This window comes from Lycorma delicatula, chromosome 4 (genome assembly GCF_047948215.1).
Source record: "Lycorma delicatula isolate Av1 chromosome 4, ASM4794821v1, whole genome shotgun sequence".
Taxonomy (NCBI): Eukaryota; Metazoa; Arthropoda; class Insecta; order Hemiptera; family Fulgoridae; genus Lycorma; species Lycorma delicatula.
Genome location: NC_134458.1, coordinates 40496903 through 40556569, shown reverse-complemented (window position 1 = coordinate 40556569; position 59667 = coordinate 40496903). Strand labels below are relative to the sequence as shown.

Sequence of the window (59667 nt, the reverse complement as noted above, 5' to 3'; positions counted from 1 at the left end):
TGCATTTCCACCTCCCTCCGCAAAAAAAAAAAAAATCTTTACAAGCATAATTATGATTACTATTATCATTATAATTATTTTTCTTTTTATCAAATGTTTAGAATCATTAAGTTTGTATTTATGCATATCAATATTAATCTTAATCAAATCAAATTCCCAGAACTTTCACTTAGTAGAGATGTGTACTCTATAATTCACTGTTTTTCAAATTTCTTTTGTAATATGCATGTTTGATTTCTTGTTTTATCCTAAAATTTTCAGCAAATTCTTTCGCTTTTCTTATACATTTATTAAACTGGCAATTTGTTATATTAATTTTACCATCCTTAGGTGTTACATTTAGTTTAAGACAAATTTTGTTGAAGTTTATTGAATGTATTATATTACTAAGTTTTAATACATAATTTGCGGAATTTAAATAAAAATGTTGCCTGGACATTTATAATTATTTTTCTAAATGCACATATATATATATATATATATATATATGAGTTAAGAAAAATCCTTTGTTGGATATTAATGAAGTAATGAAAAGTGAAAGAAAAAAATTAATACTAAAGATAAAAGTCTAACTCACTTCATGAATTTAAAAACCATCCATCAATTCTGATCACATCATCGCCTAAAACAATAATTCTATACCCATAATCCTTATAGCTTAACTTTCTATAATCCTTTGAAGATAAGATTTTTTTCTGAGATATGATACTGAAAAAGTATAATTAATTTGTCCTAATTATTGAAATACAAACGCTGTGGCTTTTTTATTTACCTTTATCATACTTTTTTCTTTCTTACATGAAGAAAAGAAAGATTGTATTCATGAAAAATCTCAGTTTTCAGATTTCAACTAAAATATCCATTTTGACTAGTTTCAGTCTGACATGTATACGTACATATCTCGTATAACTCAAAAACAATTAGCCGTAGGATGTTGAAATTTTGGATTTAGGACTATTGTAACATCTAGATATGCACCTCCCCTTTTGATTGCAATCGACTGAACCAAAAGTGTCCAAAAAAAGCCCAAAATCCAAAAAAATCTGGATTTTGAAGTTTTCTTAACTGCAATAATAAGCCCTCATTGAGAGCTTTTCAACAATATATCATAAGTGGTACTTATTTTCATTGGTTCCAGAGTTATAGCCAAATGAAATTTTAATTAATGAAATATTTGAATCTTACAAGGAAAAGGCACATCGGTTCAAATCCGACTTTATTCCTTTTTTTTTTTAATTTAAATGTATTGATTTATTAATAATTATTAATTTCTGATTATAAAAAAATTATTACAATAAATAATAATTCAATAACAATAAAAAAAAATATGAAAAAATATCAAAAGTTATTAATGAAATAAAATTTGATGTACATTTCATTTTAAAAAAAATGTGTATATACAATTTAATAGGCATACAAGGAATTCATGAGTTATCCACAGCAGATTTTTTTACTATAGAGAGATCCAAAAGTCACACACATCAAAGTAATAAAAAAAATAACATATTAAGTAATAATATTCAAAGATTTTCACAACATATGCTCAAAATGGCTGCCCTGTTTTGTAATATACATGTACAAATTCTTTTTACCATGTTTGAGAGCCACTTTGTGGAGCATGAGTATATTGGCATTCTTATGTTCATCTCAGTTCATCCAGTGTGTGTAGCCTGTTTTTATAGACGTTTCCTTTAAAATAATCCCACAGGAAGAAATCTGGGGACGTAAAATCAGGTGAACGTGGGACCATAATCCTTTCAAGATATGCTTGCAAAAAACTCAAGCAAGAAATGCATGGTCTCATTAGATGTGCAACATGTGGTACATGACACTATTCACTGTAAATTCAAAGAAAATGGGACCCACTATTCAATCCGTGGTACAGCATACCATACTCCCATTTTCTGAAAATGTAAGGAGTTTTCATTTAACATGTGGATTTTCAGTCTACAAAATTCTAGTGTTTTAATTAACTGTTCACATAGCCACTTAGGTTAATACATGCCTCATCAGTGAAGAAAACTCTGCAATTCCATGATTGTCAACAAATGACTAAAACTATGTACAGTATACTACCCACTTTTCTTTATCCAGCTCCTTCTATTCCTGAACACTGCAAACATAATATGTATGAACTTGTAACTGCTTTGCTACTCACTGACCACTTCCATATGAAATCTGAGTGTGCACTGATAATCTCCTCAAGTTCTTTGAAGCCAAACGCTGTATTACATTCTTAACCTCAGCTGGTATAGCATCAATCAAAACAGCCAGTCTCCCGGTTCTCTTCTTGTCTGCAACCAAGCTGCATTCTCTAAAAGAGGCGATTAATTTTATTATTGTTTAATTTTTAGGCACTGCCACATCCGGATATTTCCCACAAAATTCACCTACAACATGTGTATAAGAACAACTGGAAAAACAATGTTCAACAATGAAAACTCATTGCTTTAGAAAAAACGACATGTTTATCAAGTAATAAACAAAGCACTATTGCAAGCATCATGTGATCAACACACATCACAATGGTATCTCTAATTTGTTGTTAATACCCAAAATAAGAAATAGCTAAGATTTCAGAAACTCTAAAAAACCGTTTCGACTGCTGTGAAAGAGTTGTTGGTACTAGAAGCGATCACAAGTATGTTCCTGTGTCAGAAAGCATTGTAAGATGTTACTTTACTTCAGACTCCAAGGACTATGAAGACCATCCTGTGTCAAGTATTGTAATACTTTTACTTGAGGAAAAAGACTCTATTGCTTGTATGTATGACGATCAGTGGTGAATAGGAGAAGTGATAGATATTATCCTTGAAAATGACGATGTGCAGGTTCATTTTTTCCACCCAGCTGGATCACATATATCATTTCAAAAGTCTCAACAAGACAAAGTGTGAGTACCAATCTGTAAAGTCCTGAGAAAGTTGACATCATTTCAACTACAGTAATGGGTCATTCTCATACAATTTCAAGAGAATTATCAGAAGAAATGTCATAGCTATTGGGTTAACCACACTAAATAATAAACTTTCATTGCTACAAAAATAGGCTGGTTCACTGAAGAATAATGTTGCCCATTCTTAATCTTTAAAATTAACTGATAATTGTAATTTTATGAAAAATAAACTGCATTGTAAAATGTTAACACTCACCTTAAAGTTACTGCTAGCTTTTCTTCTGTACTTAAACAGTTTCACATTACAGTATCACTTTTTCTAATTATTCAACTTTAGCAACTAGTGTTTCAAATGAAAATATGGACAATACAATGCAATTATACAATATACATAGAATAGAATACAGTAGATAAAAAAGCACAAGTACTTATAATAATCAATCTAATTTTCCCCAAAATATCAATTAATATAACCAAATGAAAAACAAGGTATCCAATAGCTGTGAACCACGAGCATCCTTGCATACAAAACATTCATTGACAGGCACTTTTCAAGAAGATGCCCACAGCCGATCTGTAGTTAATCAGTTAGTTTTTAGATTGCATCACTGAGAGGATAAAATAAATAAAGAGTACATATTTTTTTCTTTTTAAATATATACATTATTGCATAATATAATTAAAATAATACAATTATACTGTAATAATAAAATAGTAAAATAAAGTACAATATATTTTGAGTCCAGTAATATTTACGCCAGTAGTTTATGCTATTTCATTATATGTGGAAATTTTCCAGAATGTAACACCCGCATAAACTGAAGGTGCACTGTGTAATAAATTTATATAAATAAATATAATCTAACCAAACTTAACCTAAACTCGCTTTGCTCATTAACCTTTACTCGCTGGCCAAGGTTAGCAAGTGTAGCTTAAATTTGGTTAGATTATATTTATAATTATATTTATTTATTATATAAAGTTAGATTGTAACTTTAATTTATTTATTTTCTCTTTTCAGTGGCACCATCTAACAACTGACTAAATACAGATTGGCTGCAGGCATCTCCTTGAAAAGTACCCATTGACACCCAGAATAATACTAAATCTAATTTAAAAGTTACTGAACCTAAATAATTAAATACTGTAAAATAAACAAATTAACAAAAAATATTCCACAGGAAACATTACCAAACTGCTAAATACATTTAATTTTGTTTCCGCGACATTTCTTTTCAATACAAACTGAACATTCTAAATACAAGTAGATGAGTATTATAATGTGAAATTTTAGGATATGAGAAAATACTTTTAAAGCTCGGCTTAAACAAGTTTTATTTTAACAGTTAAGTAGGTAAATTAGACATAGTAATGTTTCTTAATGTGTGTTAACAAAATCTTACTCTAAATGTCTCCAAAAATGTTCCCAACAATTTCGCAGTTTAATATACAAAAGCTGTTATGAAAGTAAAGATTGTTTAAGTAAGACTGTTTGAAGTATAGGAATAGTGATGTACAATTACTGTACAGCAAATTTGTGTAATAAACTATCTATACTATTACACAAACAGGAAGAGGGTTTTTATTTGCGAGACAAACAAAACAACTACTTTAACAATTGCAAAATAAATTTTTACCCTTGTTTCTTGGCATAATTGAGAAGGATTTTAGATATATTTCATCTCAAAAAAAAAATATCAGCCATATACATGACATCTACAATTATGCATGTTTTAGTACAGATGTAGTAATGGAGATTTGCTATTTGGAGTGAAGCACAAACTTTAATGAAGTGAATTAGTGAGCTGTGAGTTTGTATTACTGTGTGAGCTGAATGATTTGAATCAATGAAATCAATAATATTACAAATATAACACTGATAGACAAAAAAAAATGTTTTAATGTTTCTCTAAATGTGATACCATTTCTTGAACTGCTTTTTTGTTTACATTACAGATTTGTAAATAAAATTTTTCTATCACCCTTAGTTTGAAATAAATTTTGCTTCAATGAAAATTAAGGGAAATATAGTAAAAATCTGTAAAAATGTATACTTTTGCACGGCCATAGCTGTGTTAGAATGATTTTGCTGATGCTTTTTTTTTATAAATAGCCTCAGGCACATCCTGAATTAATGTCCAACAGTAACTGGCTAGCATTTTAGTATTCCATTTTCATCTATAGCAGCTTTCCAACACCAAAATGTCTTGGTGGAAACATTCACTGTGTTCATCACTTACATCTCTGAGGTTGTCCAAGAAAAAAAATCCAGATGTGAGTGGAGGAAGTGTATTTTCAAAGACATATTACATCCCATTACTCTTTATGAAGTAAGAAGTTGATTAACAATATCGTGGTAATTGTCGAATTTTTGTTTGCCGAGAAACTTTTTGCAAACGTCTTTAAATGAAACCCATCCTGCACTTTCTACATTATTTAACATCAAGTTAAATACATCATCTTTGACTGACTCTCTTATTTGAGGACCAATAAATATTCCTTCTTCAATTTTTCCTTCACTTACGTTCAGAAATTTTTGCTGATGTACAAAAATCCAGGACTATCCTTCTTCATTGCTTTTACAAAATTTTTCATTAGCCCTAACTTGATATGGTGAAGGGGTAAAAAAATTTTTTTGAGTTCAACTAAGGGCTCATGAATAATATTTTTCTCATTTGGAGTTAAGTTGTTTTGTTTCTTCCACTCTTATGATAATTATGATAACTCTTATTATGAATTATTACAACATAATGTTTATCCCTAGCTTGGCTGTCCCATTCGCAAAGAAAACACATATACTTAGTACAGCCTAACTGCATGCCTAACAAAATAGCTATAACTTTCAAATGACCACATATGTTCCAGCTATGTTTTTTATAATTTTTTTAAGAACGTCTCTCATCATATTGTATGTCTCTTTCAAATTAATACCATAAGTGATCGGTATCGAAGGATATTCGTTACCGTTGTGTAGTAGAGCCACGTTTAAACTATACTTGGACTAATAATCTATGAAAAGGTGCCAGTCCTCAAGTTTATGAACTTGTCCTAAGTGCAGCATAAGCTCATCAATATTTGTGCAATAAACCAAATTATTTTCATCGACAAGTACTGAGAAAGTTCTTTTTGTTGGCTTCGAAAGCCTGAAATTTTTGTAGTTTTTTCTTCAAAAGTAAATTTAACCAGTAATTTAAAAGTAAATTTTTTTCTACAAAAGTAAATTGTATCTTGATCCTAACAGTTCAACTTGATTTTTGATAAATTTAAATTCCTAACTGAGTCATTTAATCCACCTTGTGATATATAAGATGCGGCTTATCGGAAGATACTTCAAAATGAAAATCATTGTTGTCTTCTTCAGTACCGCCTGATTCTTCATCACTGCTTTTGAAACATACATTCACAGGTGGCTCAAGAACTGGAATAATTTCACTGTGAGATACAGGCCTGATTGCAGATTGCAATGAAGGATATTTTACAGTACGTTTAGATTTTTTAGAAATTCCAGGCACACTTGTTAAAAAAAAAGTAACAATCAGTTACATGATCCTTCGGTTCACGCCAAACCATAGGTATACCAAACGGCAAAGCCTTCTGTGTACCTTTCAGCCACCCTCTTAAATATACAGAACAATTAGTACATACTATACAAGGACCCCACGCCGTATCCTGATCACCAATTTTACACTGAAAGTACAAATGAAATGGTTTTTTAATTAAAGGTATAATGTTTTTTCTATTTGATTTTACAGTAAACTCACCACATACAAAACAAAAGGCATCCGCATCATTTACACAATTTCAAGGCATTATGATACTGCACTGTTAACAAACGTAAGACAACAATAAGACTGAACAAAATTAATTCATTCCTAAATCTAGTGCTTAATACAAACAACACAGCTGTTTTCAGCTACATGTTTTGACCTGCACAGACATGATTAATCTTGTTCATGAAGGCTCACTCTTTAGTATTAGATATGATGTCATAATATGTGACTATGATGTGATTTAATTCTTTTTTTAGTATTGTATATTTATAGCTTACAAATTATGTTAACAAAGTTAAAAAATAAAAAATGAGCTAACAATATACAATGTAGGAGCTTAAAATGCTAACCATATGTTGAAAAATGAAAAAAAATCCTTTAAACTTTAATTAAAATTTAAAGATTTTTCAAAAATGGTGGGTGATAGAAAGATTCTGAGTTCATATTGGTTTTCAACATCAAAAAACATTGGTTTTCAACATTAAAATCATGTATCGCATATTAGGAAACAAAAATCATGTTTATCAGTGTAATAAATAACTGGTAACAACTGGTGTCCCTGGAGTGCTGCTGTGGGACGTGCAATGGGCTCTTATAATATCTCTGCAAACAATCGTCCAATTTTCAGAACACAAACGAGATATTTGTTACTACTTTGAAGGCTAACATTTGCATACATCAGGTACACTCCCAATCTAACAGATCCACGGTTATTCGGAAATGTTTTCTAAAAATGAAATATTATTTATTTAAACATATAAATAATAAATAATCCCTTATAGTGCTGCACTTCTCATTCGGGCCGCTAAATTCTAATTTTCCTTTCTTACAGCGAGCCGCTCCCAAAATATTTTTTAGTAGAGATATTTCCAATAGAGGTTTTATTGTAATTGAAGACAAAATATCTTGAATGATTCATAGTCAACGCCAAGCAAAAACGACTGAGTATAAATTGATGAAAATTTGTATATATGTTCCTCTTAGGGTGTAACTGCACAATATGAAAGGATTTTTAGAAATTCCGAGTTTAAAGGGGTAAAATGGAGTAACAATGAAATTGATCATTTTACTAATTTCTCGGTAAGAAATGAAGACATCAGCTTGATTTTTTGTGTGTATAATCTTCAAGTGAATATCTAAAAACTAATTTCTAGATTTTTTAAATTAGACTTTGAAAGGGAGATGAAGAAAGTTTTAAAAAAATTAAAATTTGATTGTAAATTTTCAAAATTCCGTCTATACTAAACGACATGTTCAGTAAGATTTGGGCTTGCAAATATTATTCAGATAAATATTTATAAACCATTATCAGGTTTTTCTGAATTTCTATTTTTCTAAGGAATGTGAATGTAACGGCGCTGGCTCAACCAATACAGCCACTGCCACCGTTATGTATGTGTGAGTGGCTGTATCTGCCTCCGGTTACTTGGCTAAAAAATAAAATAAAAACGCATCATCGCAACGGAAAACGCAAGTATATAACGCGGGCGAAGCTGCAACAAGGAGCTAGTCATAGCTTATGAAACGAAATCAAACAATAGAATACCAAAACCGTCCTAAAAGATATTTTGATCGTTAACAACAGGCTAAAATAGTATGGTAAAATAATATTCAAGAGTACTTAAATATAATTGTGAAATTATGGGGGTTTTTATCCGTGTAGTTAGATATTAACGTATTTTGAAAGTAAGCAACTTATTTCGTCAAATAATTTTATGAGAAATGTTCAAAGTTGTCTGCTTTGAAGTAGGTTGTGTATGTTGGCATCATTACTATGTTTAGTGATCGTTAGTGTGATTACGTTTTGTTTTTATTATCTACCTTGTTCACTGTTATTCAGGAATATCTGTTTTCGTTGGAAGCTTCAGAATATATTAAGTAAAATCGCTGTAAGTTTTGTTGTATGATAGTGGTTTTAATTACAGGTCACCAGCTCCATATTTCTTAAATGCAGTGGGAGTTTCTGTACATCCCTTCCGTATAATAATACCAATTACGAGTGATTTATTATTCTTTACCTTTCTTTTTGCAGCAGTGATTGTAATAATGTATTACTCATTTTCGAAAATAGTGGTTAAATGTTCTTGGAGATCCGTTTGAAGTATATTGCTCTGTTTCATGTATATCCTTAACCTTTTATGCTTGAAGTTATGAACGTGACTTCCCTGTAAGTAAATAATAGTGAAATGCTTTTAGTACTGTTTACGTGTTGTAATTTTTTTGGGAACTAGTTTTGACCTAATAAGTATATTCTGCTCATCCCTCTCGTCAATTAAGACTGATGTGTTCAACATACATTTTGCTCAAATTTAGGAATTGTGAAAAGATTTTATTTGCGCGATTAGCAATCGCCGAGGCACACTACGTCATGTTTAGTACTTTATTATAAAATAGTAACTGAATAGCATTTGCATTTTAGCGAGTTTGGTATAACAGTATATATGAATTGGTGACAATGGCATTCAAATTATTGTCGGACATGATATATTTCATATTTTAAAATATTTGTATGAACAAACTAGAGTTTATATAGGTAATGATATTAAAAAAAAATATCTGTGGTTGTACTTATTTTGAGGATGGTTTTGGCATTTTGAGGGGCATCTATCAATTAGCTCAGGTCATCTGCAGTTGTTAGGTTACAGCTACTAATAAACAAATCTATTATTACATAAACAATTATAAATTTTTGTGGGAATTTGTAAAGAGTATATGTTCCATTAGTACAACTAATAGATTCTGTATATGAATGTGGATATCTGCCTGAAACATACTACAGGTGAAGTTAAGTGATCATTGGATGAGTAAGTATTTTCAATTTACAATTGATGTTAGGTTATTGGCTAGTTTTATTATCTAGCTTCATGAGTAAACTTTTACCAACTGTTGCAGACATGGATAAACCAATTGACAATTCATTTGTGGATGAAGATCCATTATACTGTAATAAAGAAAAAATCAAGATAGAAATAGAATATTCTTGTTTATTTGATGCCATGAAAGGTGGTGAACTGAAATTACATCAGGTAAGATTTTGATTTTTGTTATCTGTTTATCAATTGACCAGTTTAATGAGTTCTGAATTTTTGTGTTAGAGCTAATTCTGTAGTACCATTATATCTCCTCCTCAAAATTCTAGTCATGATTGATTTACATCTCTGAAATTAAGCAGGATTTACATCCCTCTTAATTTACAAATTGTAAAAAATTCACGTACTTGATTGCTGATACTTATTTGATTGATTTTGAAACAGGTAAGTAATATAATAAAATGAAGGGTACTTACGTATTAACGCCACCGCAGCTACAGCTTTATTTAAAAACAAACTAGTCAATCGGATTTCGGTGGAAAATGAACAGTCTTTTTATTAATTTTAATAAGTGGTTATTTACATTTATTTATTTTATAAATATAATTTAACCAAACTTAACCTACGCTCGCTTCGCTCGCTAACCTTGACTAATTAACACTGTAATTTTTTGAGTATTTATTTAATAAATTCAGTAATTATTGCAATTATTTATTATTTAAATAATCAAAACACTCCATTAGTCAAGGTTAGCGAGCATAGGTTAAGTTTGGTTAAATTATATTTATAAAATAAATAAATATAAATAACCACTTATTAAAATTAATAAAAAGACTGTTTTGAATCTATGTTAAACTCTATATCGGCCCATTTTCCACCGAAATTCGATTGACTACTTTGTTTATAAATAAAGCTGTAGCTGCGGTGGCGTTAATACGTAAATACCAAATGAAGTTAATTACATGAAAAACCATGTTAATAGAACATAAAGACACTGTAGGAAGTGGGCGAGATAACATGCATGAGGTTGCAGGTGTACTTCTCTGTTAACTTTATCCTTAATACAATATCAAACTAATAACTGTTATATTTAATTTTAAAAAATATCCAATTTTTCTATGTGCCAGAATGTAATGATGGCTTTGGAATTGCGAGGGGAGGGGTGAAGATGAAACAGTGAAATGTATTATTTGTTGTTTTTTTTTTGCCGCAAACTGGTACACCAGTAGATGACTCATTTGCAGGAAATACATTAATCTCAGATTTTAAAATAGAAATCAAAGATCAAATTGAAAAATCAAAATTTTTATTCATGTCTGTTGGAATGACTGAAACTGATTTTTTACCTGAAAATGTAAATGTTATATCTGAATTTTGATTTTTTTTTTTACACACATTTGATTAGTTTGAGTATTTCTTATGTAACTTCATACTAATACTTTAATTATATCTTATTTCTGAACTCCTTTCATCTGTGTGTTTAATAATTTACTTTGTTTTAATTTTTTCTCCTCAGTAGTTATTAATCTCCACTTTAAAGGAAGTATTGTGATTACAAAAAATGTCAGATTTCTATGGAAATATTCATGACCATCCCTGAATCCATTTTGACTAGTTTAAGCATGTCTGTACGTATGTATTTATCTTGCATAACTCAAAAACGATTAGCCATAGGATGTTGAAATTTTAGACTTAGGACTGTTGTAACATCTAGTTGTGCACCTCCCCCTTTGATTGCAATTGTTTGAACCAAAAAGCCCAAAATCCAACAGAAATTTGGCTTTTGGACTTTTTCTTAACTGCAGTAATAAGTCCTCATTGAGAGCTTTTCAACGACATATCATAAGTGGTACTTATTTTCATTGGTTCCAGAGTTAGAATTTTAATTAATGAAAGATTTGGATCTTACAAGGGGAATGCAGTTCGAATCAGACTTCATCTCCTTTTTTTTTAATTTAAATATATTGATTTATTAATAATTATTTACCTCTGATTATAAAAAAAATTTATGATAAATAATAATTGAAAATAACAATAAAAAAAAATTATGAAAAAATGTCAGAAGTACTTATGAATGAAATAAAATTTTATGTACTTTTCATGTTAAAAAAATGTGTATATGTAATTTAATAGGCATACAAGGAAGTAATGTGGTGTTCTCATTAGATTTTCATGTAGTACTAAATTTTTTTGATCGTAGTGCATTAATGTACAATCCATGTACCTATTTATTCTATGTTAGGATTTAATCTTCAATGTTTAAGAACTGATAATTGCTATGTATTCTCATGTGACATTACATTCCAGTACATTATATTCTTCACTTTTCTGGTCCCTATTTAAATTCTGTTATTTTTTAACTTTCCTTTTATTATTACGAGGGTCGTTCAGAACGTAACTTCAGTTTGGTTATCAATAAATCACAGTTGTAGATAAATACATACCATTATATACATCTAAAAACTATATATTTCCTCTACTTTTCAACATAATTACCATTTAAATTTAAGCACTTATCGTACCTTGTCACTAACTTAGAAATTCCAGCTGCAAAAAAGGCTCCCGCCTGTTCCTTACAGAACTTACGGTATCCTAACTTTTCCATCACTACCTCAAACAAAACAGTCCTGGAAATTTGTGGGAATTCATTGGAAAGCTCCGTAATGGTAAAAAATCAATTTTCACGCACTTTGGCATCAATCTTTTGAACCACTTCATGATTGACCACAGATGGATGGCCACTCCTTTCTTCATCATCCACTTTTGAATGAACGCACTCAATCAACTCCTTTGCTTATAATCTTTGGTCCATAGACAGTGCAAAGTTCCCGATCAATAATATCAAATATCCCGATCAAATATCTGCTGCTGAATATTGTTTTGTCTTGAAAAATCTTATAACAGCGCGCAGTTCACATTTTGTGGGGTTTTTTTATTGCAGCGCAGATTTTAACAAGTCAAAGAAAATCAGTGAGTGATTGCACAACCTTGCTGCTGACTGGCCTCCTGCGAACGTTCGTACCAAAACAGTAGTGCTATCCCCTCCTTCCCCAATAGTGATCAAACAGAGGTTACTTTCTGAACTGCCCTCGTATCTTTTATCAGTTTAGTAAGTCCGTCATCAAAGTTTCTTGTATGGGATTGTTTGGGCCTTGCGATCTTTACAGTATTTTTTCACACGTTCTAATGTTTGTGCCCTTTTTAGTGTTTCAAATGGTCATGTTGTAAGTTTTTTCTTGTGAATGAGAAGTGAGTGTTTTTGTTCTTTATTTTCTTGTTTAATTTTATCTGTGATGTCTTCTGGTGTATGGCCAATTTCTTTCAGATCCTCTCGTATTTCTCTAAACCATCTGCATCCTGTCTTGTTGTTTTTTGAGTCGAGATAGTACTGTACTAGCTGTTAAAAGAAATCTTGCATCCTCATGATACGTCCAAAGAATCATAGTCTCCTCTTACGCATAGTATCAGTGATGGATTCTAACTCTTTGTACATGACTTTGTTGGGCATGATCCACCAGTGCCCATCTTTCTGGTACTTTTTATCCATGCAGGTCTTTCCAATTCTTCTTTTGATTTTCCGAAGTCTATCTGCCTTTGATTATTCGTTCAGGCAGAAGAGTGTTTCTGCTGCATAAGTGGCTTCTGGTTTTATAACTGTGTTGTAGTGTTTTATTTTTACGTTTGTTGATAAACATTTTTTGTTGTAAGTGTATCAGGTAATTTTTGAGCTTTAGTTAGTTTGTTTCTTCGTATTTGGATCGAGGTTTTTTTTTTCATTTAGGTTGTTTGTTATTATTTCTCCAAGATGTTTAAATCGGGTTACTGTTTTGATTTTATTACCATTCATATTTATTTCTTTTAATCGTGTTAGGACATAATTTCTCTCTTTTCAACTGATATTTTGAGGCAACTTTATTTTCAATGTTTTGAAATTGTAATATCTGTGATTTAGCTTTGTTGATGTCGTTTGTTTTGATTTTTCAGCCTATTTTTACTTTTGGGGACTTTTTTTAGCAATTCTGTCATTACCGTATCTAGAGTACAGTTGAATAATAGCAGTAAGAGCCCATCACCTTGGCGCAGTCCTGTTTTTATCTCAAATAATTCAGAGAGCTCACCTCTGAATTTTACCTTCAACTTAGTGTTTATTAGGATCAGTTTTATCATGCTTTATTAATCTGGTATATAGTTCGAGATGTTGTAAAATTTTTATTAGGGATTCTCGGTTGATGCAGTCATAAACTTTCTTGAAATCTACAAATTTTATGTCCCTATTTCTTTTCCTGTTTTAATCCATTATTATCTTGAGACTCATGATCTGGTCTGGATAGCTCCTCCAGGATTGAAAACTCCCCCTGGTATTCTCCTAGTTCTTTCTCGAGTTGCGAACCGATCCTGTTGAGGATGATTCTTGAAAGAATTTCATATGTTGTTTCTAGGAGTGAGATTCCCCTGTAATTCTTAGGATCTGTTTTCACCCCGTTTTGTATAGCAGATGGATGAGGACTGTCATCCAGTGTTCTGGTAGTTCTTTGATCCAGATGTTGACAAGCTGTTGATGAAAGGCAATTTTTGGTGATCTTTTTACATGTTTCCAGATCCCTACAAAAGTCTGATCTTCTCCTGTTGCTGTGTAATTCTTCATCTCACCCAGTGCTTAATAGACTTTTTTTTATTGTGGGAGGCTTGATGTTTTTAGGTGTGGTGTTGAAGTTTAGGAGTTTGTTGAAATATTTAGCTGAGATTTCTGCATTGTCTTTATTGTTATGGGCCAGTTTACCGTTTTTATTCTTTATTAGTAGGATTGACGGGTTCCTGTTTTTGGAGCTGATTTTTTAAGGTTTTGGTAGTAGATTCTCGACTGTTTTATTGAATTCTTCAAGTGCTTGTGACCTCAGTGTGTCTTTATAGTGTTGTATTTTTATTCTCTTTAGGGTTCAAATGGTTTCTTTTCTTTGTTTTACTAGATTTTGGAAGGATATTTCTGATTTTTGGGATTGGTGAAATAGCCATGCGTTATGTTTTTTTTTTCTTCACTGTTTCGTCACATTCACTGTTCCACATTGATGTTTTTTATGGGATTTTATTGGAGCTAAATCTTCTAACTTTCCTTTTATGATATATTATGCAATTTTTTTTGTGTTCATCTGAACAATTTTGTAGAGTGGTCTTGGCCATTTTACATTTTCTCTTTTCACTTATTTTTGGATATTTGGTTTTAGCAGGTAAGGTAAGACAAGACGATCTTTGAAGCTATACTTTTCCTAATCTTGCAGTAATGTCAGCTAGTTGTTTATATATCACAAACAAAAACTAAAACAATTCTCCATGTAAAGTTGTGATAATGCGAAACATAAGATGCTTAAAAATTGTTATGCACGTTAGATTAATTTAAATCAATTGTTAAAATATCTGAATGAAATGTTTTAATTTTTTGTTACAGGATATTGGAAAATCACATCTATTGTTAACAAAAAAAGAAGATTCGCTTCATATAGAGACCAAAAACAGTTCAATAAATAATGTACCGTCTGTGGAAATTCCAGCAGTTAAGTTGGAAAAATTTGAAATAAAACATGAAGTAGTGGTAAGTTATGTATTTTTATATTTACCATTATTAAACTAAACTGTTAATAGCAGTTATTATCTCAATTTAAAAATATTTATTATTTAAAGTAGTTCAAAACAGATCTGAAATGCATTTGCTTTTCTTCTGGTAGCATTTATTAAACAGTTAAATGACTAAATTTAAATTTGTATTAAAATTATTGTTGTATAATTTGATACCGACATCACTGATGTCAGTATCAGTGGGTGCAGAATTTAGGATGTATTGCAGATGTACTTCTGGTATCAGAAAATATGTTACTTTTTAATTGCATATTCAAAGTTTTTAATATTACTCACTTACCTGGTAAAAGATAAGTGAAAGAATAACTAAGTTATTATTGGCACGTAAGTTGGCACAAAAAACTATACTAGTATTCAGCAAACATTTAGCACGGCTGGCTTACCGCACTATTAACTATCCTGAAAATATCCTATAACTCTGACAATGTACTGCATGCCATGTACGTATATGGAGCTATATAATATATTTTTATAAAGGAATGACTGTGTAACTGTGTTCCACCTGTCCTATCAGTCTATCTCTTGCACACAGTGTGCACAGCCTGTACACCGCCCGCTATACTAGGCTGACTGAAAACGTCAGTTTAATATAAATGATATTTATAACCAAAAATATATGATACGAATACGATACATGATACAAAATATGATGCTATTTAATAAAAACTAGTTTAGTATTTCAATTATTATTTTAAAGTATTTTAAATAATTATTTTTTTTATTCACTTTACTGTAGCTCACAAATTCCGAAGTCGCTGTCATCAGTAGATTCTGAAGAGCTCGTTTCCGATTCTGAATTCACATTTATCACAAAATTGTTGATGTGCACATCATATAAATGTTTATCTTCAATGTATTCTTTTTCAACGTTGACAAAATGCTCGCAGATATTGCTCCACTCAGCTTCAGACACTTAATGAAATTCCTCTTCGGCTAACTTTAGAACGTCCAACATGTTAAAAGTTGTATTTCTTTTAGTTACTTGCCCTTTCTGTTGATGGCATTTAAGTCAGGTTGATAAGTGGCAACTGTAGAACTGTACAATCATAATTTTCAAAAATGTCGTCTATTAGATACTTCTTTTGATTTTCTTTGTAATTTTATAATATCATAATTTAGTCTTCGTCATAGCAGCAGAACAGTTAATTCGTTGTTCGGCTAATCATTTTATCATATTGCTTTTTAAAGAGTTAAAATTGTCTGCTTTTGTAACAGAACGTTATGATATGATGTGTTATCTAGTACAATGACCACCAAGGTGGCAAGTTGGGAATACACTTCTCCCAAAACTGTTTCATGTACTTTTCAAAATCCATCGATTTCTGATCATCTCCTTTGTTATTTGACTTTTATTATAAGTAAAGCATTGTTAATGAATCCTTTATTACAGCCGGCATGAACAATTATTAATAGTGAGCCCTTTGATAGTGGTGTTTTCAGTCCCTCATGAATCTCTGTTGTGTCTAACCATGATTTTGGTCTTACATGACTACTTCATTTTTCCTGTTTAGTCTCCAGGAATCACAGTCAGGTATTACTTCAGAGGTTGATATATATGAGTGTAATCGAAGTGTAGTCTTGTACAGTCTCATTGACCATTCTGAGATGTGTGGTTAATTGAAACCCAACCACCAAATAACACCAGCATCCATGATCTAGTATTCAAACCGGTATAAAAATTTAACTTCCTTTACTAGGACTGAATCCTGGAGCTCTCAACTACAAAATCAGCTGATTTGCGAAGACTCATTCACCACTAGACCAACCCAGTGGGTTGTCGCATGACTACTGTGAATTTAGATTACATCTGTGTATACAGTCGGTCTTCCTTCTTCACAAAACAGGGAAATTTATCATAGAAATTTCATGCTTTGCATTTTAATGTTGTACCATTCTATCAGTATTTTCCGATTGACTTCTGTTTTTTTTCCCATCTAAATCCCATTTTACATAATACTCTTATAGATCTTTCACTTCCTCTGAAATTAATTTCACTTTCAAGGGATTTTTGCATTCTCTTCACAGTAGGAATGCAGTATTCAGTTACATAAAATTTGTTTATTAAATGTCTCAAATCATCTGTGACAAATGAATCTAAATTGGACACAGTACTTACATGGCGATTTACATGTTTTCTTGGTGAAATGAATGTGGATGGCTTCTTGGTTTCATTTGTTTTTCTTTCTGCTATAATTCTTTGGACCGTTCATTTTGATATTTTTGTCACTTAAATAACCATTTTCAGCACTTCAATTTCCCTCACTATTCCAGTTCTGGCATTATTTTATAAAAAGAAATTGTAAACTTTAAACATAATTTCCTTTGCCTGACTATGAATTCCTGTACCTATTCCTCTTAACTTTGGCACTTTAAAAGAACTGTATTGAAATATTAAATATTTATACATGACTGAATTTATGACAAAGCCTTAAATGAAAACAACAAAACAAATAGTAAAAATATATTACTAACTGTCATTCACTTCATTAAGTAAAATATAAACTGCAATAAATGTTTCTATAATAACCACTTCTAGAATGTGATTACAAGCAATCTGCGATTCTTCATAGTGCAATTATTAGAGTAGATTAAAAATAAGTAAATGAAATTCTTAGAATTGCATGTTGTGTTAACAATTCATAAATAGCACATTAGTCATGTATGATTCTATTATTAGTTCCTATACACTAGGAAGTAGGCCTAGATCACAACATCAATACATAATTAAGAATAAAACTCAATAATTACGCTACAGAACGTTTATGAAACCTACTTTTGTTACTTCCTTGTATGAAGTATTGTGATCATGAAAACCCATGGCCTCTGGATGAAAGGCTGAGATGCTATCACTCACGCCATGGAGGCCGACAGGTAACCTAACCTATAAAATTCTTTTTGTTTTAATATTTAGAGTTAAGATATAGAAAAAATGGTTGTATCATATTAGAAAGCAAATTTTAAATAATCAATAAATGAAAAAAAAAATTTTTTTTAGTCAAAATTTCAGTTGACTACCCTCTTAATTTTCCCAGTGTTGTAGATACACTTTTTTTAATATTGTTAATTTGTTACTAGAATTACACATTTAAAGAATGTCAAATTCTGCTTAGATATTTTGAACAAAATACATGGTGTGTTTTTAAAGTAAGGTCCATTATGAAATAAACACAACTGAACAAACTTTATTACTTACAAGTGAAAACTACATTTATTTACGACTTTTCTATAGCTTTCAACTTCAAAACATTTCTTTTAGCTTTTCATTTCCTCTTCAAGAAATATGGTTTTTTCTGTTTAGCCTCCAGAACCATCATAAGGTATTACTTCAGAGAATGAATGAGGATAATATGTATATATGTAAATGAAGCGCAGTCTTGCACAATCTCAGGTCAACCATTCCTTAGATGTGTGGTTAATTGAAACAATCCAACCACCAAAGAACAGCGGTATTCAAGATACCTTAAAGTCATACTTTAATCAAATTATTATCATACATTGCTTGAATTTAATCAGTAGGTTAATTTTGATTTCAAAAGATAACATCATGTATTGAAATTTTTAATATATTTATAAAATATCAAACAATTTTCAATCAAACATTTACTATACAAAATAATGAAATAGTGAAGTTTTTATTTCATTTACTTAATTAAATACCTGTGTCTCAACATACTGCTTGTCAAAAATCATCTGAGCATGTATATGATATATGATATATATATATATGATATATATATATATATATATATGAGTGATGACAAAATGTTGTCAAATTCAAAACCAAACAATTTCCATACCAAGTTTTTGTCGTTTTTTTAAAAATGTTAAATGGCTATCAGATTTGTCATTTGTGACCCCAAAAACCCTGCATAGCCGTTTTGCATATTTTGCAATTTTTTACACCTGCACTCTTAATTTACCCCTGTACTGGGGGATGTTTGCAAAAGTAATGGTGGAATATTGTATTGTCACCCAACCTTAGTAACTGTGCAAAATTTCATCAATTGGCAATGTCAGAAAGTATGTTAAATTAAGGATGCAAGATTTGAGGACAAACATGAAAAAAACATTGTGAGTTAATGAAAAGCAAGTAAAAACAATACTATTTGCAAAATCATACCCCCACATCAAAAATTGATCTAAATAAACTAGCGGCTAAGTGGGTATACTACCTCAATAATACTCTCTCTCACCATAAGGAGCGCTAGTGTAGCATTGACGTACAGCTGTTGTAGTCATCTAATATGTTGTGACATCGCAGGTGAGCGGTAAAATTAATTAAATGAATAATATTTAAAGTGTTAAAAAACATTTAAAGTGGTCGCTAGTACCGCCACACTCGTGTGAATGAAATACGTATGCTCCCTTGCGTTAGTAATCATTGAATTAAATAAACATAAAATACTATATTTAAATAAAATGATAAATATTTTAAATTAAGTTGTGTGTGTAAGCTTATGATGGGAAAGTTGTACAACTGTGTTGTCAGATTTTTATATATTCTTCTAAGATTTTTCTACATTTCACTATAGATATCAGCATTCATGTAGTTCCACAATCACTATATTATATTCATTTAACTTGTAAAGTGAAGAATAAACAAACATTGCGTTTGTGATTCATCATGTTTCTGCTGAGTCATGTCCCTTGTATCAGATCCGTTTCACAACATGGCCACATCTACATACAACACAGTAATCATTACTCTTATTGGTATGTATTATAATCTATTATTCACATAGTACTAATGTAATCAAATGTGAGAAAAACTTACCCAAAGGAGTAAAATTCAAAAATATGCTAAAAAAAATAGTAAACAAAATACAGCTTACATGCATAATGTGTTTTTTGAACTGGTTGTATCACAAATTATAATTTAACAATTTTCTGTCCACTAAATTTATGAACTCCATTAAAAACCGCAATTTTTTATAATTTTGTTGCCATACTGTGCAAATTAATATGGACAAGCTATTTTTTTTTCTCTAACTTGTTATGCGATTGCCAGTTATGTCTGAAACCGCCTTGAATCAGTTTTATTTGCCTTGAGGAGGTGTGACTGTTCCATTGTGACAATAAAAAAGGAATTTAATTGGTTTTAGAGTGAAAATAGCCACCTTAGCTTAAGTTGTGAGCCTTTGAGTGTGTCAGGTAGATGTTAGTTTATGCACTCTGTGTAACACATGTTGTTTTTGTGTATTTAAAAATGGATATTACTTTGAGAAAACGTGCAAAAGTTATTGCTCTTAAAGATCACAATTCTATGGCGGTGAGAGATATATATCTCCTGTAGTTAGTGTAGGTAAATCAAGTGTATCAAGAATTCTGACAACATTCAAAGAATCTGGATCGTCGTCTCCAAAAAGGAGAAGAAGAAAATGCAGATGCAAACAGAAAACTACTCCAAGAACTGATAAAATTCTAATGAGAAATAGTAAAATTAATCCAAGGAAACCAAGCTCAGACCTTAAATGAGATTTATTGGCAACCGGTTTTGATGTTAGTAGTTCATCTGTACGCTGCAGGCTTATGGAAGCCAGCCAGAAGGGAAGAAGACCAACGGAAAAACAATTTTTAACTCCTAAAATGAAGAAAAACGTTCAGCATGGTCCCAAAAATATAAATCATGGACTGCTGACAACCGAAAGAAGGTAATCTTTAGTGATGAAACTCATTTGTTTGTGCAGGGTTACAAAGCAAATATCGTGAGACAAGGTGACAGTAAACCTTAGACACCTGATCGTGTCCAACAAACTGTAAAACACCCGCTGAAACAGATGATTTGAGGTTTTTTTATGACCAACGGCACGGGAAGGTTAGTTCATGTTTAAGGTATGATGAATTCAGCCGAGTACATAGAAATATTACACATAGGACTGTTCCATTCATGGAAACCTTTGATAGGACATTTCAACATCACTTAGCCCCTTCTCATAATTTAAAATTGGTCAATAATTTTGTGCTGGAAAATCAAATTAAAGCGCTCGATCAGCCTGGAAATTCACTAGACATAAATACCGTTGAGAATTTGTAGAATATTTTGAAGAGACGTTTAGGTAAGATGGACGGTACAAAAAAAGAACTCATGATAACTAATGCCATGAAAGTGTGGTTCCATGATGATGAAGTTAAGAATATGTGCACTAATCAAGGGGAGTCGATGCCAAAACATCTTCAATAGGTCATTTCTGCTAAAGGAGAACATACTTCATACTAATAAATGTATTTATCTGTGTACGTAAAGGCATAGAATGAATAAAAACGTAGCTTTTTTTTTGAAAAAGAGCATTTTTTTTACTTTTTCCCAATTAATTTGCGCAGTATAATAAGTGAAGTATCACAATTTTTAGAGAAAGTATTTTAAAGTTGAACAGATTTAGGTATAAGTAAATAAATGCATTCTGGTGATCTACTGAACGTGTTAAAAAATATAGGGTGTGCAACATAAAACCGAACCCATAATGAAACTGCTATCCAACACTATTTATGAAAGACTCACACAAATAGCGTGACTAGTGAATGTATATGTTACTACTGATTGTTGCTGCTGTTTGTCAGGTGGTTATATGGCAGTGAAGTATACGTTTTGTTGCAGGGCAACCTTCTGTTAGAACTCCACAGACCATTGCTGATATTGAAAGAAGAATTGCTGCAAGTCCAAAAACTCTCGATGCAAGTTATCCCAACAATCTGGTGTTAAATACACATCTTGTAAAATTCTTCATGAATTAAGATTGAAACCATACTGCGTTACAACTGTGCAACAACTGAAGGAGACAGACAAACCAAAACGACTTGTTTATTGCGAATTGCTTCTTGAAAACATTGTTGGTGGACAGATAGAATTGTCTGCTTGGAATTTTTTACTTTGGGGCTGTAAAAGGAGAGAGTTTTTGTATCTAATCCCCACAGTATTGATAAACTGAAGATGAACATTCAATGAGAAATCAACACAATTGATAAAAAAGCTTTGCGTCAGACGATCTCAATATGATCAGTCGAGCACAAAAGTGCATCGATGCCCAGGGTGGTCATTTTGAACACCTTTTGTAACAGTAAGATAAATAAATGCAACATTTAAATAATTTTTTATGTTTTTCATATTTTAATTTATCCGTCTCATTTCAACATAACCTACCGGTTCTCCAGTGGTTAGTTATGGGTTTGATTTTATGTTGCTCACCATGTATATGGTAAGATAAAGGGCAAATTTTATATTGTTTTATTTTTATTTATATTTTTACAGGATTTAGGTATTCACACAATGAATGATTCGATGGAGAATGCTGAGAGTAGTTTACATAGAGCAAAATACATGGCCTGCAATAGGTGTATATATAACTGTGTATGCGATCATGAAACAGGACAGAAATACAACAATCATATTTCATTTGAAGAAAGAATTTCACAATCCACAGAGAAAACTTTCAAAGAAGATAAACCCTCTGATAATTGTTTCAATACATTTTTAAATAACGTAAAGGATGGACCGGTTTATTGTAATGATGATGGTGGTGGTGATGTATTAATCGATGAAATAGGAGCTTTAAACAATTTTTCTAAAACTAAGTGTAAATTTAATTATGTCATATCTGATGAGTCTAGTAACAGGCTTATCAATGATTGTGTGAACCCTAAACAGGAATACAATGACACTGAAAATAATGATACTCATGAAAAAGAATTCAAATGTACATTTTGTATTATGTCTTTTAGTCGAAAAGGTGATTTAAGTCGTCACATTTCGATTCACGATGTTGAGAAAGTATTTAGATGTAATTTTTGTGATAAGTCTTACAGTCGGAAAGATCGTTTAAAGACCCATCTTATGATTCATATGGGCGAGAATGAATTCATATGTAATTTTTGTCAGAAGTCTTTTAATGACAAATCTACTTTAAAAAGACACATGTTGATTCATACCGGTGAGAATATATTCACGTGTAGCTGTTGTCAAAAGACTTTTAGTCGTAGTGATCTTTTAAAGGCACACCTTATGGTACATAATGACAAGAATGAATTCACATGTAATATTTGTCAAAAACCATTTAAATACAGTTGCAATTTAAACAAACATATCTTGATTCATACTAAAGAGAGATTATTCACATGTAATTTTTGTCAAAAGTCTTTTAATCAGAAATCCTATTTAAAGACGCACCTTACGATTCATACCGGTGAGAATAAATTCACATGTAATTTTTGTCCAAGTATCTTTAGTCGAAATGATCGTTTAAAAATGCATCTTATGATTCATATTGATGAAAACAAATTCATGTGTAATATCTGTCAGAAGCCTCTTAATAGCAGATCTGCTTTAAAGAGACATATGTTGATCCATACCGGGGAAAAAATATTCACTTGTAATATCTGTCAAAAGTCTTTCAGTCAGAATGACCGTTTAAAAACGCACATTATGAGTCACATGGGCGAAAATAAATTCACGTGTAATATTTGTCAGAAATCATTTATTTGCAATTCTAATCTAAAGAGACATATTTTGATTCATTCTAATAGGAAAAAATTCACATGCGGTTTTTGTCAGAAGAGTTTTAATTATAGTTTTACTTTAAAGCGACACATTTTGATGCATACCGACAAAAAAAAAATGTAAATATGATTTTTATGACGAAAGTTAATTTGTAATTTTTATTGGATTTGTGCAGAAAGAAAGTAGAAGTTATTTTTATTAAATATCTACCCCTACAGGGTCACGATGTGTCAACACTTACGCAGCAATTTTTCAGCAGTTTGTTCAACTGTAAATCGTTGGTCTTCTTGGATAATTTAATCGATAAGAAAATCCAACAACAAAGTCGACACTGTTACCAGACACCTGGAGTGGTGCTTGTTGGTCACACTTTTGCGGTCACTTTTAAACTTTTGCACGGTTAATACAACTTCAGCCATATTGTTTGTTCATTGGTGAGAATAATTCTGATGGTTTTACACTTTCAGAAAGTAAAAATCGGATTGCAGAATGCTGTTCTTCAAAAGTACTTTCTTCAAGTTGACACACCATTGTAACTAAGACTTTAGAAATTATGTTTACGTCAATATTAATCAAACAGCTGGCTAACACTTTGCACGGTTGCCGACTAACACGTACAAAAGTTTTAATTGCCTGCATTAAGTGTTTCCTTCACTAAAAATGTTTGTCTGTTTAATTATTGAATGAACTTTATATAAATATAATAAATAAGTAAACACAAGTAAAATAAGTGATAATTTAAAAAAATCTGTGAAAATGATAATGATAATCTTTAAAATAATAATGAGAAAATATATTCAAGTAAATGTTAATAATGTTTGTTTTCTGTACAAAATAAGGTGTTCTGTTCTAGTTTTCTTATCTGTGTTACTATTCGCAGTAATTCAATAATTAAAGAGAGAAATTGATGTAAAAATGAAACAGTTTGTAGGAGGAGTTTTGTACCTTTCTTGACTTTAGGTTGGCATCACTGGGATGTGCTGAGAACACCTGACACATAAAAATTGTTTTGTTTATAACCTCAATATTGCATATAAAGATCACTTGAAGTAGCCTTATTAATTGAACAACATTCCGTGATCTGTTTTTTTTTCTTTCTGAAGGTGTAAAACCAGCCAAAATCTTTTCTCGAATGATTTTACAGTACGGAAAAAAGTTGTATGAACCGTAAAATTTTTTATAAGTGGGTGGAACAGTTCAAAAACGGTTGAACCTCAGTGACTGATGAGCAGTGTCCTGGCCGGCCAGTTAAAGTGTCAACTCCTTTGCTTGAAACCCGCATTGATGACATTCATAAAAACTGACATATTACAGTAGGACATACAACAAAAACAGTTGCACTAGGTGTTGGCACAGTTCATAACGTTATCTATAACAAGCTGAAGTACAGCAATACAATTGCAAGGTGGGTCCCGAAAGCAACAACACTAGGAAACAAAACTCAAAGTGTGTACAGACTTGAAAAAACGCTATGATAGGGAAGGTGACCCTTTTCTAAATAAGAGTTTAACATGTGATGAAACTTGGGTTCACCGTTTTGAACCAGAGTCCAAAAGAAAGCATGGAATGGAAGCACACCAGCTCACCTGTCTGAAAGAAATTCAGAATGCAAGCATCAGCGAGAAAAGTCATGTCGACTGTCTTTAGGGATGCCCAAGGCATCGTCTTTTGTGATTATTTGGAATATCAGCATACAATAAACAGTGTCTATTACTCGGAGATGGTGATGAAAAAAGTAAAGCCAGCTATGAAAGAAAAGCGTTGTGGATCTCAAAGAAAAGGCATGATATTGCTACACGACAATGCTCACCCTCACACCGCCCAGCTGACCCAAGAAACCATTAGAAAAATGGGTTGGTAGATACCACCACATCCTCCCTACAGTCCAGATTTGGCTCCTCGGATTTTCATTTGTTTGGTCCACTCAAGGAGGCATTACATGGAAAAAAGGTTTAACAACAATGAGTTCAAAAAATTTGTTGGAAAGTGGCTCAAACAACAAGACAAAGACTTCTTTGCATCGGGTATAAAAAAACTAGTTCATTGTTGGTACAGGTGTATTGATATTGGTGGGGATTATGCTGAGAAGTAGTAAAAACCTCATTTTGTAAAAATACACAGGTTTTTTCTATATCAATTTATCTTTAATTATTGAATGTATCCCTTATTTGATATACTTTCCCAGCATCGGGAAGTGGTGACCCCATCGCCCAGCACATTGCAACTACGTACATCAAGCAGCCATTAACATTCCTGTTCTTACTTAACATTCCCTAGTCATTCTTTGATAAAAAGTTGGAGTATTACAAATTGCAATTAATTTTTTCGCTGGTAAAATTTTTGGAATATATCTCGAACCATTGTGAAAATATTTTTGTATTTTTTTAAATTAATTGCTTTTAAATGGCATCTAAAAAGACTTTAATGACAAACAGTTAGATATAAACATATACACAGAATTCAGTCAGTTTAGAAGAGGTAGAGAGTTGTGTAATGCATTTGTGATGTATGTAAAAAACAATTTGAATTGGGCAATATGGGCCAAAAGGCAGTGACTTCACATAATGGGAAAGCACCATAATGAAAAGATTATAGAATTCTCAGCCTTCACGGAAAACCTTCTATCTCCCAATGGTACTTTAACTCAGCAGACTTTGACCAACAGTTGAGAACAGTAGTTGAGTGATGTATCTATGTGTTCTTTGTCTGGATCTTCTGGTCAGAGTAATAATATTTCAGCAGCAAATGATACATTTGAATCCCCGACTTCATTTATACAATATGACCATGCAATTACTTCTTTTTGTTATAAAGACTATATTTATAAGGCGGAGATTATTTGGGTTCTCAGTGCTGTAGAAAATAAGTTATCCTTAAGTTCATATGAAAATATCAGTGCAACTTTTAAAATTGTGTTTCCTGATAGTTGTATAGCATCAAAATTCCAGCTTGGATCTACTAAATGCTCTTTTGTCATCAATCATGTTCTTGCACCATAATTTAATGGCATTCTGAAAATACGCTAGAATAATAATGAGAAAATATATTCAAGTAAATGTTAATAATGTTTGTTTTCTGTACAAAATAAGGTGTTCTGTTCTAGTTTTCTTATCTGTGTTACTATTCGCAGTGATTTTTATTTTCCTTTAATTTGTGATTATACATAATTTTTGGTTAAATTGAAATTTGTATTTGTTAGCATTTAGTTATTTTTTATTTCTTATCTGTGTTACTATTAGTTACCATGATGTTTGTTTTTATGCAAGAAACTTAATAAATATTGTTGTTGTTTTTTTTCTACTTCACAATGTAGTTTATTGAAAATATTTATCACAAAAAAATTGCCTAATTTTAAATGTATATTGTAAAAAAAATAATATTAAGAACAGTGGTGGCTTGTAGGAAAATTAATAGGGATGCTGCTCCAGAAAATTTTTTCTGGACCTTTTTTTCAAGGCCATGGTTAAAGTTTTCTGTAAAGTAAAAGAACCGAAAAAAATGAATCAAAAAGAATAGCTGAAAGCAGGATAATAATCTAATTCTACACTTTATCACATTCAAGAATATGGTACATGTTTTTAAGCACATTGTGCGTAACAACCGTATTCAGTTTACCCGAATAAATAATAAAATGTCTGCTTAAAAATACTATAGTCCAATGTTGCAAAATTTAAATTTCTATGTACACAGAAACAAATACATAATTGGTTTTTACTAATTACCTTCGCTTTCGCCCTTCCAGCGTGTTTTTGGGGCAGATTTGGTGATCAAAGAGCACTTGCTCTCCGCCATCTGATCACTACTGAAAAAACAGATAAACTGCTTTCATATTCCTTCCACTGACTAGACTAGAAAAGAGAATGAACAAGGAACGTTCCATAACACGCAGAGTAAAAAAAAAACTACCTTCCACCAGCACGCCAGGGTCGGCATTACACGAGCGACAGTGCCCTCTCTTTCTCCCTCACAGACTCTCATGCTGCTTTGTATGCGTGCATGTGCACAATAATCAAACACCACACTGCTGGAACTGTTTAGTATACAGTTCCATACACAGGTGTTTGTATCTTTTTCAAAAATTGAGGTATGGCTACTGAGATTAAGCTTAAGGATTATATATTGTACAAGTATAAAGAAAGAATATAAAAAAAAGGACTCATATTAAATGTTATCGATAATATCAAGTGGAAAAGGGGATGCTGCAGTTCCACAGTGCCTATACGCAAGCCGCCACTAGTTAAAAATAAACTTAAAAATGAATGTAATAATAAATAACAAAAAAATATGAGCTGAGGCAGCTATGGAATGGTGGAAGCAGCAAAAAATTAAATATCCATATATTTGTGGAGTAAATAAATGGCAATAGCATAACATTATGAGTCAGGAAAGTTTTACTAAATTGGTCAGGATAACTTATCTTAAAATTTGGTGATTGTACATGCAGAAAGAAACAGCAAGATCTTGTCGGAAATCTGCTTGTCTGAACGATGGTAGATGTTTTTCTACGTAATTTTTCTGTACCTCAACCAAGAGTTTGCAATTGTTAAATCTAATAAATGTTTTTTTTAATTGTGCTGTTGTTTCTTTATGAATTATTTATTTATCTCTTAGTAGTGATCGAGTCGTTTTTGACCATTCTCTAAAAATGGTAAGTTAGATTTGGGATTCTATTCTTTCTAAAAGTTCCAGAGCAATGAATAACTTTTTGCTCCATTAATACTACCAACTGTAAAGAAGTTTAATAATTGTCATAAAAAAGCTTCAAATGCATGTTTACTGAAATTATTCTACAAAGTGTTAACTACACCATTTGTAGAGACTTCTAAATCAGGTTCATTGAAATGAACAATTTGGTTGGGATCATTGTCAAGTCCAGTGTACAAGGTATGGCTATTAAATAACGAGACTAATGCTGTAAAATATTTTTAATTTATACATATTTAGTTATCCCCTTCAATATACACCTCTCCTCTATCCCTACAACACACCATACAAATTTTCCATTGTTCGAAACAGTACTGGAACTCTTCTGTGAGCTCTTTCATGATGCGTGCCACTTTTTCTTTCACAGCTTCAACAGTCTGAAATCTTATTCCTTTTAATGCAGATTTGACTTTGGGGAACAGATGAAAGTCATGTGGTGCAAGGTCAGGCGAATAAGGCGGATAGTCTAACACTGGGATGTTATACTTGACTAGAAATGTCTTGACCAACAATGCAGTGTGAGCCGGTGCGTTGTCTTGATGAACCCATAACTTGTTCTTCCACAATTCAGGTCTTTTTTTTTCTTATTTTTTCACAGAGTTGAGCAAGGACCTCAAGATAGTAATGTTGATTAATAGTTAGACCTTCAGGAACCCAGTGAAGGTACACAATCCTATGAGTATCAAAAAAATTACCTGGGCAAACTTCTTCAACATCTCAGCCATCTTGGAAATACTTAAACTACTCAAAAACTCGCACATGTGATAAACATTCATTGCCATATACTTTTTTTAAATAAAAAATAAAGTTTCAGTAGCGGTTTTCCAAGTTCCTTATGAAACTTCACAACAATTCCTTGCTCTAATAAAACACTTATAATTTTTTTGGCAAAACAAAAAAAACAGATGTTATCCAAACGAAGGCCACAGCCAGACTAAGATGTCTATAGAAACTGGAGTGGCAACAATCTTCACGCTACACAGCTGTTGATTGTACGAATTTGACACATGTGCAGTTCTGTAACCACATTAGTCTCGTTTAACCCACCAGGTTGGTCTAGTAGTGAACGTGTCTTCCCAAATCGGCTGATTTGGAAGTCGTGAGTTCCAGCATTCAAGTCCTAATAAAGACAGTTATCTTATGCGGATTTGAATACTACTAGATCATGGATACTGGTATTCTTTAGTGGTTGGATTTCAATTAACCACACATCTCAGGAATGGTCAAACTGAGACTGCAACGCTACACTTCATTTGCACTCATACATATCATCCTCTGAAATAATACCTGAATGGTAATTCGTGGAGGCTAAACAGAAAAAGCATTAGTCACATTATTTAATAGTCATACCTCATATATATCTATATTATAAGCAAAGCCTCAACTTCCGGCTAGAATGAAAGTTTGTAGCCCCATTTATGAGGCTTAAAATCCATATACTGCTTTTGTTAAATTCTTGATTTAGTTGGACATAATTGTTCATTAACTGACAAATGTTCATATAATGGAATAGACTGAAATTTTTTGTTTTAAAGCAGATAAAACAGGTCTTATTTTATGAAGTTTGTGGTGGTTGGGATTGTCAGCTGGTAGCAGCATCAATGTATAGAGTCATTGAAATGCATATCGCTGATGAGCTTTACAAAAGCATTTACATTCATAGTTTCTTGGATAAATCTATTTTCTATAAAATTATTCCAGTAGCTCTTAAATTTGGAAAATGTATGATGGACATAAGAATCAAGCTGTTTCATGGAAATTCTAAAAGGCTTGTTTGGATTTTTTGTACACTGTACCTTATGTTTCTTCAATTATTTAATCCTTTAACTCCTTGTCATAAAAATATGAAAAACATTGCATGGGTGTTTCAAGTAACAGTATATCTTGTGGTAAAGTTTTATTTCCACAGAAATTAATATTTTTCATAGTTACAATACTGTGCAAATTAATTGGGACAAAGTAAAAGAAACACTTTTTCAAAAAACTAAGCTTTTATTCATTCTATTCCTTTATATACACTGATAAATACGTGTATTACTATGAAGTATGCCCTCTTTAAGCAAAAATAACCTCTTGACATTTTGGCATTGATTCCACTAGATTAGTGTACATATTCTTGACTTCTTCTTCATGGAACCACACTTTTATAGCATTAGTTATCATCCGTTCTTTTGTCATATAATCCATTTTCCATAAATGTCTCTTCGAAATATTCCACAAGTTCTCAATAGGATTTAAGTCTGGTGGATTTCCAGGCCGATCAAGTACATTAATTTGGTTTTCCAGCATGAAAGTCTTTATCGATTTTGAATTGTAACAAGCCAAGTCATGTTGAAATGTCCCGTCAAAAGTTTACAAAAATGGAACAATCCTATGTCGTAATATTTCTATGTACTTTGTTGAATTTGTCTTACCTTGAACAGGAACTAAACTTCCTGTACCATTTATCATGAAAAACCCAAAAACATCTGTTTAAGAGAGGGTTTTTACAGTTTATTGGATATGCTCAGGTTTCAAAGATTCAATGTCACCTTGTTTCACGACATTTGCTTTGTAACCCTGCACAAATAAATGAGTTTCACCACTAAAAATTACCTTCTGATCATCAGCAATCCATGATTTATATTTTTGAGCCCATGCTAAATGGGTTTTCTTCTTTTTAGGAGTTAAAAATTGTTTTTTCATTGGTCTTGTCTTGTAGAAGCCTACAGCATACAGTTGAACTGCTAACATCAAAACCAGTTGCCAATAAATCTTTTTTAAGGTCTGAACTTGTTTTCCTTGGATTAATTTTACTATTTCTTATCAAAATTTTATCAATTTTTAGATTAGTTTTCCATTTGCGCCTAAATTTTCCTGTCATTTTTGGAGATGATCCAGATTTTTTTTAATGTTGTCGGAATCCTTGATACACTTGATTTGCCTATACCAACTGTAGAAGCGATATCTCTTGCCATCATATGAGTAGATCTTTAAGAGCAATAATTTTTGCACACTTCCTCAAAGTAATATCTATTTTTAAACACGTGAAAGCAATATGTGTTGCACAGCGCAAAAACTGACATCCACCTACTACACTTAAAGGCTCACAACTGAAACTGAGATCAACTTCCACTTTAAAACCAGACAAACTGCTTTCTTATTGTCAAACAGTCACACTGTCTCAAGGCAGTTTCAGACATAACTGGTAATCACATAATGGTTTAGAGAAAAAATAGCTTGTCCCAGTTAATTTGCACAGTATAGTGTATTAGTTTCAGACCACTGCAAATTGCAATCAGGTTTACCAGACAATGACACTGCAACACAAACGTTTTGTTTTTTTGCTCTTTGCTTTGGAATCTTACTGTTCTTTTTCTTTTTAGCACTTATTATTGAGGAATTTGGTGCATTAATTGCAGTTGAACATCCAGGCAATTACTCTGGAAATAGGCTTACTTCTTTGTCAGTCTCAGATGAAACTTCATAGTCTTTTTCAGCAAAGAACTAGAAATCTAAATGAATCATTGTTAAACCACCTGGATCTAGAATGCCATTTACTTCAAGGATTGGTATTATCTACTCCTGTAGGCTTATTACAGGCATCATTGTCATCTTCTACACTGCTATTTGAATTTTACTTACACTTTCATCTTACTTACCCCCTGAACAATCTAAAATTTCATCGCCTATAACTAAATCTAAATCTGCATCCATCACTAAAGTCATCATCTCATCACTTTCAAGTGGAACAGACAAACAGTGTTCAACTTCCTTTTCTAACAATGCTAAGTCCACTTTTTCTCTTTTGTAAAATAATATGTTGTAATTTACTCCCTAAGTTGTACAGATTGTCAAGATAATACCTCCCTAGGTGTAGTACCTTGGTTAGGATAATTACTCTATGTATTTACCTCTGGTTCAAATATATCAGTTTATAGTTAAGATATGATACTGTAATATTTGAATGAATAATATAAATGCTTTTAATGATAACATAAATGATGCATTGTTAAAGAGTACATATTATATGTTGTATGTTGAGTCCATGAAGATTTATAGGAGGCTGGAAGAAGACTGCCTTAACGTAGTGCGAAGCTGACTTATATAATGTGTACGGAGCCGCTAAATTGTCAGGAGCGGAGTGCGTCCAAAAGGAGCTGTGTGAACTGATATCCTTTACATTTTAAAGTCCTTCTTAAATAAATTTTTAATAACATGCACTGAATCTGAACACAGATATTAAAAAATCTCTTGTAAATGTATAAAAAACACACCTAATATCAACATAACCTCACACAACTTAATCAACATGTATCGTGCTCTTTCTTGTCAGATGACTGCATTGCCTTATGTTTCAAAGTAGAAACAATTATTTTTAATGGATAAAGAAAAAATAAATGTAAATATTCTTCTATATCACCTATGTTTTATCTTTAAAAATAATCAATAAACATGTGGTAATTATTTTTAATGAAATCTTGGACAATTAGGAACAATTTATGATGTAATTAAAAGTTACAGCTATATCACCTCGGGTACGATCATGAAAACTTTGAAGAAAACAACACATGAGGGAAGTTTTAAACCTTTATAATGGTAATCAGTAATAGAATTCGTATTTTATTTATTCCTAGAATGTCAAAATATGGACCCATTGGTTTGCTTGGCATTTTTCCTGCCACCACCCCAATCGGTCGCCCTAAAGCATAAAACTGAATGGCTGAGCCACGAAACAGTTAGCGACCAGTGTCCTAACTAGCTCCTAGAGCTAACCGAAAAGCCTAAGTGGAATAAGCGTGGTACCATACACCACTCGCTTGCGTGTCCATGGAGGAATTGGGCGGGCTTTCTGCGAGCCAGTATGGTTTTCGCATGGGTAGGTCTGCCCTATATGCTATGTTCCAGATTGCAAAGAGGGCTGTGAGAGGCGGCAAACGAAGAATATGCATCATTGTCACGCTCGACATGAGAAATGCATTAAACTGCATTTCACACGTCGCCTTAATGCACACATTAGAGAGTTACGAAGGCCTCTCATATTTGAGACGAATGGTTCGTTCATACCTTACGGGATGCAGGCTGCTGTTCCGTACAAGATGGACTTATAGAGCAGTGCGTTAGTAGGGGAGTGCCACAGAGTCGGTTCTTGAACAGACTCTGGAATCTTTATGATGAAGTATTCAGTCACACTCCTCCGGGATGTTGTTGGGATATGCCGACGACTTGGCTTTGGTTGTCAAAGCGAGGACAAAGCCAAAATTCAAGACTCGTTCATCGTGGTAAACGATTGGATAATTGGCGTGGGACTGACTATGGCCTCGGAGAAGACAGAGGCGGTCGTAATTTCCTGTGCAAAAAGGAGGCCGATATTGACGGTAACACTCAACGGTAGAAGGTTCACATCGAGGCCGGCAATTAAATATCTTTGAGTCTGGGTTGATACCATGCTGAGATTTGGCACTCATCCAATAGAAGCCTGCCAAGAGTCAGAAAAGCCGATGAGACTGATTGCCGGCCTCCTGAACAGCGATGAGCCGACGCAGCAGAGAAGGAAGCTGCTTGCGGAAATGCTGTATGGAGCAGAGGTGATCAAATATGCCAAGTATCGGGGGAAGCTGGAGGCATTGCATAGGAGGTGCTGCCTCCGAATTATATCAGGTTATCGAACTGTATCCAAAGAGGCAGCGAAGATACTGGCGGGGCTGCTCCCGATTGATTTGGTAATAACAACGAAAGAGGCTGTGGGAGCAGAGAACTTTTCTCCTGCGGACAAAAGCGGCTATCTAAAGAAATAGAGGAGAGCTACTGGAGGACTGGCAAGATAGATGGAATCGAGGAACGAAGGGCCGGTGGTTTCACCGGCTCATCTGGGGTGTGAAGGGTTGGAGCCGGAGATCACATGGCTCGCTAGCATACAGCCTTACGCAGTTCCTGGTGGGCCATGGAGATTTCAGAGCGTATCTGTATAAATTCGGGTTAGATCATTCGGACCTCTGTCCGGAGTATGAGGAGGAAGAGATCCCCATTCATATTTTCTTCAAATGCTTACGATATATGGATGAACGAGGGGAGCTACTGAATACCCTGGGACGTCATGATATATTTCTTCCAGAGGAGACGCAGTCTATCATGATGAAAGGAGAGAGGAATGGAAGGCAGTTGAGAGGTATGCGAAGAAAGTAACAGATAAGCTCCGTTTAATAAAAGAGTGCATGATGGGAAGGAGACCTGAACGACCGTGGAAGGCGCGTGGGCGAACAGGTCAGCGATTGAGTGTCTAAAGGGTCCCCCGTACATGTGGGGGTCGCCTGGCCGCGATGAGTTCATGGGCACTCCGTCTGCATGGCTGATGGTGGCCTAAGTGTTGAGTGTGAGTTTGTGTGACAGTTGCTGTGCGATGCGTGTATGGTGTGATGTGTGCAGGTTCAGGTGTTGTTTTGTGATTATGTGAGTCGTGTGTGGTGTGACGTACGTGGCCTTGAGTAGTGTTATTTGCTCGTGGCGTGAACTGATGTTTGAATATGAGGAGTGTGACTCTGTGTGAGGGCCTATTACCACATTCCTAACGAAATGCTTGCTTACCTGTGCCAGGAAGTGTGGTGGCCAGGGGTGGAGTGTAGTCGGTAGTGCGCAGGTATACCTACGCATTTAATATTCCCCAGGATATTTCCTGGGGAACCTTTTAGCGACCGTAACACTACTTCGGCGTCTGTAAAGTGGATTCTTCCACCTCTTCAAAAAAAAAGGATTGATCTGTTAAAGGTTAGGACATGAGAGGTAGGATTTTTTCATTCTTTTTCATGGGCACCCTTCAGCATTCTATGATTCCCTGCGATGACAACTCCTCCACAATGTTTTTCAGTACAATTAACATCTCGACAGACTACAACAACCTTTGAAGTATTTAGGGTGCTGTTTCGATCAACTCATACATCAAACTCGCCTATGAACTTCAGTCCAAGGATTTTCTGCGACTGGATGTCGTTAAATGTCTCTATGTGAAGTCCGTTGTAGGCTTTCCGAATTTCTTTTAAGGACCTCCAGGGCAATTACTTATTTCTCGAGCGATAAGAAAAGGACTTACCCTCAAAAAATTACCATCTTCTCTCGTAATTAGCAGATACTTGGGTATTGGTGAACTATTCTTGAAATCAGCTTTCTGCAAACTCTTCACCTCATTTCTTATTTTTTCTATCTAAGGACTCTTTCTTCGTTTCGCCTGGGACGACACGCTGGTTCAAGATGAGAGTGTTTACATGAACCCTCTGTCAGGTTTGTTGCTCAACTTGCAAGATTTTTCATCCCTTCTGTAACAAGGCTAGCTGCCGGGGTACACTTCCACTCCAGGGTTGGTAACCTTGGAGGTCTGGTCTGGTATTCCGAAGGAGCCGGCTTATGTCCTGGTAGAAAGCGGATGCACAATCTCTGCATCTGAAACTGAAGCTTTCAGAGGTCCCATGCACCGACATATATGGGTACCTTAACTACATTACCATTGCGGGGAGCATGGTGACAGCGGAAGCGTCTCTGTTACACCTGCAATCACTTCGACCCTGGCCACCACATCACCTGTGCTAATATAAGTTAATTGATGGCGATTGTGAACAAGTTGCCGCTAAACAGCGAGCCTTATGGTGTGCTATTTTCCAATCTATTTTCTTCCGATAACTCCTTGCAAATGCGTAATTGAAAAGTACGGTCGTTCGTATAGTTGCGAAGTAATACCAGTGCATGGGTCTGGATCACGAGGTCCAGACTCTTCAACAAGAACATAGCAGAATCCACGAGAAAAACAGAAATGGCGATTGATGCTCTCGGTAGACTAATTGGCACCACCTGGAGACCCAAGCTGAGCAAGAGAAAGTTGATAGCCGCCATGGGTATCAACTTAAATGGCTATCAACGCCATGGCTATAAACTGAAAGAGAATCGACATGGCGTCTATTCTCTTTCATGCCATACCTGTTTGGGCTGAGGCATTCAAGATAAAAAGGAATGTGGAACGGGTGGCTTCCCTACAACGGAGGACTACGATTAAAATCATAGCTGCATGTAAGACAGTTTCGAGAGAAGCAACTGAGGTGTTGGCGGGTATCCCGCTCATCCATGTGAGGGCCTGCCAGCTAACTGGGATTCACGGGGGCATGACCAAGTAAGAGGTAAATCTTTTACTTATGAATGAATGGTAGGCCGAATGGGATGTTACTGCCAAGGGAGCATGGACGAAACGGTTTATCCCTATTTTGGAGCTATGGCTCAGCAGAAAACATGGCGAGGTTTGTTTTCACCTATCGCTGTTCATGATGGGGCATGTAGGGTTTGGGAGTTATCTCCACAGATTTGGAATGAGGGCTTCCCGTTGTGCATATACTGCAGGGAGGAAGATACACATGTCAAATTCTTTTCTTTTGCCCAAGGTGGATAAAATTCAGAGTTGACTCAGGACTGGGCTGGATAATTCCTGAAAATATAGTGAGCCATATGCTCGGTGGAACTAGTGAATGAGACTCCGCAGAAAGATACGTCGTTAGGTTAATCAAGGATAAAGAAGCAGAGCATCGCGAATGGAGTGCGGACTAGGCGGCAATGGAGAACAACAGGCATTGTAGATGATGGCTGGAGAGTGGAGTGTGCCGCTTCGCTTCGCTGGCTGAATGATGGAAAAAGCCTTTTGCTGAGATGAAGAGTGAGACCGGTGAGCGAAGGAGTGAGGGACAGCCTGCTGCGGAGTTGTTGTTCGTTTGTGCTTGCGCAGATGAGGGGCGACCGGGACTCCGAATCCCTAGAGCTTGAAGACACCCCTCAGGACTGAGTAATGCTTGGTTGCTGGTCCTTCCCTGGGGGGGGGGGGGGTTTGGTGAGGTTGTTTAGCTTTAATCGGTAAAACGCAGATACAAATACGCTCCTTAATAAGATCTAGCGGAACCTTTTGCGATGTCGACACTGCTGTTTTGGGACATACGTAAATGGTATTCCCCCTCTTCGCCATCAAAAAAAAGAAAAAAAAAATACCGTTAGATTGTCGCGTATGCCCCATTTCTGCAGTTGAAGCGTTATTCCATATCACCAGATCATATCGAAAGCATTTTACAATTCAAAGAAGACTACGATACATTGTTTTACAGAAAAAAAAGTATAACTTTTTCTTCCTAATAAAAAATACAAGCGACTTAGTCAAATACTAGTCTTCTCAAACAGATCATTCTATAAAAGACTTGCAAAAGGATATTAAAATCTTGAAAGAAACACAAGATAACAAGGCTGTACAGGGCCTTGTTCCTTAAAAAAACGATTTTCTAACAAAATGTCGAATCTATCAAAACCAATATAAAGTCATTTAGTTATTAAAATTTCATGTTTTTATTAAACTCGTAATAATCTCGTAAAACCCCCAACATTTTTATTTCTTATCATCTAGGTTTCCTCTTAGGTCACCCTTTCTTTCTTCCTTTTTCCATTTTACAGAGGGCCTCGATGTTTAATTCCAAGGTACCTGAGGCCTTGGAGATGGATTCTTCTTATTCTCCGCAGTAAATTTCGGAATGTCTTTTTGCTAGTATCAGATAATATCGGCTTCTATGGTGCGGTCAGCAATGCATCAGAATCAAGACTCATTGCACTTCCCACTAATGCGAGTGGGGCGACTGAATCGCTCGCCCTCTCATTTAAAGGCCTCCGCGCTTTTGGAGGCTTCATTTTTGGTGTCAAAATTATTTTCTGCCAGCATCTAACTTGCTTTAGCGTCTAGCATCTTCAGGCTTAACAGTTTCCTGAAAGGGGATTTTCTGTATTTCAACTTTTATCGTCGGTGCATTTTGCTCAGAATTCTTCGGTGATTTAGCTTCACATTCCTTCGCCTATTGACTGATCGAAGGCTCCTAAGTTGTTTCACAATCTTTGTTTTCGAGAGATCTGTTTTCTTTTACATCGATTTTGGACTATTTTCTTGTGATGGTCGTCAAATCTTCAATTTTTCATTGATTGTACGTTCTACCATATTAGTCAAAGCTGGTGCCAGTTGAGAAACTACGTTGTCTGTTTTAAAGGGAGCTGCAGGAGCTTTAGCAACCTGTACAAAGGACGCAATCCTTGGGGGTTCTGCCGAGCACAATTTTCCTTGCTTAGTAGCTGACTTTTTTTATTGTTTAAACCTCTTGAATTGCTACTTCTTGCTATAAAAATTACAAGATCTCCCGAATGATGCTCATGACAATTCACACATACAAGTGAATTCCTGTAAGAGTCATCGAGATGTAACGATTCTACAAGCGCGCGCGCACACGCACACACACACACAAAGAGAGAGAGAGATCCGTTTCTTCGTACATCGTGCCGCAATTGTCCGAATCTCTGACGTTCAAGGCATCACAATGGAAAAAGTTATCACCATCACCACCAGCCCCAGCACCTGGACCCAGACTTGTACGTAGATGTAATTGCAGTTACATGGGTTTGGATGTTGTCCAGGTCATTTAGAACAAATTCTAGCAAGTACTAAAGCTAAAACAGTTGATTTTGATATCTTTGTTTTTTGTTGCTAGTCGGACTCCGTTATGGATCTTTTAGTTTCATTCTTTATTTTTTTTTCTAGGGCGCAGTTGAAATGGGAGGAGTCTGCCTCCTTGTCGTACACCGGTTTTAATCTCGAAAGGGTCGGGTAGTTCTCCCATGTATTTAACTTTGGTGTACGTGCTGGTGATGGTTTCTTTAATTAGGTTTGTTGTTTTGTTGTCTAGGTGTAATTTTTTTAGCATGGTTAAGAGGGCGTCTCGGTCTATTAAATCGTACGCTTTTTGGAAGTCGATGAAAGTGATGTATAGCTTTGATCTCGAGTTTTGGTAGTTTATGGAGTTTTTGAGGTTTAGGATTTGTTCTGGGCAGGATCTTCCTCTCCTAAAGCCTGCTTGGTACTCTTCGAGTTGAGTTGAGTTGAGTACTCTTTGAGTTGGTGTTGTGCTGTGTTTAGTAAGGCTTCGGAGTAAGTTAAATCTAAGAGTGAGATCCCGCTTTTGAGTTGTTGGGGTCTGTTTTGGATCTTTTCTTGTGAAGTGGGTGTATGAGAGCTGTCTTTCGTTCCGTTGGGATTTTCTCAGTTATCCATATTTCTGCGAAGATTTTTTGGAGAGATTCTATAACATTTTGTGGGCTTTTTTCCAAATTTCAGCTGTTATTCGGTTTTCTATTGAGGCTTTGTCATTTTTGAGGTCTGATATGACTGTTTGTACTTCCTCAGTATTGAGGGTTCTGAGTTGTGGCTGGATGTTTTAGGAGTGTTGAATTCCATTCTCTTGTGGGGTTTTCACCATTGAGGAGGTTTTCGAAATACTTCGTTAGAATTTTGCAATTATCCGTGTTGTTGTGGGCAATGTTTCCTTTTTATCTTGTAGTTGGAGGATTGTATTTGGTTAGCTTTCGTTTGAAGGTCTTGTAAAAGTTCATGTTCTTTTTTGTGAAGTCTTCGTTGGTCTGGGAGAGAAGGTGCCACGTGGAGGCTCGAACTTCCTGACGGAGCCCTTTTGAAAGAAATATCTTTCCGCTCCGCCGTTTTCGTTCCGGAGATATAACCGCCATTATTATTATCGTTAATGTTGCTGTCATTATTATTTTTTGGACAATATACCAAGGTTATATGTAGCTGTTGTATTACACAAAAAAATAAAAATAAATAAAATTATTATTTTTATTATAATTAGAATCTTTCAGTTTTTCTAATACGTATTTTCACTGCTTCAACGTACTTTCTAACTAAACTGGCTTACTTTCAAAAAATGGCATTCTTTAAATTCTATAATGGGTCAGTGACTAGTGTTCAGTTAATATGAGAGTAATAGTAAACAAAAGTAGTTGGCTCTTATTGGCTACAATATATTTAAACGAGTTTCTGATAGTTAAGGGTGACTAAATTGAATAAATCAACTAATTATATACCGAAATCAACAGAATTTAATTAATGCTGTATGATTTAGTTATGTAATAATTTTTAAATACAATTTTTGAAGATACCTATTTATTTACAAGTTTTAAGATACCTATTTGTTCCCTGTTTAGCCTCCGGGAATCACCGTCAGGTATTACTTTATTGGATGATATGTGTTAGTGTAAGTGAAGTGTAGCCTTGTACAGTCTCAGGTCGACCATTTCTGAGATGTGTGATTAATTGAAACCCAACCACCAAAGAACACCGGTATTCAAGATTTAGTACTTAAAGCCGTATAAAAGTAACTGCCTTTACTAGGATTTGAACGTAGGAATTTACGACTTCAAAATCAGCTGATTTGCAAAGACGCGTTCAACACTAGACCAACATGGTGGGTCAAGATACCTATTTGAACACGCTTAAGTGAACTATTAGGTGTGAATTCCGAAATATTTAAATTATCTACAAAACAGTCATTACTAAATTTGTGTATTCACAATGTAGAATTTGGAGACGATTTACTGACAACATGTTACTCAGCAAAAACGATTATATTCGGTGTTTAATTTGAATATAACTACACGATGTATTTCAATGTCGTTATTAAGATACAGATGGTTTTATTACTGTGACCGCTGTCTATTGATGACGAATAACTGTGAACATTCATTGACGAATACCTGCCAAATATATTAACTGAGTACTTTAAATTCCTCTTAGATTTTGTTAGAACTATGAACTGCATTACTAAAACGTGAAGTAATATTTTTATTTAATGAAGTTTTTGTACAAAGGAAGGGTTAACTACAATTTTGGAAAACATCCTCTTTGAATCGGAAAAGACATTCACGGCGACAAAGTAGTTCTTTCTGACCAGGACAACACCTCGATCATGACATTTACGTGCGGTAGGAGGAAGTGATGATTTTGTTCGGGGATTGCTTCTTAGTTGTTAATTCTTATTGTTGTTTGTATTCTGTTTAATTAAAAATAACTGCTGTATATTACAAATTTAATTTTCTTTCTTACTTACATTTTCAAAAAAAGTTACGTATTCGGTTTCGTTTATTGGTTAGGAGTTTCCGTAATGGTAAGTGATGTATTTTAATTTTTTTTGCAGAATCCTTTAGAATAATTAAAAAAACGAAGTATAGTGGTCTCTGTCTTTTTTTCTATTAATCATTACTTTTTTAAGTTTCTTGTTTTTATTTCTGGGTTTTATGATTCATGTAGGTTATCTAAGCATCTTTTTTTTTTGTTTATTTTCGGATTATTTGGAATTGTGATAATAAATTTATGTTAATTGTATTTAACTGAAGTCTGTGTTTTTTTGTTGGTTTGTAGATAGAAATGTTTATGTTTGTTTTCCATGGTTTGTATTTTTTAATTTGACACCTTGAATGTTGATTGATATCTGCATTTATAATTATAATTTCATTTACTGTTCCATGAGAAATCCAACAGAGGTTTTTTAGATCAACTAATTGACAATTAATTCATTGCAGTACCCCATTTTGTAATATTGTATTAGTATTCAATGTTAGTAGAGTATCTTGCAATAATTGTACGATAATCCTGAATGTTAAGTGAAGGGTATCTGAATGAGCTACATTAAAGCAGTCTGATCATTTTTTTTTTAAGGATGGGAGTAGAACCACACCCGACCAAGAAGCACAGCATTCAAATTTTTTTACGCTGAATTTGATGCTTGACAAGCAAGTCAGATTGTTTAGAATAGTACTAAGTAAAATTATGAAGATATCTAGAGCTTGTTTTTGAAGGAAAACAATAGCTTTATATATGGTGTGAATTCATTACTTATATTTTGGTTTAACTAAAACTTATTTTCTTTTCTATTTTTCTTAAGAGAGTAGATTCATGATTTTTGTATCATAAATGAATTAATGTCATTTCACCATTTCCTCCAAAATTATCTCAAATGTGTCCAGATTTTTTACAGAGCACCATATGAACTCTCCAAAACAGCATATTACATTTCCCTTTATGAAGAATGTTTTCACTAACATTGTACATTTGGGTATTTTCTGTTATATGATTACCAGTTGCCATATTTTTTAATTTTATATTTATATTCTTTTATTGACTAAAGAAGAAGGTATAACTTTAAAAAATAAAATAGGTTAGAAATTAATGAACAGGTACTTGTTCTGAGTGCTTCACATAGGTAGCCATTAATTTTTAAATTTGGATCTCCAGTTCAAATGGGATTGTTGATTATATCAGAAGTATAAACCACAAGATAATTATCCTGATCAAAGTATATACAATACTTCATACCTAACTGTTCTTAAAATATTATTTTCGAACAATTGTACCATGCATAAGACAACAATATAATTTCCCAGAAGGCTAATATTGAGCCTGGACCTAAGTGTCAATTTTTTATATTTATGTTTGAGACACATCTTCCTTGCACAACTCCAGATGTTATGAATTCACTGTTGGAGAATCATGTGATCAAAGGCACTCCAGTACGGATTATTTAATAGACTTTACTTTTGAAAAAACTGCACCATGTCTCCTCTCTGAATAACTGATTCCAAAAAAATGTATTATGAAGGGTAATTAATAAAAAGACAAGGATGAAAGTGTAATAGTTACTAATTTAAAATATTTTGTGATAGTGGGTAGGATTACTGTCATAGATCTTTGTGTAGGGGTGATTGTAGTGAAACATGGCAAGTGATAGTCATATAGTAGAAAAAGTTTGTATGTTTTGTATATACATGCACTTATCGACAATATTTAATTTGTAATTACCCATGAAGCTGGCATATTAGACGATGTTGGATGTGCTCATTCTGTGAAAATATTTGAGTTATAGTAAAAATACTCTTAAACCATTTTATATTGACAGTTGGTCACTTTAATATATAAAGCTAAATTATCTTTCATTTTGTACTTAATATGAAGTGTATTTTATGTTGATTATGGATATGAATTTGGAGAGACTATTTTAATGAGTTATTTATAATTCTTCCACTATTCATCCTATTTTGCTTAAATTTTAATCACTTTTATTATTAACAGTAAAATACAGCTGAAAATAAAGATGATAAAAATTATATTCCAATAATCAATAACCAATAAATTTTTCCAATGTAATAAAAAATTATCCAATAACCATTTTTGTTGGATTATATACTCTATTAAAAGCAACAGGGCTTTAAATATCATTTACTCTTAAATTATGAACTCATTGTAATTTTTATAAAAAAATGTTTAGTTTTATATATTCATTCATCTTTAAAATAATGCTATTAAAATACTGAAATAATATGTTTATACTGATTTGCATTTGTTTAATTTCAGGCTGCAACGTTACGCCCCTATTTGTCTGCAGTCAGGCATACATTGACTGCAGCTATGTGTCTTGACAATTTTTCCTCTCAGGTAGTTGAACGACATAATAAACCAGAAGTTGAAGTGCGGTAAGGATAGAATTTTTATTATAAAAATTATTAACATATTCCAAGTTCTCAATTTGGAATACTTGAAAATGATCTCAGCTGATGAATTCTGTTGGCAGTTTTGACTGTTTTCTTTGTGATTTTTAAAATAGGTGATATATTTTTATTTTGAAAAAGCTTATTTCTACATGGTAGGCAAGTTAGCCAAATGGTTACCATTATTCTAATGTGAACCCTTATATTAGATTTAAAATATGATCATGGACAGTGTTTGATTCACTTTTATTCACCTAATGCTCATTGTGTGTGGTGAATAATAAGTTTAATTTTCATTCAATTTGTAAAGCTACATCAAAATGTTGAAAGTGAATGGATAAATCAAATTTTAATCAGTATGACCTTTAGCCATCTGATTATGGTAACAATAATTTCAGATCAGATTGTTCTTGTTAAGTAACCTGTAGCAAGATTATTTTAATCCTTTTTTCTTTACCTGCTGAGATATGAATAGTTTTAAAGTGACATTTGATTTTCTTGTGATAGATCAAGCCGAGAACTACTTTTGACACCAGTGTTAATTAGTCGTAATGAGAAAGAAAAAGTTCTAATAGAAGGTTCCATCAACTCTGTTCGAATTAGTATAGCTGTGAAACAAGCTGATGAGATTGAAAGAATTCTTTGTAAAAAATTCATGAGGTTTATGATGATGCGAGCAGAGAACTTTATTGTTTTGAGGCGCAAAGCTGTAGAGGTAAGCACATTAATTTTTGAATTATTGACTTGTGATGTTACCTCTTGTTTGGTTTCTGTATAGTAAATTCATAGGTTTTCCATAGTAATTATGAGAAATCTGTTCCATCTCTCATACATGATTCCTTAAGAGATATGTTTTTATAATGTAATTATTTAAGAATTTACCTTATTGTGAATTTATCAGATGTGTCGTTATATTATCGAAACATTTCATTAAATTGCATCTAATTGGATTAAGTTATTGAGTAATTTCAGTCAGCATTTATTAGTGAACACTGCTTTATTAGAAAGTAGTTAAAAAAGTTACAGGATGTAAACTCTTAATCTCATGCAATTGAAAATTCAATTTTAAATTTTCTCTTTTATAAATTAACTGTTAATTAATATTTATATAAAAATTAATATGTTTGTTAAAATATTGTATGGCATAATATTCATGGCAGAAAATTTTCTGAAACGTACACCAACTACAGCTGATGAGAGATGTAACAATTACCCATGCTTCAGGTATTGTTTTAATTTACTTGTTGCTAATTACTAAATACTTTTTCATTTTTAATTAGAAAAGAAAATGAAACTAACTGATGTAGAAAACTTTTAGTAATGATAGAGAGATCCAAAAGTTGCGCATATCAAAATTAAACTGTATAGATAGTAATATAGTTGAAAAAGATCTATTGACTACCGCAAGATAGAACCATGGGTATTAACAACAACAAATGTAGTTGCCATTGTGATGTGTATTGGTCACAAAATGCTTGCAGTAATACTTTGTTTATTGCTTTGTTTATGTCGTTTTCCCAAGAGCAACAAGTTTTAATTGTTGAAAATTATTTTTTCAGTCATTCTTATGCACGTGTTGTAGACAAATTTTGTGGGAAATATCCAGATGTGGTAGTGCCTAACAATTTGACCATAACAAGATTAATCGCCTGTTTTAGAGAATGTGGATCAGTTGTAGACAAGAAGAGAACCGGGAGACCAGCCATTTTGATTGATGCTAAACTGTCTGAGGTTAAGAATGTGATGCAATTCTCACCTTCAAAAAGCTTGAGGAGACTATCATCACACTCAGATTTCATATGAAAGTGCTCAGAGAGCGATGAAGTGGTTACACTTTTGTGCATGTCATGTTCGCAGTGTTCAGGAATTGAAGGAGCCGGATAAAGAAAAGTGCATAGTGTGCTGTACATAGTTTCAGTCATTTGTTGACAACCACGGAATTGCAGAGCACGACTGTGTTTTCTTCACTGATGAGGCGTGGGAGAGAGAGTGCCACATGTCACACATTTGATGAAACCATGCATTCTTGTGCAAGTTTTTTGGTGAGCGCATCATCTGTAAAGAATTATGGTCCCTATGTTCACTTGATTTGGTGTCCCCATGTAATTTCCTGTGAGGGTTATCATAAAGAAAAGGTCTGTAAAAACAGGCCACACACACTGGAAGAACTAAAGATGAACATAACATCTGTAAATATGTGTTCCACAAAATGGCCTCAAACATGGTAAAAAGGTTTGTTCATGCATTACTGAACAGGGCTGCCATTTTGAACGTATGTTGGGAAAATAAATAAATCTTTAAATATTATTACTTAATATCCAAATTTTTTTATTACTTTGATGTGTGCAAGTTTTTGATCTCTATATATCACAGTGAGTTGATTTATATTTTTCTCATTTACAGAATTTGTCCGTAATTATTATCTTTTATCATGTTTTGAGCTGTTTAACACTAATGGTAAAAAGATAATAAAAATTTTCTTATAACATGTTATTATTTTCAGTGATAACTTTTTTTTAAAATTTACATGAAAATTTTTCATATACATTCTAGCGCTTAAATCTGTCAACTGATTAATCTCTTTCCTAGAATAAGAAGTATCTGTTTTTACAAATTGTTTAAAGAATGTGTAACTCTTGATCATCATTATAAGATGCAGGCATAAATTGTTATTAAATTATTTCAAAAGTTGTTATTGAATATATGAAGATGATGTCTTTTTAGATATTTACATAATTACATTATTTATGGTTATATTAGGAACACAATTTTGAGAGCAGTGCATTGTCTATATAATTGTATAAGAAAGCAGTAACTTAGTCAGAATTGTGAAGAGGAATTTGCTAGTTTTGTTCAAGGTCTTTGAAAACCTTTATCAGTTATTGAGTATATCAGTATGAATATTAATAATTGCAATTATTATTAGAAACAGTAGAAGTAAATTTTAATAGTTGACAGTGAATCATAGTGTCTTCAAATCATAGTTCTTCTAATAATGGTTGATTTGTTACTACTGAATTAGTATGTTTAACATTCAGGGATGTCATTTTGAACTCTTCATGTTCTCATGCTGTAAAGTAGCATATTGTGCTAATAATATGAAGGAATATACAAATGTATGCATATAAAAAAATGCTATTATTTAGAATATTTGAATACTTATTCTAAGTTAGGTTGCACATGCTGTCCATCACACTGATATAAATAATTAGCACAAAAAGTTAAGAATTTGATTTATCCCCCAATAAACAATATTTAGAACATTTAGTATGGAGAGGGGAACAGTTTCTTGTTTAGTTGTCTCTTTAAGGAATCAATGTAAAATTATTACACTGATTTTTTTTTTTTTTTTTAATTTAGAAAACATTTTAAATAGTGAAAGAATACAATTATAATTCTTCTTTAATTGTGTGTAGTTAACACAATCATAAAGGAAAACTCACTTTCCTCGAATCATTGAGATGCATTTCAGTTTTTGAGGTGTAGGAAGATGTGGTGGTAGTCAATGGGTGTGATATGAGGACTGTAAGGGATGATAAAAAAATCTCCCATTCAAATTTTTGAGTTGTTTCTATTGTGCTTGCAGTCATGTGTGGATGTTTTATCATAAAGAACAATTCCTGATCTCAGCATTTCCTTTCATTGGGGTTTTGATTGGCATGATGTAATTTAGAAAGTATTTCACAATTCACTTGTGATGTGTTGGATGTTCCAGATCAATGAAATCAATCAAAAGCACACCCTTTTGGTCCCAGAACACAGTGGCCATGATTTTCCTTTGAGACTGGGCTTGTTTGAATTTTTTGGTTAGCTTAACACCATTGCATAGATTGTTGTTTCATCTCAGCATTGACGTACAAAATCCAAGTTTCATCACCAGTGACAATATGGGGAAAAATTTTGTCTCCCTCATGGTTAAAGTGGTCAAGAAAAGCATCTGCAGATGTTATTCTGCGATCTTAGTGAGCATTTGTCAACATTTTTGGCACCTGTCATGCACACAGTTTACTTGTAGCCTAGAGTGTCAGTCATGATTCTCAAAAAATTTTAGAAATTCTAGAGAAAGATTGCTAATCGTAAAGTGACAATTGTCTCTCTCACTTTTGCATTCACATGTTTAATGAGATCATCCGTCTGGACACTAGGTCTGCCATTTCTCTGTTCATCATGAACATTTGAATAGCCTTCCTTAAACTCACAGCACCATTGCCTCACTTTTCCTTCACTCATTGCAGTAGGCCTGTGTTTCACACAATTGAGGTGAATTTCAACAGCATTATGATGACCTCTTGTGTTTAGAAATCTAATTGCTGATCAAACTTCACAGATGCTGGGATTTGTTATTACAACACTCATTTTAACACACTGTTTCGCATGTGTAAATCAATCACTGTTGCCAATTGCTATTTATAACTCATCGGCCCTGTTAAGAACTATTAATCAGTTTAAAACTTTGTAAGATGGTAGTGTTAAAAGCATTAGTTTTCTTATTATTCACTAGGGTGTTATGCCTCTGTGATCGCTTGGCCAGCTGGTTTTCGCCATCAGCTGATTATTCTTTTCTCATTATTGTACCATAATTTTCATCCTTAGCTAGTAACTCGTAAGGTGAACATATCTTTAATATATTTTACAACAATCAAACATCAAATCACATCAAGAGTATATTCATAAGTAATTTAGTGCATTAATCTATCATCATGCAGTATTATGTATTATTATTCAAGTCAATAAAATGGTTACAGTCTACTTATAAAGCAACAAATTCTTTTATTTAATCAAACACAATAGTAGAATATAATAATTGGAATCCTAGTATATTTCTAGGAAGATTGTTAAATAGGCCCTTACTTCTGAATGGTGCCCCATAGATAAAGGTATTGTGAAAATTTTGTTATGTAATGCGATTGTTACCATAAACCAAAATGTTAATTGAAATTTCTCTTTATGATGTCTCTACTTGTTTGTTTTTCCTTTTTTCAGGGGTATGACATCAGTTTCCTCATCACAAATTTTCATACAGAGCAGATGTATAAACATAAGTTAGTCGATTTTGTTTTGCATTTTATGGAAGAAATTGATAAAGAAATAAGTGAAATGAAACTTGCTGTTAATGCTCGAGCAAGGATTTGTTCTGAAGAATTCCTGAAAAGGGTAATAATTATTTATATAAATATATAATATATAAGATTATCCTTAAGTCTAGGTTTTATTGATTGTTTAATAATAGATTCTAATTATTTGTGTTCAGACAAGTTCTATAAATTTCAGATGTATTATTATTTATCTTGAAAATTTATTATCTTCAACAGAAGGGGTGAATGCTCATTAGAATTGTCTGTGTTTAGAACTGCTCTTCAATTAACAGCTCTTCACAATAAATTTATAACTGGTTAAAAGTAGTTTTAATTTTTTGAGCTTATTTGTTGTTATATGTGGAATAGACTGCTAATACTTATAAAATATTACAAAACGTTTTCAAAATTTTTAAAAACTTATTTTATACTTTTTAGTCATACTTTAATCAAATTATTATCATACATTGCATGAGTTGAATTGGTAAGTTAGTTTGGATTTCAAAAGATAACATCATATATTGAAACCCTGCATAGCTGTTTTGCAATTTTTTACACCCTCATCCTTAATTTACCCCTGTACAGGGGGGTGTCTGCAAAAGTAATGGTGTAATGTTATATTGTCACCTGATCTTAGTAACTATGCAAAATTTCATCAGTCAGCAATGTCAGGAAATGTGTTAAATTAAGGATGCAAGATTTGAGGACAAACATGAAAAAAAAACATTGTGAGTTTAAGAAAAGCAAGTAATTATAATAATTTTTAATTTTTATTGCCCATTTTTCAAGAAATATTTTTTTGTACTTTACAGTCATATGAATGCTTGAGTCAGCCTACATAAATAAATAAATTTGTATTTATTTTTCTTTTAAAGTTCATTGGGTATTTCTATAATTTTATCTGACTTGAATCTATGGTATAAATTTTCCAATGAAGGCTGTTTCAGTTATATTAAATATTAGTCTCCTAATATCCTATTTATCTTCTATGTTTGTATTAGAGGATAGTTATAGTTATTAAATCTTTGATTAATCATTTATTGATTAAAACTAAATTACTGTTTATGATTTTTTTTAGAGATATTTATCATAAGGTTTACTTTATTAAAAATATTGCCTTTATTAATTTAATAACTTTAAAAATTTGAACTTGAATTCTAGATAATTTCATCTTAACCTTTAACGCTTATTTCAAATTTATTTATTAAAATTTTTCAGCCGTATCTCTTCTATTATAAAACTGTTTTTCATTGTTTACACACTGAATTTTAACGAGTAATCAGTGACTGACAAAAATTACGGTAATAAGTTAGAATAGCTTTACTAATGAATTTCTTTTATATTTTTCTTCATTCTATTTAATCATGTTAGACAAACTGATAATCTTTGCTAACTCATCAGTTCTAATTGTAAATTTTTATCGTCATCTGACAGGAACTGCATAGCTGTTTCTGTGAGCCTGACTAGTGATTCCACTTTTACAAACGGATAATGTTGAATAATTTTACAAAGTTAGAAATATAGAATAGTGGCTGTGTTTTCTAGTTAAAGTCTGTAAGAAATTTTTCTTCATTACAAATATAGATTAGATTATTGTTTAATGTTTTTAATGGAATGATCACGGAGTGTAAGGTTTTCATTACCATACTATGTGCCATTTTACACAATTTTTTAACAATTTCTTTACAACTTTATCATAGCATTATAAAAAAAAATTTGTTTTGAGAGACGTTTTATATCTTATTTGTCTAGATGACATTCTCTACAAAAAGCAGTTTTGGGTACAAAAAATATAAGATCATAAAATGGCCATGGGATGTACACTCTTAATTTAGCAAATACTTTGTCATTAAACATTCAAGCTTCTTTTCCATTTTCCAACTTATTTGGGATTTATATTACTCATCTTTTTGAAACCATTAAAAACAATATGGCGAATGACTTTATTTTCTGTAATGTCTTTATCTTTATTACATCAATTTTCTTTGTACATTAATTTTTTTTTTATTTATGTAATATAATAAATACTTCATCACTTTTGTTAGACAAACTAATAATATATTTTTCAGTAAAGAATTTTTGTCATTTACTAATCACTGCGTTAAAATAAATTAAAATTCAAGACAATATACAATGAATAAAGCTTCACAAAAGAGATAAGATTAATAATTGCATGATAACAGATCTTTGGGTTTCCAACAAAATAATCTTCATACAAGTTATATGACATCTGTGCAGTCATGGCAGTCAAGTGTCTATATCACTGGTTAAGATATCAGTCATTTACTAATCACTGCGTTAAAATAAATTAAAATTCAAGACAATATACAATGAATAAAGCTTCACAAAAGAGATAAGATTAATAATTGCATGATAACAGATCTTTGGGTTTCCAACAAAATAATCTTCATACAAGTTATATGACATCTGTGCAGTCATGGCAGTCAAGTGTCTATATCACTGGTTAAGATATCAGTCATTTATTTATAATGTTGGATAATTTTTTATTTAAAAAAATTAATTTTGAAGAACTGTTATGGTTTTTTGAAAAACTATTATGGTTTTTTTTTATAAAAGCTGGTCAGTGGGATAGATTTATGATCTTTATGTTAGCGTTGTAAGGGATAAAGTCAGTGGGCAGCTGCATAATTGTTAGTCCCATACATTCAGAAATGCAGTAAATCATTTCTTCCATGTGAAAAGCGTTTTCTGGGTAACAACGGTATTTCTTATAAGTTTTACTTACATTTTTTACGTTCTGTGGAAACAGAATTAGATAAAGGCTAATTTATCTGGTTTGAAGCAAAAGATAATGTTTAAATATTTTGAGTGAATGCTGTTAAAATTTTCCATTTTCTGCTGTAGAGAACCAAAAGACCTTACAAATAACTAATAGCAAAGGGCATTTTTTGTTTTGTCAAAAAGATTGTTGTGAAACATGATTAATTACACTGATAAACATAATTTTTCTTTCCTAACATGCAATACATGATTTTAATCTGTTTTTTGATGCTGAAAACAAATATGAACTCAGAATCTTTTTATCACCCACCATTTTTAAAAAAAATTTAAATTCTAATTATAGGATTTTTTCATTTTTCAGCTTGTAGTTATTTTAATCTCCTATATTGTATTTTCTTAGATCATTTTTTATTGTTTAACTTTGTTAACATAATTTGTAAGCTTTAAATAAACAATATTAGACAAAGAATTAAATCATTCATAGTCACATATTATGACATCATATCTAATACTGAAGAGTGAGCTTTCATGAACGAGATTAATCATATCTGTGCAGATCAAAACACAGCTGTGTTGTTTGTATTAAGCACTGGATTTAGGAATTAATTTTGTTTAGTCTTATTGTTGTCTTAAGTCTGTTAATAGTGCAGTGTCATAATGCCTCGAAATTGTGTAAATGATGTGGATGCCTTTAGTTATGTAAAATCATGTTTATCGTAAAATCAAATAGAAAAAACATTACACCTTTAATTAAAAAAGGATATCATTTGTACTTTCAGTGTAAAATTGGTGATCAGAATAAGTCGTGGGCTCCTCAAATAGTATGCACTAATTGTTCTGTATATTAAAGAGGATGGCTGAAAGGTACACGGAAGGCTTTGCCATTTGGTGTACCTATGGTTTGGCATGCACCAAAGGATGATGTAACTGATTGTTACTTTTGTTTAACAAATGTCTGGAATTTCAAAAAAATCTAAACATACAGTAATGTATCCTTCATTGCAATCTGCAATCAGGCCTGTACCTCATAGTGAAATTATTCCAGTTCCGGAGCCACCTGTGAATGTATTTTTCAAAAGCAGCGATGAAGAATCAGGCAGTACTAAAGAAGACAACAATGATTTTGATTCGGAATTATCTTTCAATAAGCCACACCTATCACAAGGTGAATTAAATGACTTGGCTAGGGATTTAGATTTATCTTAAAGTCAAGCTGAACTGTTAGGATTAAGACTGCAAGGTTGGAATTTACTTTTAAAAAATACAAAAATTTTGGGCTTTTAAAGCTGATAAAAAGAACTTTGTCAATACTTTATTGATGAAAATAATTTGGTTTATTGCACAGATATTGATGAGCTTATTTTGCACTTAAGACAAGTTCATAAACCTGAGGACTGGCACCTTTTCATCGATTTGTCCAAGTATAGTTTAAAAGTGGTTCTACTACACAACGATAACAAATATCCTTCGATACCAATTGCTTATGGTATTAATTTGAAAGAGACATACATACATTGTGTTGAAAGAAGTTCTTGAAAAGATAAATTATAAAAAACATAGCTGGAACATATGTGGTGATTTGAAAGTTATAGCTATTTTGTTAGGCATGCAGTTAGGCTATACTAAGTACATGTGTTTTCTTTGTGAATGGGACAGTCGAGCTAGGGATAAACATTATGTTACCAAAGAGTGGAAGAAATGAGACAATTTAACTCCAAATGGGAAAACTATTATTAATGACCCGTAGTTGAATTTAATGAAACATTTTTTAAAAGCAATGAAGAAGGACAGACCAGATTTTTGTACATTAGGCAGAAATTTCCGAATGTATGTGAAGGAAAAATTAAAGAAGGAGTATTTGTTGGTCCTCATATAAAAGAGTTGGTCAGCAATGATGTATTTAACTCAGTGTTAAATAATGTAGAAAGTGCAGTTTGGGTTTCATTTAAAGATGTTTGCAAAATTTTCTCAGCATACAAATACCACGATATTGTTAATCTACTTCTTACTTCATACAGAGCTATGGGATGTAATATATCTTTGAAAATACACTTCCTCCACTCACATCTGGATTTTTTCCCGGATGACCTTGGAGGTGTAAGTGACCGTAAATGTTTCCACCAAGGCATTTTGGTGATGGAAAGCCACTATAAAGGGAAATGGAATACTAATATGCTAGCCGATTACTGTTGGACATTAATTCGCGATGTGCCTGAGGATATTTATAACAGAAATGCATCAGCAAAATCATTCTAACACAGATATGGCCATGCAAAATTATAAATTTTAGATTTTAACTATATTTCTCCTTTTTTTTTTGAAGCATAATTTATTTAAAACTAAGGGTGATAAAAAAATTGTATTTACATACCTGTAATGAACGCAAAAAAGCAATTCAAGAAATGGTATCATGCTTAGAGAAAAACATTAAAAAAAGTTTTTTTTTTTTGTCTATCACTGTTATTGTTTGGAAGTTCTTTCTTCCAAGGAGTGTATGTTTTCAACATATTTATGTAACAATAAATAAATAAATATATATATATAGAAGATAGAAAAAGTAGTTTCTGCCAAAAATAAAATGTTTCTCTTTTTAATAATTATTTTTCTTTTAGTTCTAGGATAATGACAGTGGATCATGTAATGATGCTGTGGAAGATTATTAATAAGAGTCCAGTACTTTTTCTTTGTCATTATTATTATAATTATTGAAACTATTGTGTTATTTATAATTATGTTACTATGTTAAAAAAAATCATTTATTATTCAATTCCATTATTTATTTATTAATTTTTTATTTGTATGTTTTAATTAAATCAAGCCACTACAATGAAATGTCTAAATGTATATAAGCAATTATTTTAACTATTACCCAGACTAATTTATTGTATCAAAATGTTATTATTTCTTGAAAATACATTTTTGTTGAAAATCATGCTTGACATATTTTGAGTGTCTCTTTTGTTAAAGAAGTATTTTAGATTTTATATACTTAAATGGAAGTATGTTATCATTAAATAATATGACGTTTGTAATTTATGCAAATTAAATTATTTCCTCGATTAGTACCTGTTAGGAAGTAATAAGAATTGAAAAAGAAACTCCAAGTGTAATATTACATATTAAGATAAATAATTATAGATTTTGACTTACTAATAATAATATACATATACATTTATTATTATTCTTGTATGGGCTAAACACTTTCAATTGTAAGTAAAAACCTCGTACTATTATAGCTGTAAATTTTGAATATTTCTGAAAGTTTAAGCATTTGAGTGAAAGGTAATTAATGTGTTCATTTATTATACATGTTTATTTATTACGGCTGGTCCATATAGATCAAACATGAAAAAACTATATTATAAAATAACAGTATATTAGTTATTTCGGTTACCAGCTGATGTTAGCCGGTGTTGTTATTTTATTTGTATCAAACAAAAAAACTGCCCTAGTTAGAGGTTTTATGTTATGGTATTGATGCATAATTTTGGACTCTCAAGTATCTCCTCTCCCTTTTACAAAAGTTAAGTTTTTATTAGTAACATACTGTGAAATTTCAGGATATAGAAATCTTTCGTGGATATGTAGACTAGTTATCAGAATAAGCCGTATTTCTGATTCACTATGCACTATTTCGGAATAATAATATGGAGGAAACCTTATTTGGTGGTTTAACCAGGAGCCCTATAATTCTAGTAGTGAAATTAATGAATTTGAAGGCTTATGGCTTGACTGCTAGTTGACTTATTTAAAAGTTACACTATTATTATTTGTTACTTCAGGAAAGGAATAATTTACAGGATTTCTGGTTTTTTCTGTATTTATAGTAATAAAGTCATTAAAATTAATACAAAAATTTGACAAACTGTATTTACAGTCATTATCGCTAAGATTTTCTTCAATCTGTTTTATTATGTATGACTAAAATCAAAATCATTTAAATATGTTGTAACTCAACAAATGAAATATAATACAGTAGAAAAATAACTTTTTAACAAAATTTTACACTTAGTTTTAGATTGATAAAAATGGGAAATTCTGCAATATTTTGAGTTTAAAATTAATGGATAAATTAAACAAATTACTATATTTTAGCACGGAACAAAAGCCTGTTGTATTCTTTGACAATTACTTCCACCTGGATGATGAAAGGAGATTCAAAATTAAAAGTTATATAACATTGCAATTGTCATCCAGACACAGCCTTGTCAGTTTCTACTAACTCACAACAGGACTTCATGAAGCAATTATTATCAGAATTTAGATCAATTTGTTTATTGATCACTTAATATCTATATGGTATAACAACAGCTAGCAATTGCTACTTAGGAAGTAGTAGAAAATAAATGTATATTAGATGATTGTTATGACATGATCTATAATAACCAGTCTAGTATACCATGTCATCTCTGATGAAAATGTGTTTTGTAAGTTTACATGTTCATAGTTTATTACATACAACACATTTATTTACAAGATCATTATTATTATTATTATTTTAACTTGAGTTAATTTTACTTTATTATTATTTTATTTTTTTTTTATCTTTACTTGTGGTGTTCAGAGTAAAACATATAATTGTTTTATTTCACTACATGTTTTAACAATTATTTATTTATTTTTTATGATATTTACCATTACAATATAAGATTTTTTAATTCATAATACTGTTTTTGTATTGTTATTTCTAACACTTTGAAGACTTCATCTGTACACCTCACAAGTCTTTTGAAGACTTTACCTTATTCTGGCACATGGCTAATTTTTCTATTACATTTTTAATTTTCTAAAATGATTTTTAGATTAAAAAAAGTAGGAATTTTTTATAAAAACTTTTTTCTTGAAAAAAGAAAAACTGTCTATAAAAGTTAAATTAACATTTTAATTTTAGCATTTTAAATAAGTCTTTAAATTTAAAACAGAATGAAGAAAATCGTCTGAACTCCTCAGAATCTAGAAATCTTGAGTCAATGATTTTTCTGCAAGATCATTAATTTTTATGGTATAAAACTGCTAATACATAATGCACGGCATTAAATAAATATTTTCTAATTAAAAAATGAAGGTCACTCAGGTATAACAGTAAAAATCAGATCAACTTAAATTTAAAATTATTTTTTAAAATGAAACATTTTAACTAATCTAAATGTAAAAGAAATAAACGTGTAAGTGAAGAAAAAAAAACATCTTACCGCAAAATAATTAAAACAGTTCAAACCTCACTTATCAATAGTGTGCTCATGCTTACGCTTAATATTGAATACAGAGTTAGGTTTGGTCTTCAAAGTGTTAAAACTTAGTAAAAATAAGTAATAAATCTTACTAGTTAAGAGTAGTTAATAATTGCTAGTTTTCATCATTCTAAAATATTGTTAATGTTTGTTTTGAGAGCTTGTTATCTTATTCTTGGAAGTAGTTCATATTTGTGTTTAACGTTGAATTTGTTATTTTTACATATGTACAGAATAAATTTTTTGTAATAAATAAACTTATCAGTAATTTGATTTATTTTTGTTCATGATTTCTGCCAGTTGACCTAACTTAATCGATCTGTTATGTAATCTGTTGAATATGAAAGAAAAGGTGATGAAAGAATCCTTTGCTAATCTATATGTTTGAAATGCCTTATCTAGTGAGCATTACTTTGATACTTTAAAAGTAAATGTTCTACAGCTCTAGTCTCGCTCAGTCAGTCAATATTATTAGGAACTACTTGAGTAGTATTTTTTTTTTCTTATATATTGTCTACGATCTTGTGTTTTCCTTATATTTTATTATTGTTGAAGTTGTAAGTCACCACATCAGCTGTGTGATGATGTGTTCTGTTATACAGCTTACACAGTATATTCCAGGACAACACAAAATGACTGACTATGCATAAAATAATCTCTCCTAGTAATAGCAAGTTTTCTTTTTAAAACCTACATCTAGTTATATTTTATTTTCACTATTATTAATGAAATGGATTTCAGTAGAAATGTAATTAACTGTTGGACATTTTTAAATACTTTACAGTTCCTTTTTATTATTGAGGAATTCAGTTTAAAACTGAATACAGTTAAATCTTGTAATAATTATTTTTATGTGAAAAAATATTGTCATAAACTGACTGAGAAGTGTCCAAAAACTTGAAAATTAACACATTTTGTTTGCATGAACCCTCATCAGTTTATGTATAACTGTATTATGTTATATACATATCTTTTCGTAGCTTGAATTAATTCACCGCAGAAGCTTTCAAGCTTGTGTGGGAATATGGAATCAGAATTTTGTAGCGTATGAAAAATGCCTTGCCTAACCAGTGACCCCTAAACCCTCATGCTTAATAAACCCGGTACCTCCAGATGAAAAGCCAATACTTATTTATTAGATAATCGACATGATTCAATTACGACCTGTTTAAGTAATTTTCTAACTTTTTTTTGTTTTTACGACCTCATAGAATATCTGTAGTTCAATTTCTGGGCCAGTCCATTTTGTAATCGGTTCTTCTTATTTCCAAATCGTGTAAGTTGTTTTATTCTTGCTTCTTTTCTTTTTGCCTACATCTTTTTGAGGCGTTCTGATCTTTGGCGCCTGTCCTCGTCTGAATACACCCTGTTGGATTTCTTTTTGATTTTAGGTTCAAATGTTATTATATTAGTTTTAATTAGTTTGTCTATTTTTTAGATATTGTGATTAGATCTTTGGAGATTCTCAACTCTTCCATATTTTTTTGGACTTCCTTTATCCATTTCGGTTTTGTTGTTCTTTCCCAGTATAAGTTAATTATTTGGTTTGCAAATCTGGTGTTTTCTGCTCTTAAGTAGGTGCCCCAAGAATGAAATTCTTTTTCGCCTGAAGTAATTTGTTAGAGGGATTATTATTTTATATACTTCTTCATTTGGAATTATCCTCCACTGTCCTTCTACTATGATTTCCTTGTTTATGCATTTTCTTACTATCTTCCTTTCTATCTTTTCGAGCCTTTCTACTTCTTCAATTTTGTATGGTCCGAAGAGAGTCTTGCTGGCGTATTTTATTTCTAGAAGAATTACTGTTTAGTAATGTCTGATTTTAGTTTTTGTCGATAAGCATTTTTTATTGTATATGTTTTAGGTAGTTATTAATGATTTTTTTAAGTTTCTCAGTTCTTTCTTGCCAGTTTATTTTCTCATTGATGTTATGTGTTTGGTATCTCCTAGGTATTTAAATCTTTCCACTAGTTAGTTCCACTTTGCTTCCGTTTACATTTACATGAATAGTGTAAGTGGATCCCTAACCATATTTTAGTTTTTTCGTATGATATTATTAAACCTATTTTTTCAGCAAGTTGTTCTAGTGTATCTATTTGGGTACTAGTTTCTTTTATGTTTGAGAGGAGGGCTAGATCATCTGCGAAACCCATGCAGTTTACTCTAATTTTTGTTCCAATTTTTATTCTTTCTGGATTTAATTTTCTCCATTCTCTAATTATATATTCTAGTGCACAGTTAAATAATAATGGGGATAATCCATCTACCTGTCTCAATCCTGTTTTTAATTCAAATACATCTGATATATCTCCTCTGAATTTAACCTTTGACATTGTATTTTTTAAAGGTAGGCTGATCATTTTGATTAGTTTTGGATGCAGAACAAAGTTCCTTAGTATTATTAATAGGGATTCCCTATGTATGCAGTCATATGCGTTTTTAAAATCTATAAAGGATATTACCAGTTGTTTATCTCTCGATTTGTAATAATCGATTATGAGTTTTAGGTTTAGTATCTGTTCCAGGCAGCTTCTTCCGGGTCTAAACCCGCCTTTGTATTCCTCTTAATTAATTTTCTAGTTGGTCTTTTATTATGTTTTAGATTATTCTAGATATTACTTTATATGTGCAGTCTAATAAGGATATCCCTCTATAATTATCTGGGTTTGTTTTTTCTCCTTTGTTGTGGATTGGGCATATTATTGCCATTGTCCATTTTTCTGGGATTTCTTCATTTTCCCATATTTTTTGGATTGCTCCTTGTAGACTTATTATCGCATTTTCTACCGCATTTTTCCATAATTCTGCAGTTAGTTTGTTTTCACCGCTTGCTTTATTGTTTTTTGGTTGTTTAATTGCACTTTTTTTTAATTCTTCTTTTGTTGGTGTTTGTATATTTTCTGTTGGGGTTTTTATTACTGTGTTTGTATAGATATCAAGTAGGGTGG

The 59667-nt window shown here is 32.2% G+C and overlaps 1 protein-coding gene across 5 annotated transcripts; it reads left to right on the top strand.

The window, feature by feature from the left end:
- Positions 1-8419: 8419 nt before the first annotated feature.
- Positions 8420-56989, top strand: Arpc4 (Actin-related protein 2/3 complex, subunit 4). Of its 5 annotated transcripts, XM_075362785.1 has the most exons (7): positions 8420-8555; positions 9559-9692; positions 14920-15063; positions 43535-43653; positions 44176-44383; positions 48652-48822; positions 54098-56989. In XM_075362785.1, the coding sequence occupies exons 2-7, from the start codon at positions 9561-9563 to the stop codon at positions 54101-54103; spliced, it is 780 nt and encodes a 259-aa protein (XP_075218900.1). In that variant the 5' UTR covers positions 8420-8555; positions 9559-9560; the 3' UTR covers positions 54104-56989. The 5 variants fall into 5 exon arrangements, with proteins under 5 accessions (XP_075218900.1, XP_075218896.1, XP_075218898.1 ...); XM_075362786.1 differs by lacking the exons at positions 8420-8555; positions 9559-9692; positions 14920-15063 and adding an exon at positions 40925-41291; XM_075362781.1 differs by lacking the exons at positions 43535-43653; positions 44176-44383; positions 48652-48822; positions 54098-56989 and adding an exon at positions 22354-26898.
- The last annotated feature ends 2678 nt before the right edge of the window (positions 56990-59667 follow it).

What these genes read in the sequence shown, in the direction of transcription:
- Arpc4 (XM_075362781.1), top strand. Translation starts at nt 9,561, where the DNA reads ATGGATAAACCAATTGACAATTCATTTGTGGATGAAGATCCATTATAC. An exon ending in GTGAACTGAAATTACATCAG is followed by an intron (nt 9,693 to 14,919) that starts GTAAGATTTTGA and finishes TTTTTGTTACAG; the next exon opens with GATATTGGAAAATCACATCT. An exon ending in AAATAAAACATGAAGTAGTG is followed by an intron (nt 15,064 to 22,353) that starts GTAAGTTATGTA and finishes ATATTTTTACAG; the next exon opens with GATTTAGGTATTCACACAAT.